The 70,519-nt window shown below is 43.5% G+C and overlaps 5 protein-coding genes, 1 long non-coding RNA gene and 1 other non-coding gene across 11 annotated transcripts in view; 4 read left to right on the forward strand and 3 right to left on the reverse strand.

The window, feature by feature from the left end:
- Positions 1-8,587: 8,587 nt before the first annotated feature.
- Positions 8,588-13,615, reverse strand: LOC127301091 (uncharacterized). Its single transcript, XR_007851848.1, has 2 exons — positions 11,902-13,615; positions 8,588-11,230 (listed from the first exon to the last, which is right to left on the reverse strand). It is a non-coding gene; the product is annotated as an uncharacterized lncRNA (long non-coding RNA).
- Positions 13,616-14,087: 472 nt separating this feature from the next.
- On the reverse strand, positions 14,088-28,080 carry LOC127301092 (FBD-associated F-box protein At5g60610-like). 4 transcript variants are annotated; one of them, XM_071823533.1, is made up of 16 exons: positions 26,718-28,080; positions 25,455-25,598; positions 24,566-25,330; positions 24,393-24,443; positions 23,432-23,552; positions 23,190-23,352; positions 22,972-23,038; positions 22,413-22,552; positions 22,140-22,210; positions 20,697-20,811; positions 19,804-20,239; positions 19,264-19,376; positions 18,157-18,524; positions 17,490-17,703; positions 16,955-17,154; positions 14,088-16,658 (listed from the first exon to the last, which is right to left on the reverse strand). In XM_071823533.1, the coding sequence occupies exons 1-3, from the start codon at positions 27,825-27,827 to the stop codon at positions 24,950-24,952; spliced, it is 1,635 nt and encodes a 544-aa protein (XP_071679634.1). In that variant the 5' UTR covers positions 27,828-28,080; the 3' UTR covers positions 14,088-16,658; positions 16,955-17,154; positions 17,490-17,703; positions 18,157-18,524; positions 19,264-19,376; positions 19,804-20,239; positions 20,697-20,811; positions 22,140-22,210; positions 22,413-22,552; positions 22,972-23,038; positions 23,190-23,352; positions 23,432-23,552; positions 24,393-24,443; positions 24,566-24,949. The 4 variants fall into 4 exon arrangements, with proteins under 4 accessions (XP_071679634.1, XP_071679635.1, XP_071679633.1 ...); XM_071823534.1 differs by lacking the exon at positions 14,088-16,658 and having other exon boundaries at positions 16,665-17,154; positions 18,157-18,346; positions 18,471-18,524; XM_071823532.1 differs by lacking the exon at positions 14,088-16,658 and having other exon boundaries at positions 16,665-17,154; positions 18,157-18,249; positions 18,339-18,524.
- Positions 28,081-28,470: 390 nt separating this feature from the next.
- LOC139833762 (uncharacterized) lies at positions 28,471-33,412 on the reverse strand. Its single transcript, XM_071824105.1, has 5 exons — positions 32,266-33,412; positions 30,039-31,215; positions 29,723-29,828; positions 29,492-29,611; positions 28,471-28,713 (listed from the first exon to the last, which is right to left on the reverse strand). Exons 1-5 carry the CDS (start codon positions 33,410-33,412, stop codon positions 28,471-28,473), a joined length of 2,793 nt encoding a protein of 930 aa, XP_071680206.1.
- Positions 33,413-39,763: 6,351 nt separating this feature from the next.
- LOC127301093 (uncharacterized) lies at positions 39,764-44,982 on the forward strand. 2 transcript variants are annotated; one of them, XM_051331304.2, is made up of 11 exons: positions 39,764-40,000; positions 40,942-41,064; positions 41,186-41,474; positions 41,945-42,063; positions 42,397-42,529; positions 42,798-42,874; positions 42,964-43,161; positions 43,255-43,444; positions 43,701-43,894; positions 44,007-44,098; positions 44,190-44,982. In XM_051331304.2, the coding sequence occupies exons 1-11, from the start codon at positions 39,905-39,907 to the stop codon at positions 44,302-44,304; spliced, it is 1,626 nt and encodes a 541-aa protein (XP_051187264.1). In that variant the 5' UTR covers positions 39,764-39,904; the 3' UTR covers positions 44,305-44,982. The 2 variants fall into 2 exon arrangements, with proteins under 2 accessions (XP_051187264.1, XP_051187266.1); XM_051331306.2 differs by lacking the exon at positions 44,190-44,982 and having other exon boundaries at positions 43,701-43,812; positions 43,931-44,069.
- A 2,864-nt stretch (positions 44,983-47,846) lies between these two features.
- LOC127301094 (uncharacterized) lies at positions 47,847-51,694 on the forward strand. Its single transcript, XM_051331307.2, has 5 exons — positions 47,847-48,313; positions 49,129-49,243; positions 49,336-50,016; positions 50,624-50,798; positions 51,181-51,694. The coding sequence occupies exons 1-5, from the start codon at positions 48,231-48,233 to the stop codon at positions 51,204-51,206; spliced, it is 1,080 nt and encodes a 359-aa protein (XP_051187267.1). The 5' UTR covers positions 47,847-48,230; the 3' UTR covers positions 51,207-51,694.
- A 1,814-nt stretch (positions 51,695-53,508) lies between these two features.
- TRNAS-GCU (transfer RNA serine (anticodon GCU)) lies at positions 53,509-53,590 on the forward strand. The gene has a single exon. It is a non-coding gene; the product is annotated as a tRNA-Ser (tRNA).
- A 15,448-nt stretch (positions 53,591-69,038) lies between these two features.
- LOC127301095 (uncharacterized) overlaps positions 69,039-70,519 on the forward strand; it is a 2,186-nt gene continuing 705 nt past the window's right edge. The window contains exon 1 of the mRNA XM_051331308.1: positions 69,039-70,519. This exon is cut by the window's right edge and continues 705 nt beyond it. Within this exon, the coding sequence (XP_051187268.1) occupies positions 69,135-70,519 (1,385 nt within the window). The 5' untranslated portion in view covers positions 69,039-69,134.

The following is a 70,519-nucleotide window of genomic DNA, read 5'->3' on the forward strand; positions in this document are numbered from 1 at the left end:
TTGTGCGATAACCATGTTTAATGGGGAACGCCATCAACTCATTGTTGAATTTCATGTGAGTTGCTATGCATGTTCGTCTTGTCTGAAGTAAGGGCGTTCTACACTGAGTTGAATGGTTTGAGCATGCATATTGTGAGAGAAGAACATTGGGCCGCTAACTAAAGCCATGCTCCATGGTGGAAGTTTCAGTTTTGGACAAACATCCTCAAATCTCTAATGAGAAAAGAATTAATTGTTGTTGAATGCTTAAAGCATTAAAAGAGGAGTCCATTATCTGTTGTCTATGTTGTCCCGGTATGGATGTCTAAGTTGAGAATAATCAAAAGCGAGAAATCCAAATGCGAGCTTTCTCCTTAGACCTTTGTACAGGCGGCATAGAGGTACCCCTTTGTGATACTTGGTTAAAGCATATGTATTGCGGTGATAATCCAGGTAGTCCAAGCTAATTAGGACAAGGTGCGGGCACTATTAGTACACTATGCATGAGGCTTGCAACTTATAAGATATAATTTACATGATGCATATGCTTTATTACTACCGTTGACAAAATTGTTTCATGTTTTCAAAATCAAAGCTCTAGCACAAATATAGCAATCGATGCTTTTCCTCTATGAGGACCATTCTTTTACTTTCAATGTTGAGTCAGTTCACCTATTTCTCTCCACCTCAAGAAGCAAACACTTGTGTGAACTGTGCATTGATTCCTACATACTTGCTTATTGCACTTATTATATTACTCTATGTTGACAATATCCATGAGATATACATGTTACAAGTTGAAAGCAACCGCTGAAACTTAGTCTTCTTTTGTGTTGCTTCAATATCTCTACTTTGAATTATTGCTTTATGAGTTAACTCTTATGCAAGACTTATTGATGCTTGTCTTGAAGTGCTATTCATGAAAAGTCTTTGCTTTATGATTCAGTTGTTTACTCATGTCATTACCATTGTCTTGGATTGTTGCATTCACTACATATGCTTTACAAATAGTATGATCAAGTTTATGATGGCATGTCACTCCAGAAATTATCTGTGTTATCGTTTTACCTGCTCGGGACGAGCAGAACTAAGCTTGGGGATGCTGATACGTCTCCGACGTATCGATAATTTCTTATGTTCCATGCCACATTATTGATGTTATCTACATGTTTTATGCACACTTTATGTCATATTCGTGCATTTTCTGGAACTAACCTATTAACAAGATGCCGAAGTGCCAGTTGCTGTTTTCTGCTGTTTTTGGTTTCAGAAATCCTAGTAACGAAATATTCTCGGAATCGGACGAAATCAACGCCCAGGTTCCTATTTTACCGGAAGCATCCGTAACACACGAGAACCGCCAGAGACGGGCGGCAGGGCCCCCACACCCCACCCCGGCGCGGCCTAGGGGGGGGGGCGCGCCCCCCTAGGGTGTGGGCCCCCTTCGACCTTCCTGCGCCGCCTCTCCGCCTATAAAAAGCCCCGGGAGCAGTAAACCCGACCCCGATTGACGACACCCACGTAAACCTTCCCGAGCCGCCGCGATCGCGAGGCCACGATCTGGGGGACGGGATCTCGGTGCCGGCACCCTGCCGGAGCGGGGAAGTGCCCCCGGAAGGCTTCTCCATCGACACCGCTGCCATCTCCACCGCCATCTTCATCACCGCTGCTGCTCCCATGAGGAGGGAGTAGTTCTCCATCGAGGCTCGGGGCTGTACCGGTAGCTATGTGGTTAATCTCTCTCCTATGTACCTCAATACAATGATCTCATGAGCTGCTTTACATGATTGAGATTCATCGAGTTTTGTATCACTACTATCTATGTGCTACTCTAGTGATGTGTTATTAAAGTAGTTCTATTCCTCCTGCACGTGTGTAAAGGTGACAGTGTGTGCACCGTGTTAGTACTTGGTTTATGCTATGATCATGATCTCTTGTAGATTATGGAGTTAACTATTGCTATGATATTATTGATGTGATCTATTCCTCCTACATATGCATGAAGGTGACAGTGTGCATGCTATGCTAGTACTCGGTTTAGTCTGTTGATCTATCTTACACTAAAGGTTACTTAAACATGAGCATTATTGTGGAGCTTGTTAACTCCGGCATTGAGGGTTCGTGTAATCCTACGCAATGTGTTCATCATCCAACAAAAGTGTAGAGTATGCATTTATCTGTTCTGTTATGTGATCAATGTTGAGAGTGTCCACTAGTGAAAGTGTAATCCCTAGGCCTTGTTCCTAAATACCGCCGAGTTACTACGCTTGTTTCTTGTTTTTCTTGTGTTACTACTGCTGCAATACCACCACCATCAATTACGCGCCAAGCACTTTTCTGGCACCGTTGCTACTGCTCATACTTATTCATACCACCTGTATTTCACTATCTCTTCGCCGAACTAGTGCACCTATTAGGTGTGTTGGGGACACAAGAGACTTCTTGCTTTGTGGTTGCAGGGTTACATGAGAGGGATATCTTTGACCTCTTCCTCCCTGAGTTCGATAAACCTTGGGTATCCACTTAAGGGAAACTTGCTGCTGTTCTACAAACCTCTGCTCTTGGAGGCCCAACACTGTCTACAGGAAAGGAGGGGGAACGTAGACATCACTCTAGCACATGATTTAATCCCTGCTTCCCTCTGCGAAGGGCCTGTCTTTTACTTTATGTTGAGTCAGTAAACCTATTTCCCTCCATCTCAAGCAAGCATTTGAGTAGTTGTGATCAAACCATTATATTGTGATTTGCTTCATCATGTCTTTTATTCTTCCTTGTTTAGTACAAGTTTTATCTGAATGAATATAGCTTTGCAAGTTATCAATGATTATGAAAAGACCATTATGATTGAGTATGCAAGTTGTGCCTTATAAACTTTAACATGAGAGCGCTGCTCAATGAGATAAATATAATCTGTTAATTGTTCTCTGACCAAGAACGAAGTTTGCCATCACCAATTATGATTTCTTATGCACCTTTACTTGTGATTACCTTATACTTGTTTCAAGTTGAGTTATAAGAGGTTGTTTACTATAATGTCTTGTGTGAATGAATATGATGCTTCTTGTCCGTATTTTATTTATCGACTCTTCACTCCATAAACATGTGGTCCTGTTTATCGAGCTCAGTTTCGCTTGGGGACAAGCGAAGTCTAAGCTTGGGGGGGAGTTGATACGTCCAATTTGCATCACTATTTTATATCATAATTTGCTGTTATTCATTGATATATTTCATATTGGGACACAATACTTATGTTATTTCATCTATTTTGCATGTTTCATCATTATTGGAGGATCAAGCACCGGAGCCAGGATTCTGCTGGAAAAAGCACCGTCAGAACGCAATATTTCGGAAGATCAACTGTGGAAGGAAATTATACCAAAAATCCTATTTTTCAAGATGACGAAGGAAGCCAGAAGGAGGAGCCAGGAGGACCCAGGGTGGGCCCACACCCTAGGGCGGCGCGGCCCATGCCCTGGCCGCGCCGCCATGTGGTTTGGGGGGCCCACGACCCCTTTCGCCTCCTTTTCTTCGCGAAATCCTTCGTCCCGAAAACCTAAGCCACAGAGGGTACCTCGCGAAGAGTTACAGCCGCCTCTGCGGGGCGGAGAACACCAGAGAGAAAAGAGCTCTCCGGCGGGCAGGAATCCGCGGGGAAATTCCCTCCGGGAGGGGGAAATCGACGCCATCGTCACCGTCATCGAGCTGGACATCATCTCCATCACCATCATCATCATCTCCACCATCATCACCGCCGTCATCACCGCTCGACACCGTCATCGCCGTAGCAATTTGGGTTTGATCTTGATTGTTTGATAGGGGAAACTCTCCCGGTATCGATCTCTACTTGTTGTTGATGCTATTGAGTGAAACCATTGAACCAAGTTTATGTTCAGATTGTTATTCATCATCATATCACCTCTGATCATGTTCCATATGATGTCTCGTGAGTAGTTCGTTTAGTTCTTGAGGACATGGGTGAAGTCTAAATGTTAGTAGTGAACTATGGTTGAGTAATATTCAATGGTATGATATTTAAGTTGTGGTGTTGTTCTTCTAGTGGTGTCATGTGAACGTCGACTACATGACACTTCACCATTTATGGGCCTAGGGGAATGCATCTTGTATTCGTTTGCCAATTGCGGGGTTGCCGGAGTGACAGAAACCTAAACCCCCGCTGGTATATCGATGCAGGAGGGATCGCAGGATCTCAGAGTTTAAGGCTGTGGTTAGATTTATTCTTAATTACTTTCTTGTAGTTGCGGATGCTTGCAAGGGGTATAATCACAAGTATGTATTAGTCCTAGGAAGGGCGGTGCATTAGCATAGGTTCACCCACACAACACTTATCATAACAATGAAGATTATTTAGCCGTATGTAGCGAAAGCACTAGACTAAAATCCCGTGTGTTCTCGAGAACGTTTGGTCATTATAAGTAAACAAACCGGCTTGTCCTTTGTGCTAAAAAGGATTGGGCCACTCGCTGCAATTGTTACTCTCGCACTTTACTTACTCGTACTTTATTCAACTGTTACATCAAAACCCCCTGAATACTTGTCTGTGAGCATTGACAGTGAATCCTTCATCCAAACTGCTTGTCAACACCTTCTGCTCCTCGTTGGGATCGACATTCTTACTTATCGAAGATACTACGATACACCCCCTATACTTGTGGGTCATCATATAACTTTGATGATTTTATCTTTGACAATCACTATTTCTAGTCTTTCTATGAACTTCAGAGGTGCCTGGGCATTTATGTTTTGCTGATCAAATATGGGCAAGCAAGATACCACTTTATCATACTCTTTTATGAACATTGCAATCCTGCTTATAGACATGATTCATGATGCTTATTATTAATTGTTGGTACCTCTCCATGATTGACATAGCTATTAGATGATCTTGTTTGCATGTATCTTATTATGAACTGCCTAAGTGTTAGCTTTAGCATGAGAATATATACATCATATGAACAAATGTGTTCGTGAAAGTTCTTTTATCGCGTCAGTTGTTAACTGAATTGCTTGAGGACAAGCACTAAGCTAAGCTTGGGGGGAGTTGATACGTCCAAAACGTATCTACTTTCCTGAACACTTTTGCTATTGTTTTGCCTCTAATTTGTGTATTTTGGATGCAACTAACACAGACTAACGCTGTTTTCAGCAGAACTGTTCTGGTGTCTCGTTTTTGTGCAGAAATCCAACTTTCAGGAAAATCCTCGGAATTTATGCGAAAGGTCCTATTTTTCCAGAAGACTCACGGAGCCAGAAGGGCAAGTCAGGTGGAGGCCCGAGGGCCCCACACCCTAGGGCGGCGCGGCCCAGGAGGGGGGTGCGCGGCCCTAGCGTGTGGCCCCCTCGGCCGGCCTCCGACGCCCTCCTCTGGACTACTTAAAGGGTTCGATCTAAAAATCGCGACCAAGAAGTCGAAGTCGCCAGAAACCCTCCAGAACGCCGCCACATCGCGAAACTCCGTCTCGGGAGCCAGAAGTCTCCGTTCTGGCACTCCGCCGGGACGGGGAATTGGAGGAGATGATCGCCATCATCACCACCGACGCCTCTCCATCGACCAGCCATGTTTCCCCCATCCATGTGTGAGTAATTCCCCCGCTGTAGGCCGAAGGGGATGGTAGGGATTGGATGAGATTGGTCATGTAATAGCATAAGATTGTTAGGGCATAGTGCCTAGTGTCCGTAATTGGTACTTTGATGATATTGTTGCAACTTGTTATGCTTAATGCTTGTCACTAGGGCCCGAGTGCCATGATCTCAGATCTGAACATGTTATTGTTTCATCATGATATTCATTGTTTTATGATCTTACCTGTAAGTTGTATACACATGTCGCTGTCCGGAACCAATGGCCCAGAAGTGACAGAAATCGGGACAACCGGAGGGGATGGTAGTGATGTGAGGATCACATGAGTTCACGGAGTGTTAATGCTTTGCTCCGGTACTCTATTAAAAGGAGTACCTTAATATCCAGTAGATTCCCTTGAGGCCCGGCTGCCACCGGCTGGTAGGACAAAAGATGTTGTGCAAGTTTCTCATTGCGAGCACGTACGACTATATATGGAACACATGCCTATTGATTGCTTTGTACTTGGACACCGCTTTATTATTATCTACAAATGCCCTGCTATGATTGTTACATGAGTTTCTCTCATCCATGCAATGCCCGTTATCCGTCCCCGTGCCTACAGTATTTTAATCCTGCTGTTTACTATAATCACTACTGCTGTCTCTGTTACTCTGCTGCTGTTATTTCACTACTGCTACTGCTATAAAACTGTTACTACTGATAAACTCTTGCGAGCAAGTCTGTTTCCAGGTGCAGCTGAATTGAAAACTCCGCTGTTAAGGCTTTCAAGTATTCTTTATCTCCCCTTGTGTTGAATCAATAAATTGGGATTTACTTCCCGCGAAGACTGCTGCGATCCTCTATACTTGTGGGTTATCACTCCGCCGCACCCAAAATCCGTCCCCCTCCCTAAACTTTGTTCGTCTTCCTCCACCCGCTGCGAGTTAATACTCATCAAAACACCTGTTAAATCCAAGCATTCAACCACTGGAGCTCATCCGCCGCCTCAATTGCATCCACCTTATAAAGAGGTCCCGCTGCCATCCCCATCCGTCCAATCTGGCTGCTCATCTCCCACCCGTATTCTTCCTCCTCCTTATACAATTTTCTTTGTTCAGAGAGAATTAGAGGCGCTGCTACCTCGCTACCTAGGTTGCCTCCTCCCTCGACCTTGCAGTCATCCAGGCTGGTCCCTTCGTTCTCCGGCCCCGCATGCGTTGGCTTCACCATACCTACAACTTCTTATGTCCCTTTTCTCTCTCTGTTGAAGTGGTAATCTATTCATATGAATCGTTTAGGAAAGTATTTGTTTAGCGTTTTCGAGAATATGAGAGTGTGATTGGTAATTGGTATCAACTAGCACTGTATTGGGGATTTATCAGCTAGCACTGAGCTGGGATTTATTAGAACTGGATCTAAGGTGAGTGTCGTATCCTTTTGTGACTATCCTTTATTTTATCATGGTTGTATTAAGGCTTCCTTTGCCGACTTCTGTTAGCGATTTGGGCAAGAATTACTCATTCACGTTCTTTTTTCCATTGCAGGTTTCCTTCATAAACTATTTTGACATTGATAGGAATTTACTAATTCACTTTTATTCTACCATTGCTAATTGGCAGAATTTTCTCCAGATATACTATTGGCAGAATTTTGGATCTCACCTTGCAAGATTTCCAGTTTGATTGCAGCGTTTCCATATAAATTTTGTTAATTAGTGAAAATGCCTTTATTTCTGTTCAGTCAAAGGTGGCAGCATCTGAACTTACATTATTGTACTGCAAGTAACAAGATTGAGTGGCCTCAACTTCATACAGGCCTGATAGGTATGGTTCTACTGAAATTAGCATGCCTCTTATTCTGAATTATTTAATTGGCTAATCTTCGTTGTGAGTCATTGGAAAGGCCCATTGTCAAAACACCATTGACAGGGAAAAAATTTCTGTAACAGACGATGCATTGGAAACATTCTTCATGTTATGTTATAATACTGTTAAACATCGCTTGATTGAATTATCAGGATAACAAAACAGGGCAGGTATTTCACAGTTTCGATTAAGTTCAATGCGCTCCTTTTTTCCAGCTCTTCATCATTTCATTGGCAAAAAGAATTTCAAATTCAATGCGCTGTTGGCCTTACACTAGATGGCCATTGGAAACCCAGTTACTTATTCTAGACAGAAAATAAGGTGTCTTGGCTTTGGGGCAGCACACTGCTAAATGAAAATATGAATTGGTATTATAAACCTTTTAAAAAAATTCCTTGAAACCTGTAGGTGAAGTAAAAGTTTTTCTATATTCACGAACTTAGTCTGTTTGCGTGCAGTCTGTACTCTCAAAGGTTATTATGATTTTTTATAGTGTTAAGATGACAGATTCCAAGTGAAGCAACACATGAGGTGTATCATTTCTAGAACCTCAAACTTCGGCTTCATGTCTACTGCTGAGTTGTGGAGAACGAAACAAACTTATCCTTTTGCGAAACCTCCTTCATCTCTTTAGATCCACAGAAAATAGCAATAGTTATATATTTTTAAAATATACTGTATGTCCCAATTGTAACTATATACATATTTTAAAAATGTAGCCATTTGTCCCCAAAATTTGTATTTCCGTTGAATATCTATGATATATCTTGGTTTGCAGTTTCGCTTGAACTATCTTGTGGTATTCACATACATTGGTTCCTTTGTAACTAAACTAGCATGAATGGGCGCGGCGGCACGCCGCGCCAACCATGTAATACCATGGTGCTGATAATTTTAAGACTACACTTGATTTGGTAAATGTGAATATTTTGCTGGTTAAACAATGAGCTTGAAGGTGATTGATAGCGAAGTCTGATACAGTACACATTGAAATCATGTGCATAAAAGATTGATCCTAAGAATCAAGTAAATAAGGGGACATAAATATACATAAATTAAGTTTGGTAACAATAGTTTGTATTGCATTTTAATCATCATCAGAAATATACATTGAAATACACATGAATGAGTAGTTAGTAGTTCCGCAGCCATTACATCAATAGAATTTGGGCAGTAGCATGGATTGTGCAATCTACCACAATACATAACAAAAAAAAGTTTCACCTGCTTTACAACTTACAGAAGAAAAAGCACAACACGTCAAGAATTAGAAGTCATACTCTAAGCTATTGAAGTGCAAGTGTTTATTTCTGCATGACGCAGTTAACCCCCACATCTGCTGTGGCTGTAAATATACACTTTGTGCTGCCTGTGCTATCTTTGTGCCACTTGATCCCAAAGTATACCAGTTAATCCTAGAATGAAGAAATCACAATCAGCTAATCTCCTGCTTACATAACCCTTTTTAGGTAAAAATCCTTCCAAACTGGAAGAAAAACTGACAAATTCAATTAGGCTACAGCTATGAATATTTTGTGACCTTCAGAAGAAGACGGCGTGAAGTGAAAATAAACCACATCTAGCTTCTCGTCAGCATATAGAATATACACTATTTGGCATGTTCCTATCTAATTCTGCATAGATCAAACTCAATGTTGAGACAAAATAATTGCCTACAATCTATGAGATAAAGATGAGCAATTTGTGTACACATCGGGAGTCGGCACAACAATCACAGCACTGCAAACTGCATAGCGTACTGACGTCGCCCCGGATGTAGATCAGCAGATCCCGGCTTCCATAGAAGAATTGCAAAACCACCGGACGTCAGCTCAGTGGGTGGAACCCGCATAGAACTGCTACCATGAGAAGTATTCCCATCCATCATAATGACAATATGACCAATAAATTTATGTATTATAAAACCTAAGGCCGATTCCGTTCTTGCAAATCTTCAGGATAGAACAAACAACAGAAGGAAGATCAAACATAAATATTCAGTTTCTACACTCAGGTAATGAGCCCCATAATTTGGAGTGCTAGAAAAAAGGAAAATAGAATTACCATCTTGATGATACTATACATAGCGTCTAACTTTTTCTCCATGCGTAGTGGCGTTACTTACAAAGATTTTTTTTTGCGAAAGGCGTTACTTACAAAGTTAACAAAAAATAATATCCCAGGCATTAATTGCTCAATGCATGAAAAGCAAGAAACCAGAGTACATGTCCATCTAACCTAACATCCCAACATGACCCATCTGAACCAAAATCATGCAGTTATGCATCATGAAAATTAATCCTGCATGCTTGTTCCACAAGCAAAACTCCAGTACAACAAAAGCATCACATTATGTCAATTAGGTCAGAGTGCTAGAAGTGTCTGGTTGATTTATTCAACTAAAACCATATTTAGCAGTAATACATGGTATGTAAGAGACATCAAAGCCCTTGAATGGTCTCCTTCTCATATATGATAGATCCCATCTCAGAGCTATGATCACAAATAGCTAAAAGTTGAGAAAAAAACATTACTCATTTTTCGCTCAAAGCTATCAGGATAGTACAGCCAGCAAGGTGTATATTGCTTGAATCTAAATTTAATATGCCACCTTCCACCGTTTCATATATGCTGAATACATGGTATGTAAGAGTCATCAAAGCCCTTGAATGGTCTCCTTCTCATATATGATAGATTCTATCTCAGAGCTATGATCACAAATAGCTAAAACTTGAGGAAAAAACATTACTCATTTTTCGCTCAAAGCTATCAGGATAGTACCGCCAGGAAGGTGTATATTGCTTGAATCTAAATTTAATATTCCACCTTCCACCGTTTCATATATGCTTGAGAAAAATGTTAATATGCCACTATTTCATTTATTTCTTGTCAAACCAAAACCTAAAATTCCTATTAACTACAGGCTTGGAATATATTGCAGCGTGTATCTATAGTTAACAAATTTCTAATTACAATGGCACGAAGCACATCTCCCTTTTTGAGATCATCTGTATAATGTGAACATAATACATGTATGTTTTTCTTGGAAGCTAGCATCAACAATTCCTGACAGAATTATGTAAGTTGCACACCAATTCGCAGGTGTAGAAAGTTATATACAACACAATTGTATACAGTGAGAGAATAACGGATATCATACTAAGAGATTTATAAAATACATAAAGGGTAATTCATTCGGAAGAACATATATTTAATTTTCTTAAAGCTAACACTGACCATTTATCACAGAATTTTGCGCAGGTCTTGGAGCTTCAATAGAGAAGTATGTTGCAGCTGAATGATCTTTATACATCGAACAATCAAACAAAATAATGCATATGTAATCTAGTAATTCAAGTACATACGATCTAAGAACATATTCTCTAAACAATGCAGATGTTGAAAGAGCCTCTGAATCGCTGGCAAATTGCATAGCCTAGTTTTTGCGAGTTCTCAGCTAGGTAAGCAAGCACAATACAACTGGACGATAGAACCAAGATACTCTATAAGCAAGAAGAGTATCTTGCATATATTAATTAGTTTGTTAATGTACTAACTAAGAAGTGGTCAGCTATTAGAGGATACCTTTTAAGGAAAATTGAAGCAATGAGAAACCTCTCAAATGGTTCAATACTTCAATGATTATCCCTGTCTTTGGCTTTATCTGAGCTTCTTGTTTCCGTTTACAATCATCGGATATTGATTCAGATTTCCTTTCAAGGATAGGATGCTTATCTACCTTGTGTCCATTGCTCCCTGATGCTTCAGCGTTTACGCCGTTAAATGGACCCTTCTTCATAAGATCCTGATGAAAAAAGTATCGCAAGTCATTGACTACACATAATCAGTGAAACGATCATTTGAGTAGTTACTGAAAAGGTTAGATGATATAATTCAGCAAGTTACAAAGATCCATCTGCTTGAGTCCCGCTTAAAGTTCTCGTCAGATTTATAACCATGTACTGTTTGGAACTTTGGATAGTTGCCTATTAGGGTACAACACTCATAGCCTTACTCCAAACAATGTGGAAATTAAATGACCTCTGGCTGAAGGTCTATCTAATGACCTCTGGCTGATATGCTCCAAACAACATGGAAGGAAACAATGGAAAAAATACCGTACAAGAGGGGGGGGGGGGGGGGGGAGGGGGTATGGAAAGATCCTAGGCAAGCATGCTGACAATATCATTCTAATCAAAGTTGATTTGGATAATCCACAAAGTCATTTATATGGACGATCGGATGTGTGAACTGACCATTGCAATTATATAGCATAAAAAGAAGAATTTTGAAAGGGTTCCTCACAAAAGTGAATAGCGGTTGTTCTACCTATCATCTCTCTATAGTTTTCATCGAGAACAAAAAATCACAGTACGTACAACATAAATGAATGTCTAGAATCTAAAAGCATATTTCGTATAGCTAGCATATGTATCCAGAATAAGTAAATAAGATTCAAATAATCAATTCAGTAACCTATGAGAGGGCATATTTGGCACTCCATTTTCTCGATGGCTTGTGCTTTCTAAATTTGTTTGCCGTAGCAAACATCCAGTAGATTGCACTGCATTAACAAAATACTTACATGTGAGGATAGTGTATATAAAGAAATGCCTGGTGAAGGTAGGTGTGTGTGTACGGTTGAAAGCAAATATCAATGGGCTGTTATTCAAGTGTAGGTGCAAAGATTTATCAAAGTTTAAATATAAAGGAGCACACGGGATGGACAGAGAATTGATATACACATATAATCTGAGTGGGCACACCATCAACATGGCTTCTTCTTTTTTGTTTTCCATGTCCATTATGGCCTGCCATTTCAGGCAAATAACTCTCTGTCGAAAAATGCCCGATGCGGTTAAAATATTGCACAAGAACCTGCAGTACATCAATACCTAGTTAAATTGATGGGAAAATTACACACGATAACCTGTGAATATTGGAAGAGTGCCATCTAAAGCATAGTTTCCCAAATGCGCAAAATCTTGCACAAGGACCTGCAGTACATCAATATTTAGGTAAACTGATGGGAAAAAACACACGTGATCACTTGTGAATATTGGAAGTGTGCCATCTAAAACATAATGTGGACGTTGTGCTCTATCCAGTTCAAGAAGATAGTCTAAAATTCTATCCCCTGGCCAACCATAAAGAATAGGCTAACTACTGTATGATCAAAAGGTGAACCTGGCATGTTATCATGATAAGAGGTGCTGGATTGACTATTTGTTTCCCCAACTGTACGCAAATCTGATTTACGAAAATTATTTCAATCAACTGTCAACCATAATATCATGAAACGACAAACTGGATACTGAACAAAGGTTGATTCTTAACAAAATGATGGATTGGGATTTTAGAAATTATGCTAACCAAATAGTTATTCTTTATAGTATGTTTTAGTGTCATACAATTTCATTCAGTCGAAGCAGTCAATACGATTTCATATTCCAACATCACACTTTGTCCTAAACCGAGTTGTTGACCTAGTTGTTGGCTCAGAATCCCTTTATGAAGAACCTCATATCCAAAGGATGGAACAGACCATTAATCAGAAATTGTGTCTTCTACATGTGAAAGTGTCCGCAACTAAGAAAGATATACCACTCACTACCGTGCAGTCCAGAAATTGCAAGTTTTGATTCATAAATACAATAATAAGCAGTAACCACACATACTGCAGGACAATTTGAATCAGCCGTGAGACAGAAAAATACGAAGTGTAGGACTTCCTAAATTCAACTAGATGACCCGTTGCGCTATCGCGCAATGACAGAGGCTAACCATAGGGTTCCGCTTATTTTAGTACCGAAGGTTGGAGCAGAGCTCTTCCATCGAGTACAATAGTATCCGACGGGGCGTGTTAACGCATTGCTCGACGGCCCTTGAACTCTCATGTGGGTAATGCTCTCGATATCTCTTCCACTTTCCTTTGCGTAATCCACTTGCTATCACGGGAATATTATGGTTAAGTGGCTGCGATTTCTTATTTCATCACTTGCACATTTGTCTTTCATCGCAATGTTTAAGTGTACCTATGCACGATGTTTTAATAACTTTCAAATAAAACCCGTTGCGCTATCGCGCAAATGGCGGAGGCTAACCATAGGGTTTGGCTTATTTTAGTACCGAAGGTTGGAGCAGAGCTCTTGCATCGAGTACAATCGTTTTGGGGATTGGATGACCAGATGGAAACACCCCTCGGAATAGTTTTGGGGATACATTGCGCTATCGCGCAAATGGATCAGAGCAAAATTTAAATTATAAATTTTAGCTTATTTAGTATTAAACATTAGCTTGAAATTTAATAAATGTTTTAGTATAATTGTAGACACAACATTCTATCAAGGTGTTGCAATTAGATATGACAATTTCAACGCAAAGGCAAAAGAGAAATAGTAGCTCATATAAGTATTTTTCAAGGAAAACCCCACGACCATAATACTTAACAAGGAAGATTGCCACGGCGCGGCCGTGCGAGGAGAATCTGGACAAACACTTTTACGCAGATCTGGTAACGGTCAAGGCCGGAAGACATTTCTTTTGGAAACTGGAAACAACATACATAACATTCAACCCGAACAACAGAAATCAAGTGCAACTGAAATTGCACAGAAGTTCAAAAAAGTAAAAAGTTCAAAGGGAACCCAAGATAACATGTAGACCCAATGATCGGCCCCACACTCAGATATAACCAATGGACAGGTAAGAAAGAGCAATACCCAGAAGAGTCATTAATTTTACACTTGATGTACCAGCCTTGCAGACAAATGTGTTTCTCACGATATTGAAGAAATTCCTAACTCAGTTATGGTACATACATAAATATCCAATGCCTCCTAAAGCTGGGCCACAACCAACATTGGCTTATCTAAACACAACAATCCAGGACCAGCACCATGCATTCAATCCAAAACATGCACACACAACATGGGCATGCATACTGTTATCATCCACACATCACATATGTTTCTGTCATTCACTCTGTAAACTGACTCTAAGAGGCACTGCTCAAACTGAATTCTACACAATCAGATTCACACCTTTTGAGTTGGTTGTGCCACTTGCCTGCTTGGGAACATCCACGGCAGGGCACCACCGTGCATGCACGTTGTCGAGGTGACCCTTTGGCTGTCTGGCCCATCCTTTCTCTACGTCTAGCTTTGGCAACCATCCTATCTCCTATATACCTACAGTTTACTAAAGCTAATATCAGCCTAGCTAGCTAAATATAATCAAGCTCCAATTTAAACTTTTTTTTGTGTTAGCAAATGGTGCAGTATGCTCAACAGAAAAGAGGTACGCATCAGTACATCAGTCAGCAATTCAGGGTTAATTCCACTCTTAAGTTAAATGAACAAACTCAATCGGTAGTAATGGAGAGAAAGTATCAGATACTACGAAATGGGAGGGAAAAAGGAAATTCATTTGAGTAAATTTGCAGTAGACATACTTAAGGATTGCAATAAACGAAGCTGTAGAGATAGAGAGCAAATGTTCAAAACATCAATTTTGCATTAACATTTGCAGTAGGCATACTATAAGCTCTGACCTGTTGCAACACAGAGAGGATTGATAATCGCAAATATTAAATTTCTTCTCTCAAGAAGAGTTCAACTGAAGGACTACCGACAGTTCTATCCTCAAACTACAAATATGTAATAAGATTGTACTACCGTCAGTGTTGCCATGTGCACTGAGGAAATCACAGAGGAAAACCATTAGCAGGATGAGACGCACTGCATGCCACGACTTCTCCATTCTTTATAATAATTTAGGACAGTGCATTTGCTCTTAAGAAATAGATACATGACACAAACTACACAATATTGCAAATAATCTAAGAGAACCATGAAAGGTAGCTTGGATGGCACCTAGTTCAGGAGATTGCCTTTGATCTACCCCTCACGAAAATCAAATTTTCTCAGCAACAAACAACTTGGGAGCATAGACATAACAGATTGTAAAAGAATGCTCATGGATTAACAAATTCTTTTTTTTTGCGGGGGATGGATTAACAAATTGGAAGGGCGGGCTTGGTGCAGCGGTAGAGCCTCACCGCCTGTGACCGAGAGGTCCCAGGTTCGAGTCGCGGTCTCCTCACATTGCACTTCGTGAGGGTAAGGCTTGCCACTAACACCTTCCCCAGACCCCGCACAGTGCGGGAGCTCTCAGCACTGGGATGGATTAACAAATTCAAAACAAAACAATGCTATTTTTTATTGAACAGTTGAGAACTCAAGATTTGTATATGTCAGTCAAACAAAGACTTAATTTAATTTTTAGCATTTAAACATGGCATTTACTTAGGTTGTGCATCTTAATTTAATTTAGCATCTTTCAAGGGATAATTACATATTTGCACGTGGAGGGTTCATTTTCTTGAAAGGCAATTACAGAAACAATCCAGAATCTTTTTGTCATTCATTATCAAAGAAGATTCAAGCAAAAGGAATAAGTTGACTACTAAGCTGAATGGTAGAACCAGTCTATTAACCTGTGGTCAATTACTCAATTGGTCACCATAGTGACTGGCAGACCGAGGTCATGCACAGACAGTCACAAACATCAGAAGCTGTCATATATACTCAGCACTGTCGCCGTGGAATGCATAGGTGATGGTCTACACTACCTTATCCAAAAGCCTTTTTATTAGCAGCAATGAAATCAGAGAAAATAGAATATAATATTTCTTCAAGGCGATCTAAAGAGTGGTATCCCAAAGAAAAATCAGTAGAATTTTTTCGCATAAAGAATATATGAACTATACAACCTTAAACCCTAAAACCATTTATACTATGTTAGGAATGCACGGAGAGCACAGCACAAAGGCATCAAGGTAGAGCACTGTCGCCGGAATGCATAGGTGATGGTCTACACTATATTATCCAAAAGCCATTTTATTAGCAGCAATGAAATCAGAGAAAATAGAATATAATATTTCTTCAAGGCAATCTAAAGAGTGGTATCCCAAAGAAAAATCAGTAGAATTTTTTTGCATAAAGAATATATGAACTATACAACCCTAAATCCTAAAACCATTTATACTCTGTTAGGAATGCACGGAGAGCACAGCACAAAGGCATCAAGGTGGAGGCAGCAAAGTGAACTTGTGGTACAACTATGATATAGCCAGCAACATTTGCGAGAGAGAAGTAAACAGATGTGATATCTCTGATACCATATATTGGCCGGCCAATGCCACCGCATACATCAGCTCCTCTGCTGCATGGCTGGATCAGTCAACATGCTAATTTAGTGAGACCAAAAATATAAGTTAAACTGAAGCGTGGCCAATATGCCAATATACTAAAGTTCAGAAGGTAGAAAGCTCAATCAGTTTTGTGAGCTAGGAAAAACACAACATCCAACTATGCAGAACCCAAGCACATGAACAGGAAATCAAGAAAGAGGCAATTCACCTTCAGCTACGCAGAACTGGAGTACATGAAAACTGACTCAGCTAAAGAAACAGATATTGAAGGCAGAAAAGAATGGGGGAGGGAGAAGAAGGGTCAGCCGCGGACACCTGCTCTCCTTCCTAGCCAAGGTCGGACGTGGCGTGCCGCCGTGCTGCTCGCCTCGGACCCCGTCGCTCCTTCTGCCGCCCGAAGCTAGTAGAGTCAGGGACGCGCTGGCGGCCAGATGACGCCGATGCATAGCTAATTCCACTGTGACAGGGGAAGGAGCTCAAGAAGGGGGACATGGCGCCCATGGAGATTGATAGTCCTGAAAACAATATAAGAAAAAAGAAGTCTTGAACAAGTCAGAGCATAGGCATGAAACTACACGGTAGGTAGCAATAGCCTCAAATCAATAGACTAAAAAGGATGCCACTGGGAAGGCTCACAACACTATATGCAGCCCTTGGAAGTGTAATGGGTCCACAGGGGGTGTAATGGGTCTCACGCTGCACAACATATCAAGTAATTCCGCGGGGAGGTGTAATGGGTCCTTGAAAGTGCCAACAATTATCTAATAAAAGATAAGAAAGTATAGCACATCGCACAAGCTTGATGGAAAGAGACAGAGATAGAAACAAAGAGGATTTGGGAAGAGCTCACCTTGTTGTGTCGGAATCAGACGCTGTCGCTTGACAGGCGCACCACTCCCCAAGACATGTTGTCTTGACTGCCATTTGTAAAGCATGTCCAGTCTGCTGCACCGTCCGCTGCGGTCGCCGCTGCTCGCCACCATCCCGTATCACTTGAGCCACCTCTCTTTGATCCCTAAGATGGACCGTGCCTGAGCAAAATCAACATTAACCAACTCAGGGACCTGAAAAGGAGAAGAGGACATTAAATTTCAAAACCTTACCTATCATCATGGAACCAAAATCCTAATGATATGAGGGTCAATTTTATGGTACTAAATATGGTACAATCTCCGATCCAGTATAAATGGTTTAAAGCTATTTATGGAACTACACTTTTCACCAAGACCACTTTTAGAACCTATTTATAACATACAAAGAAACAGCCAACTACCGTAGAGTTGGCACGCTCTTTGCAGATCAGTGATATCACTGAAAACACTTCAGTTTTTGCTCCCTAGAAATCTCCTAACTCAAGGTTCCAATTAATAAATATGTTATTTATCCAGATAGAACAAATGCTACATATTCAGAATTTGGTGGTCAAACTTGGACCCATCCGCCAACCTCTATTCATCCATGGTTATTTCATCTTAACAGAAGACATTACATCTTATGAAAATAAAGAAATCACTTACTCGACGCTGGTGACCGCTCAGCTGCGCCCGTGACCCACGCTCGCTTTCGCGCCGCCAGCCTTCGCTCAATTCACGCCTCCACCTAGCTCACACCTGGGTGGACATCATGTACCAGCTGTTCATGCTTCACATGTCGAGCACGTAGGAGGAGAAATATCTTCAGGGTTGTTCATAAGAAGCACCTTCTCATCTTCAGCACCAAAAGGATTCACAAATGGCCCAGTACGTATTCTACTGAGTTAATCAAAGAACTACAAAGCGCTTAGGAATGGAGAGGCAAGTACATTGTTACTAAGATCAGTAGTCTCTAGAACCTGTGTGCATAACCATCGTCAATACCACATCATTGGCAGCTGCACATGAAAGACCTGCGAAAGGAAAAAAAAGGAAGATGAAAATGGTGGACAGAAACACATCACAAAACATGTTTCTTTGGCTTGGCTCTCTCTTTTACTAATAAATAACTAAAGTAAAATAGGCACACAAGAATATGGCAGTCACCCAATAATTCTAATTCCTTTTAGACTTGGAGCCGTAGAACATAGCAATTCATCACATCAAAGAACACATATAGACTGACATTAAACAAAAAAATATTCAATTTACTTGAAGAACCGTGAGAATCAAATAAACTGAGTTTAAATTAACTAATCCTAGAAACACATTCATAAAAATGTCTGTGAGGCAGATTGTGGATCCTCCCACTTCCATGAATACACAAAAGCTGGTCATAAAACATAGGGTTCAAACCGATAGCAGAGATGATTTGGCATGTATCTCAGTGAAGCGGCTAAGAGCTTTCTATTGATAAATTGTGAGAGGAGCTAATTTCTTCAAATGAATTAAAGAGTCCATCTGCATTTTGGTCCTTCCAATTAAATATTTGCAGTTGTACCCACACATGGATACTCAATGTCTAATTGCGTAATTCTGTAGCTAATTCTTTTTGGAGAATCCTTTCACTAAATTTCCATAGTGGGTGGTATAGGAATAGGTAAGTGCATATACATTTCCCTTTGGCTCACTCTGATTTACCTCATGCAGGCCTATCATGACATATTTTCTGCTACACTCAAGATCTATATGGAAGGGAATTTGATCGCGAACCTTCTGAAAATATTCAATGGGTGTGCAAGCGCCGTGATCCTCTTATTACACTTTCATCTACTCCCTGTCCCACACCACCGCATCCGTGAACTATAAATCTTTGGGGAACATTACTGCAATAAAGAAAATGAAACATTTACACAACAGCATGGATAGAGGGTAGCTGGTTGTAGTGAGTGGCTCACCTAATATTCAGAAAACAAAGGTACGTAATCAATTTATCTTCCTTGGAAACCATATGAAGGTAATGAAGAAAAAATGGACCAGCATATGCAAAAAAAAGGTAGATTAGTGAAGAGATAATTTTGAAGGGAAGACATTTGTTTTGAGTAAAGTTCTTGGGACCACCAATGCAAGAAACTTTGTGTCTACCTAGGCTGCAACTAATAAACATTCTCTAACTGATTACTGATTAATCTAGGCAGCATCTATATGTTTTAGTATGTAATCTATGTGTACCTAGGCTTTTAACACGATGAAATATGCTAGCGCCTTCCTTATTCTGCCTACCCGAATAAAAAAATAACAGGAGCATCTCACCTGAAACAGAGGTAGAATGACAGACATCGCAGGCTCGCAGATACAGAACACTTGCAGAGTGGTGCTCCGTTGATACCCCAAACCATACATCCCAACGCTGCACCCACCTTGTACTACACCACAAGCGCCTCCCACCTCCGCTTGCACTCTCCGGCCGCCCTCCCCCATGATTTGAGGAGGACCCTCCTGCGTTAGAGGAGGATCAATGGCGGTGGCCACTTCTGAAAGGCAGAGATGCAGCAGGCCCATCGAGCTTCGTAGATGGTCCACTCCCCAAGCTGCACGCGTGGTCTTGACCGCCATTCCTACCGCATGTCCTGTTTGCTGCACTGTCCGACGCTCGCCCCCCGCCCCGTATCGCTTGAGCCACCGCTCGCTGATTCCTATGATGGGCCGCGATGAGCAAAATACTGTAAACACTAACCAACTCAGGGACCTACAAAGGAGAATAGGACATTAAATTTCTGCAAGTTACATATATTAAACATCTCCGGTGCATATTGATGAACAAAGCACAAATGGGGCAAAGAACCACATGGAGTATCCTCTTTCCAATAACCCATTTAGAAAATAAAAACTATAGATTTTCTATTGATAACCAGTAGGAAGTAGCCTAAAGGACTACAGGTTTTGTGTTGATACCCAATAGAAAACATTTTGCACATAAGCATGTCATTGGCACAGTTAATTGTACATTATCAAGCACTTCCACAACAAAATGGACCGGTGCTTATATTGTTGCAAGCTAAATGCACAGATGTACGGAATCATAGCTAGTAGCAAAGCAAGACAAATGTTCATGATCACTGAAATAATTACATAAAAAATGAATGTTTATGAACGGGAGATGAATTTTCGCCTGAAATTTAATGAACAAAATAGGATGAGCTCACCTTGGATCTGCAATAGCACATTTAGGAATTAGGAATAACCAGTTTCTTTCTCTATCATGCAAGTACTGAGAACGAAACACTTCCAGATCATTAGTGAGCAACCTTGCCAACGCTCCTACAAATAGGGAAATGCTGATTTCAGGAGGGAATATGACACCAATAACTGTCAGATATTGCCATACTGGCATAGTGGCATGGCTTGCAATATAGAGTTTTTTCCATTTGCAAAATTGGTACTCATATCAGTTGTAGCGATAAACAAAAGATGCAGCAATATATAAGGTCAGGCCGGTGTAAGCTAAAATACATCTCTACATGGAAATAAAAGCCTTAAAAAATGTAAGAGAACAACGCAGTTGTATTTCCTCTGGTTGAGAAACAATTTTCAGCTCTAATGATAAACAATAGCAGAAGGGGAAAACAGGACTAAAGCTACCATGCCAGACAATAGCATCCAAGCTGTGTCGAACTGTCCCTATCAATATAAGAGCTACAAATTTTAACCTGAACACCAAATTATATGGAACGGACATCAGTTACAAATTACAAGATGTAGGCGAAGGGAAGGAATTCCTACTAAATAAGGAAGTGTTCCTGGATTCAGTTCAGTAAGACATTTTAAGAGGAAAGAGGCATACATTCAGGCTACATATGACCTAACACAAAGCATGCATTCAGGCTATATATATGACCTAACACAAACATAATATCATAGCTAAGCATCTCCACCAGATCTAAGCTAGGAACAGAGTGCACAAGTGATCTTGTATGTGTATGGCCCCTTCTATTTTCATTCCTAATCTCTCTAAACCTGAATTGTATGATTGATGCAGTATCTTCCCCCAAAATAATTTAAAGCATATAACCTTAAATTATATAGCAGATTCACATCCTATCATCTTGAGCACATGGACATAGTTCTCACAAAAAGCATATAGACAGCTAATTCACTTCAAAACTGCGGATTTTTTATATGTTCCAATTATATGAATCAAAATCTTAATACAAACAAAGGGGACTGCTAAGAGAAGTAATTTTTTTATATAATTCAGTTTTTACACAATTCAGGTTCCAATTATATGAATCACTTCAAGACAGCTAGTTCACTTCAAATCTTGAAATCAAGACTGCAGAATTTCTGAATTTTTATATTTGTTTCAATGACCAATAATCTTGTACTCCCTCCATCCTAAAAAAGAATGCTCAAATTTTTGTAGATACGGATGTATCTATAACTAAAATATGTCTATATACCTCCATATCTACACAAAGTTGAGCAGCCTTTTAGAGACAGAGAGTACAATAGTTAGCCATGTCACCCACGAAGGGTACAAAAAGACAGAACTTGCATTCTCTTATATCAATAGTCTGTACTAAAGCATCTGATAAAGGGCAGCTTTGGAGGATACATATTGTCTAGCTGCTTGGTATAGCTGACGACACCTGAAATATAAACCAAATGCATTATCCCTCCAACATTGTGGAAAAGGGCACCCAAGAAGAAACTCGGAGATCTGAAATGCAGAAACATGTAGTTATCAGGAGAAGCCATGTTCTGGAAATATCAAAACGATCCAATTTTCTCATGACAACATACATAAGCACCTCAAAATAATATTCTCTTTAGGCCTGAAAGATTAGCCACAAAGTAGACTATCTATAAGAAAAATAAGAACAAGGTTAAAGGGTATTCCATGACTGGCACAAGACACCTACAATATCTGGAGAAAATACTGTCCAATGTTTCAGGGGAATGAGTAGAATAGAGCTTCTGCAAGATCTTCTTTGTACTCCAAAAGTTTGTTCGAGTCCCCTTTTCCAAAGCTCACAGCAGTAGTGGATTCCAGAAGACCAATCTAGTGTACAAATAGAAGAATGAATGGTCATACTGATGGCCTCGTGTGCTGGAGAATCGTAATATTTAAGATAAGCATGTCAAAGCCCTAAAACTAATGTTCATATATTTACAAGAGCTGGTAAAATGGTCCTGCATGTGCAACCATAGTCGTTAAATATTAGTATCTGAGAACCATACTACTGTGAAGTCTAAAGGACCATGGAGAATTTATTTTCGGGATGATCCGAACCTAAAATCTACATATAATGCATCGGGAGCTAATCATTTACCTTCATATTAATGTAAAAATGCCTCAACAAAGGTTTATTCCTGGCAAATGCCATCGGAATCAAATTAATAATGTGCTCGCCCAACACCTCAGTTAGTAACCAATCGCAGGAACACAAAAACGTAAATAAATGGTCATACATAGTTTACCTTCTAGCCCCATGAACATCTCTGCTACAAAAATCGGTCACTTGATCTGCTTGTTCTTTTCTAGCCCCTGCAATGAAACAAAAAACTAAATAGTTTTACAATCAAAGTGACTACATCTATGTTTTCCACTGATCATGCCACTATAAAGTAGAACAGAATATAGTATATAGTAGAGCAGACGAAAAAAGAAAGGGAAAATTAAGAGAGCATTACTTGACCTTGCTCATGATGGAGTACATTCAACACCTACACACCACAAGATAAGCCTTTGTATAATTCCGAGTGGCAATATTCCAGTAAACAAAATAAAATAGCCACTGCAACCAAGCCTTCGTGCATCTGATCAGAACCCTCGTCGAATGCTACTTCTCCATATAATATCTACACAAATGGAACAAGATACACCTTATCTTTTTTTTTATAGGAAACAAGCACTGAGCACAGACTTAACAAGACTCACCAGAGCAGCATCAAGAGAAGGACCTCATGGTGGCGTGCGTGTGGAAGGCACTGTAATGTCCACGCTACGTCCATGCCCCGTGCCACTCCTGTCCTCTTTACCTTCCAGGAGCAATCCCTCACTGCTCAAAGCGATGCAAATATGTAGAATATCAGATACAGTACCAACTTTCTATCGGCAAATATGTATTATCAGTTTACATTTATTTTTGTACAGCTTACAGGCATCTTTCTAGACTACAAATGAACACATTCAGTCAGAAAAGCAAGTGAATATTATAAGAAAATTTTAGCATGAGAAGATGCGTGCAATTGGCTTTACGCAGAAAAATTGCTTTTTAGATGTCATCCTGTGGTTTTCCATGTCATGTTCTGCAGGATCCCACCATTTATACTGACACGGTTTCTTGGAGTCTCATCCATAGCATTTCCCTCTTGTTTCATGGAGGGTTGTTGCTGTAGGCTCTTACATGTTCTGCACATCTTGTTAGTATCAATTCTGGATTGGGGTCAAATACATTAGCACGTGCATAGCTATAACGTAACCAACAATGTTACCCTCGGAAGGTGTTCATTTAGGTGAATATATGTAGGATAATATCATGATGCAAAACTCAAAATATGAACTGCAATCAGATAAATCTGGGGTCATTAAAGTATGAACTGCAATCAGACAGACATGAACTTGCCATGGGTAATCAGGAATAAAGGGGCAAAAAGGAGAATGCTCAAATCCAGTATAACTATGGGATGCAACCTCATGCGTGTGAACTAAATCACAAAGACGCAGCTATGAATTTTTTGGCTAGAAAAAAGGACAATGATTTGGTGGAGAGTACATCAGATCTAGCAAATAATACACACATGCAAGCACATGACCTGACCAACTAAAAAGACAAGGATGAGGTAAATCTGCAATAGAAAAGGGGATAAAGAGGTTCAGGAGGATCTTTAGTACTAACCTTTTGGCACGATCTTGATCGGGAGGAAGATGAGAGGTGGTGCAGGCAGTCCTGGAAGCATGTAGATGGAGAATACTTCAGATCCTAATACCAACTAAAAAGGCCAAGGGTGACGTAAATCTGCTATAGAAATAGGGATAAAGATAGGGCTCAAGAGGATATGGAGTACTAACCTTTTGGCACGATTTCGTCAGCAATGGAGGGAGAAGCCCGTACTGCCGCCTGACCGCGTCTCCTTACCGCCGCTCTGCTGCGTCCAGCTGCCGCCGTCGGGTCCCGCGTCCAGCGCAGGTGGCGGGCGAATCGGAGCCGGGCATGCGCCATGGCCACTGCCGGTCCAGCCGTCGCCGCGTCCGGGCAAAATCAACGACCCAGATTCATTTGCCCCTCTCAGACCCCCTGGATGGCTGGGTAGTGTTTCAACATTTATAGGAGAAATAACAGCAAATAAATCTACTGATGCTAGTAGTAGGACTCTCTCTAACACAGCAAGTACCCAACATTGGTGGTGGCATCTTGGGTGTTGGAATATGCGGGCCCATTGGAGTCCCAGACATTCACTTTAAGTAAAGTGGATCATCAAGTGATAAACATGTACCAACTTCGATGCTCCAAATGGTACCTCCTCTAAGAACTTTACTTGTCCTGAATAGCATTTCGCAGTCCCTGCTAGCCCAATTAGCAGACTTAAGAGCCCTCAGTTTGGTAGCCATCACTTCCTTCGTGGTGCGACTTAGACCCATTTTTACTTCAATGTACATCTTCTCCAGCTTCTGGGCATTCTCAGCAATGAAAGTCAGGAATTTGAACTCGTTACGATTCCCTTGCAGCTCGCGGAAAAGCAAAGTCTTGAGGTGCGACTGGACACACTCAATAGGACCTGTGCCCTTCCAGGACTTGACACTGAGTTTGCTAGTGGGTTCAAGAGTTTCCTCAGACTGCAATTTTAAGTCAGGAAACAGTTCAGCTGCACATTGTGGTGATTATACAGCAGCAATCTGATGCAATGTAGTGGCCTGAACAACACATGTAGAATTGAAGGAAGGGGCAAGGGAGTATTACCTGGACAATCAACGTCTTAACGCTAGGAAAGCATCTGAGGAAGCTGGGAAGCATCTTGACTTCACTGCAGACTCCGAACTGTAATTTCAAGGCCAATATCTGGACGCTTGAGACAGTGGTGCTTGTGCTCGCCTTTGTTCCAGCCTGCGATGCACCCAAAGAGCACAAATCAGTCACCCACGATAGGCATGCAGTTTTCACAAATTCGGCAAACTGTATTTGCAGTTACCTTACCAGCTTATCGTGTAGTGATTATACGGTGATCAGCAGGGTACTACGCCTTTTACGTGTCCGACTTATTTTAGATCATCCATTTAGGATGATCCACTGGTTACAATGTAAAGGTAAGAGGCCCCTCCTTCCCCACCCCCATCTACTTTGTTTATTTCGTTGGAGACTGCCCTCATGCATCAGGCATGACATGTAGGGACTGGTTCCCTGAGCTGGTCAAAAGTTTAGTGACATCTACTTCTATGTCAGCATGCTAAGTTCAGAAGGAACAAATCCAGTTTATCAGAATACGATTGTCTAGATTTAGCAGTAGAATACTAAATGGGTAAAGATATGACACTATCAGTTTTTCCCTCTGCAATTGTTCTAGTAGTTTACTTGCATGATTATTTTTCAAGGGCCTTTCAAAACTTATTGGTATGCAAGACAATTTACTTTCTGCCAAACATGAAGGAAGGGTTAATTGGTAACCACACTTGTGGCGAAAGTTGGCTAGCAATTGAGTTAATGACAAATAGGGTAACTGCACAAGAAAGTGTGGCTGCTGCAAACCAGACATGCCCTAATAGCCTGATAATTGCAGACCTTATTATGTGGTAAGCATGACGAAATGATAACCAGTGGTTGCTCTGATATGTGTTTAATACAAAAATGAGTTGCATTCTAAAATAGGAGTAGAATTGTAATTTTTTTTTTTTGCGTAGCAAGAGATTGAAAGACATGAATTTCATATGGTTTCCTCTTGGTTTGCAACTTTGCATGGCTAAACTATGTGCACTATAAGAGAAGCCTATAGTATACTTAACGCCGGCATACCCTCTTTCAAAATTCCTCTTACTGGTTGCGTTTTTTCTTGGTCATATCATCGGTTGATCGCTGTTCCGGAGATCCTAAACAACCCAACCCCATGTTCCCCCAAACTGCAATTATTTGTTGTATCTAGCAATTGCAATCCAGACTCATATTCCGTCCATGAAAGGAAGGATTGGAAACTGAGAAATGAGTTGACATGGCATCGCGCGACGCGCGTACCTTGATGATGGTTTCGCCGATCTGCAGGGTGTGCACTCCTGGCTCCAGGTATCCCAGCAAACTCAGCTTAGGGGCATGGCCAATCTTGACCGTCGTGCTCGTTTTGCTCATGGCGGTCTTATTATGCCAGAGGAAGAGACCCTCAATGCTTGGGGCGTCCACCACGGCGACCTCGTCCAGGATGGACAAGCAGAACATCCCATGCCGAAGGCTGGGGCTGGCGAGACGAGCGTGCACTGGGTTCTGGCTTCCGGCGACGGCGAGGATCTCCAGCACGGGGCTCACGGCGAGCACGAACTCGAGGTCTTTGTCCTCCATGACGGCGCAGCCGAGGACGAGCTCGCGAAGGTTGGGGAAGGCGGCGCCGCGCGGGAGCGTGGTGGTGTCCGGGAACACCCAGGCACCGATCCAGAGCTTGCGGAGGGAGGCGCAGCTAAAGAGCGAGGAAGGGAGGCGCAGGCCGGGGAGGGGCCAGGGGCGATTGACGAAGACAAGCACGTCGACTCCCTTGGTGGCAAGGTGCTGGAACCAGCGCGCGAGCACGGGGCGGTCGGCGCCGGCGATGAAACTGCAGGAGAGGCTGACGAAGGGGAAGGGCCCAGGATGTGCCTCGAGGGCGGCCGAGACGGCGTTGGTGACGGCGCGCGAGGCGGCGCCGGCGCGGGCGGGCCGAACCCCCGCGTCGCCCCCGGGGAGGAGGTGGGTGTCGGCGAGGACGAGCGGCGCAGAGTGCCAGAGGCAGCGCCAGCGCGAGGAGAGCACGGTGGTGCGCGCGCCGTCCTTGGCCGGTAGGAGGGATAGGATGCGGCGGAGGATATGGTCCGGGAGGCGGCTGACGCGGTCGGTCTTGTCTCCGTCGGCGGCGCAGCAGAGGGAGGGGACTGTGGAGACCGGCGGCTCCGGGAGGGAGGCATATAGGAACTGGAGCAGCTCGTAGTCGCCGGAGCTCAGCGTCTCCGGAGGCAGCCCGTGCCGCGTCCAGCGCAGGTGGCGGGCGAATCGGAGCCGGGCATGCGCCATGGCCACCGCCGGTCCAGCCGTCGCCGCGTCCGGCCAGCGGCCGCGCGCGTCCGGCCGTCCGGCCGTCCGGCGAGCTCTCCACCGCCGCATCCAGCCGCCCTCGCTGGCGCGCGTTCTCTGCCGCCGCTGCGGCCGCGTCCAAGCGTCCCCGTCGGTCGGCAGACGGTGCAAGCCGCCGCTGCTTCCAACCGCAACCGTCCCGCACCGCGCACCGCCACCCGTCCGCGTCGCCTCCTCCGGCCTGCCACAGGCGGCGCGCCACCATTGGGAGGAGGAGAGGGGTCATCGAGGATTGGGTGAGGAAAAGAGGGACGGGGATTGGGGAGCGAGGTGCGAGGCCAGGATTGGGAGCTCCTTCGATCTACATTCTCTCACCTCGCGGCTCGAGATGGAAGGCGACATCAACGAGCACTTGTGGATGTCTCTGACGGTTGGTCCCCGCAAGTACCTGGCCCCATGCGTCATGGACTCCATGAAAAGCTGAACGAGTGAGAAGAAAAACTACCGATCGAACGGCTGTAGTGAAAAGTGGGATGTGGCTGGGCAAAATCAACGACCCAGATTCATTTGCCCCTCTCAGACCCCGTGGATGGCTGGGTAGTGTTTCAACATTTATAGGAGAAATACCCACAAAAGCATAACAATCTGATTCAGAATGTATAGTTTCTGAAAATTAAAAGCTGTAAGTGATTAAGCAGCGAACCAGCTAGCAAACGCAGTAGCAGCAACCAAATCATACATGGGCACCAAGACCGCAGTGATCCAGTTCACGCGGGAGGGAGCTTGTGACCCAGGGCGCCCTGAAGCTCGATGGCGCGTCCTCCAGCGCGGCGCATGGCTGGAGCTTGACGGCCTTCACGTCGGCCGCCGGTGCCCTCCCTTTCCCTGGCGCGGCGGCTTGCAGCTCCAGGACGCGGCTGGAGCTCAACGACACGGTTGCCCCTGCCCTCCCCTTTCCTGTACGATGCAGGTAGGCCTGCAGCTCAATGGTGCGCCGTATCAAAAGGTTATGGGAAGCTTAACCCTAATCAGGGCCGCCGGGTGTCATTATATATGGTGGACATTACACGTGTACCCATACAGTACACCGTACAAATACAGGAGACCTATACAGATCTATACATACTAGGACAGCTATATATACATAGTTTAACACTCCCCCTCAATCATAACTTATCTAAGTTAAGATTGCGACGAAACACTTCCAGCTGTCTAGTAGATAATGACTTGGTAAAACCATCCGCCACCTGATCTCCTGAAGGAATAAATCGTATGTCCAACAACTTCCGAGCAACTCTCTCACGAACAAAGTGATAGTCCACCTCGATGTGCTTTGTCCTGGCATGAAAGACAGGATTAGCAGAGAGATACGTTGCTCCAAGATTATCACACCACAGAACCGCAGCACGTGACTGTGACACCCTTAACTCAGCAAGTAAAGACTGCACCCATATAACCTCTGCCGTGGCATTCGCCAAGGCCTTATACTCAGCTTCTGTACTGGAATGTGAGACTGTGGCTTGTTTGCGAGCATGCCAAGAAATCAAATTGGAGCCCAAAAACACAGCAAAGCCACCTGTCGACCTCCTATCATCAGGACACCCAGCCCAATCGGCGTCAGAAAAAGCACTGACTAAGGTAGAGGATGACCGGCTGATCCGTAAACCAAGAGATATAGTACCACGTAAGTACCGCAAGATCCTCTTGACAGCCGTCCAATGAACTGTGGTAGGAGCATGGAGAAACTGACACACCTTGTTGACAGAAAAAGCAATGTCTCGTCTGGTGAGGGTAATATACTGTAGAGCACCAACAATGCTTCTGTAGCGAGTAGAATCATCACCACTCAGTGGATCTCCATCAGTCAAAGACAACTTGTCAGACACAGACAACGGAGTATCAACTATTTTGCACATGTGCATATTGGCCCGAGTCAAGAGATCATTGGCATATTTTTCTTGAGATAGAATAATGCCATCACGCACCTGCTTTACCTCGATGCCAAGAAAATAGTGAAGAGCACCCAAATCCTTGAGAGCAAAATCCAGACCAAGATCATGAAGGAGAGCATCAACAGCCTTACCAGAAGAGCTGGCAACCACAATATCATCAACATAGATGAGCATAAAGATCGAGACTCCCCCTTTGTTATAGAAAAATAAAGAGGTATCAGCCTTGGATGCAGTAAACCCAAGAGAATGTAACTTGGAACTAAGGCGAGAGTACCAAGCCCGAGGTGCCTGTTTGAGACCATAGAGCGCTTTATCCAACTTACACACATGTCCAAAGCGAGATTCATACCCAGGGGGTTGGCGCATATAGACCTCCTCTTCCAGAACACCATGTAAAAACGCGTTCTTTACATCTAGCTGACGAAGTTTCCATCCACGAGAGACAGCAAGAGCCAGAACCAAGCGGATGGTAGCCGCCTTAACCACAGGACTAAAGGTGTCCTCGTAGTCAATGTCATATCGTTGCTTGAAACCTTTAGCAACCAAACGAGCTTTATATCGATCCACAGTGCCATCAGCTTTGCGCTTAACTTTGTAAACCCATTTGCAGTCAATCACATTCTGACCTGGGGCAGACGGAACCAAGTGCCATGTACGATTTTGCATAAGGGCAGAATATTCCTCATCCATAGCCTCCTTCCAACGAGTATCAGCCAAAGCTTCAGTGGTGCTAGATGGTTCGCCTGTACTGCAGAAATTGCCATATTTAACTCGATCATACCGGACAGTTCCGTCAGTGTACTCCTTGGGCTTGACAATGCCACTTTGAAGGCGTGTACGCAGACGCACAGGAGAGGATACAGGCGCAGGCTCCACAGATGATCCTGCTGGAGACAAAGAAGCTGACACAGCGTCAGCAGATTCGGCCACAGACGATCCAGTGGCGGGTGAAGCAGTGTGATCCGGTGCAGAAGATCCGGACGAATCGGCAGGGGCAGCAGAGAATCTGGGCGGGGCCGAACTAGCATCGGCGCCAGACGCGGTCGGCGCTGCTGCGCGCGCCACATGGGACGGGGACAACGCGCCCGATATGGAGACAGGCGCAGGGGACCGGGCAGGTGGAGGTAATCCCGAGGAGCTGCGCGCGCCAGAGTCAGCAGGCAATGATTGGGCGCCAGAACTGACGCCAGAATCAGCACGGGGATCCGTGCCAGGTCCAAAAACAGCAGAATCTTCAGCCTGCACCGTTATTTCATGTGAATCCTGGACAAAAGACTCAGCAGCAGCAGTATTAGTAGGATTAGCATCAGATGGATTCTGTAAAACATGCCCCTGATTATCATGCAAATGAAGTGGTTGTAATGTGAGAGGTAGAAGATTAATTTCAGCACGAAGACGGGCACCAGCGTTGGAGTGTAACGCGGCAAACGGGAAAACACTTTCATCAAACACGATGTCACGAGAGATGTACACTCGACCGGTGGAAATATCAAGGCATTTATAACCTTTGTGAAGACTGCTGTATCCTAAAAAGGCACACTGTTTAGACCGAAATTGCAACTTGTGCTTATTGTAGGGGCGAAGGTTGGGCCAACAAGCACACCCAAACACGCGTAAAAACGAATAATCCCCCTTGTGCCCAAATAACCGTTCCATAGGAGTCTGAGAATGGATGACCTTACTAGGAAGACGATTGATTAGATAGACAGCAGTAAGGAATGCCTCATCCCAAAATTTGAGTGGCATAGACGCAGATGCAAGAGGAGACAAACCAACCTCGACAATGTGGCGATGTTTGCGCTCAGCTGGACCATTCTGCTGATGTGCATGAGGACAAGAAACTAAGTGAGATATGCCAACTGTCTGAAAGAAAGAATTAAGCTTTTGATACTCGCCTCCCCAATCTGTTTGCATAGCAATTATTTTTCTATCAAAGAGTCTCTCAACATGTTGCTGAAAATCACGAAATTTCTGAAAAACATCAGATTTCTTTTTCAAGAGATAGATCCATGTGAACTTGCTATAATCATCAATAAAACTGACATAGTATTTAAAACGCCCAAAAGAGTCTGAGGCAGGACCCCAAACATCAGAAAACACAAGTTCAAGAGGATGAGTGGATACACTAGTAGACTTTGGGTATGGGAGTTGATGGCTCTTGGCCATTTGACAAGCATCGCATACAGACTCTTTATTTGACTCACTAAACGAAATATTATTCTCACGAAGAACTTGACGAACCACAACCGAAGATGGATGTCCTAGACTCCTATGCCATATAGATGATGAAGACTTGGCCGCACCATGAGCTTGCCGGCCAAGGGATGAAGCGGATGATGATGGTAAAGGGTAGAGGCCACCAATGCATCTACCTTGGAGCAGGGTCTCCCTCGTGTCCTGATCCTTTATAAAGAAAGAGTTAGGCCAATACTCAACAAAGGCATGATTATCATGTGCAAGGCGACTAGTAGACAGAAGACTTTTTGTGGCTTGTGGAACATGGAGAATATTTTTAAGATGCAAATCATGAACAGGGGTATGAATTACAGAATGACCAACATGATGTATATCCATACCTGCACCACTTGCTGTGTGAATCTGTTCATTGCCATGATAACGATCTCTCACATGTAGCTTATCAAGTTCTCCTGTAATGTGATCAGTTGCACCAGAATCAGAGTACCAGTTTGTGTCAACTCCATATTGTCCAACAGCTGCACCAACTGATTTTTCTGGACCACGATAGTTCTTCTGGAATCTTTTCCAACAATTCAGTGCAATGTGGCCTTCCTTGCCACACACTTGACAGATAGGTCTCTGTCCAGATCCTTGAGTGCGACCTCCTCCACGTGAATTGTAGCCTCCACGCTGATCGTACCCTCCACGGTTATCATATCCACCGCGGTGCTCATGGCCACGCTGCTCACAGCGCTGGTCATAACCGCGCTGTTCATAGCGCTGATCTGAGTAGTTGTTGCGCCCACCTCCTCTTCCGCCACGGTAGCCACCTCCACGGCCACCTCGGGTTGCGGCGTTCACTGAAGATTCGCCGGTGGGGTTCTGATCTTCTAGATGAGCTTCATAGGACACCAGCTGAGAGTACAGATCACTCAGACTTATGAATTTATCCGCTTTGATCAAAGCAGTAATGGCAGCTACAAACCCATTGTAGGCTTCATCCTGGAGACCCGCCAAGACATACGAAACAATGTCATCATCTTCAAGTGGCTTTCCTGCCGCAGCCATCTCGTCGGCAAGAGTCTTGATCTGGTTGAAGTAGACTGAGGCGGTCTTGTTTTCCTTGCGAGTTCCATTGAGCTGAGTGCGGAGTTGCACCACACGAGCCTTAGACTGAGATGAAAACATCTCTATGATGGCCATCCAGGCACCCGCCGAACTCGACTGTCCGACCATCTGGGTGAGGACCTCCCTCGACATGTTCCGAAGGAGATAGCCTAGCACGGACTGATCAAGCGAGATCCACCGTGCATACTCAGGATTCGGGACTGTGATCTCCTTCCCGTCCTTGTCCGTCGCCTTGATCTCCTTGTCTGGCTTCGGTGTAGATCCGTCCAGGTACCCATAGAGTTGGGCGCCACGGATGTCTGGAAGAACTTGAGCTTGCCACAGGAGAAAATTATCTCTGGTGAGTTTCTCAGAGACAACCGCCGTGAGAGGGCTGCCGGAGTGCGTCGGTGTAGAGGAAGATGATCCGAACGGCATTGCTCCGATGCTTCGAGGGTTTTTGGGCTACGGCGGCGGCGGCTTAGATGCAATCGGAAGAGATAGGCTCTGATACCATATCAAAAGGTTATGGGAAGCGTAACCCTAATCAGGGCCGCCGGGTGTCATTATATATGGTGGACATTACACGTGTACCCATACAGTACACCGTACAAATACAGGAGACCTATACAGATCTATACATACTAGGACAGCTATATATACATAGTTTAACACGCCGTACAGCACAACGCACAGCTGGATCTCGACGGCGTGGAGTTTGTGGCGGCGTCCACATGGCAAGATCAGGCGGCGGTGTTGACGACAGGAGGTTGGCTAGGGATAGAGGCGCCAGATCGAACTGATCCGATGAGCGCGTAGTTCATATGGATGGCATCCCCTCAGTCGGCACCAACGCGTGCTGGTCCCAACCGGTGGGCAGCGTCGGGTGTCGGGTCCTTCGCCGGTTTCAGCGGCTCGGGGCCAAGGCGTGGCTGGCAGCGGCACTGCGTCGCCGCGGCACCACCACGACACACCAACGCAAGTGACCCCTGCTGGGCCGACCACCGCGGCCAGCTGAGGCTCAGCAGCACGCGACGCTGCCCACCTAGTTCTTCTCGCCTCCACATCGATTTTTTGATTCACATCTTGGAAGAGAGAGAGGCACGGGAGAGAGACAACCCACTGGCTCGATGCCGGAAGCCAATCTCCTCCTCCGCACCGCCAGCCTCCTTGGCAAGTCGAGATCTTCCTCCATGTCGCCTAGGGACGAAGAGGAGGGCGTCGGTGGGTGCGAGAGGAGGATGTAGGCGGCGCCACCGATCTCTGTCTACCCGTCCGGATGACCTCGCGCGCCGCCCGACACAAACCCCGCGGCGCCGCCGTTTCCTACCGCCACCGGCAACATGAGAAATATAAGACGGGACAGGTCTTCTCACCGCCGCTGCGCCAAATCGGTGCGAGCAAGGAGGAGCGGTGGCGGAAATGGAGAGGACGTGGGAGAGGAAAAGGCAGACAAAGCTTTGGAGCGGTGGAAACCGAGAAGATGGGAGACAAAAACGAGTACCGATCCGGTCAAAGTAGTTTGTCTAGCAGCTTCAAAACTGTACACGCGTCTTTATCAGCCTCACCACACGCATGCACAACCAAGCCAGCTATCGTGCAGACTGCAGAGCCTACTCCACTGCTACATCCACATAACTAATGCCCCAAAACAGCGACCAGACATATCAGCATCATACAAACTCTAAGCCTCCCAAAAATTGCACAGAGCACCGAAATTACACACAGGGAAGAGCCAGCGGGAAGCAAACCACCCAAAGCACATACGTGTCAGCACCATGTTAATCCCAAAATAAATCCAAAATTAGGAGAAAAATAGAGTTGGTTCACGTTTAGTATAGTATGTTATTGGTGGTCTTGCTTTTAGTGAAGTTGTCATTAAATCTTAGATATAATAAATATTTCCGCAGCAACGCGCGGGGTATCATCTAGTACTTATTAGTAACAATACAACATTTCATCGTAGAACTTAGTAAAAAAATACAAATATTAGCAACTTCATTGGCACGACGGTTGATACCACATCAATACCTTGTAGTCCTTCGATCCGGCCAATGGCTCTTCTAGGTGGTATCCTCTCACACTTCATCTCATTTGTATTCATCAGATCCCTTATGTCAATCATCCATGTCTCACACCTTGTATCCTACTTGGTTCGGCCTCTCGCGGGCAGCTACCCTTCCCCATCTCTTCTTGCACAAATCAGAGTCGATGCCTCCTCCTAATATGCACGTGTGTGCTTTGCCTTGCCTTCTCTTCCTATCTTTCTAGGCACGTACCCCAACGACCTCCTTGCGCCAGATCTGGCCAGTAGAAAGAGGAGAAGGAACGAGACCCCTATCGAACAACGAGGAAGTGCAGTTGTCGTGCCTTCGCACTCCAGACATGCTCTCTCATGGGGAGGTGCGAGAGAGCGAGGTCACCGCGAATGTTGCTGCCACGCCGAGTGCATATCTGAGAGAGTGATAAAGTACGTTAGGGTTTTTCTTACGGTTACAGGCTAACTTATAATTTCTTGGTCACATCGCAAAGATTGGCTTTGTCCGGTCATTTTTTATATGCTCACATCGACAATAATGAAAGATTTCGGACTGGTATGGCATATCCGCATCGCCAATAGTTTTCCATTATTGCCGTTGCTGATGGGTGGTGGCTCTTAGTCGTCCATTTGTGTGCCTCATCGCACACACAATTTGTTCACAGCATTTGAATATGTGCCCCATGTTAGATGGTGTTTTTAGGGCCGTTATGTACTATTGTGAGGTGTCGGCGTCGGAGGTGACCATGCACAATGGGTCTAAACTCCATGTAAAGCGAGGAATAAAGTGACTCAATTCTGGTTTTGACAAAAAATTGCAGACCACTGTGTGACTGGCATGTCGGTATGGGACTACTTGTAAACGGCATAAAGTGTATCATTTGTATAAGTACAGTAAGAATTCGAAGGTGTGTCATGGTATAAAAAATTCATGGATATGTAAATAAATAAGAGAACAAAAAAATATCACTATATGTCAACCTGAAATAAAAGGTAAAGAAATAAACAAAGATGAAAATAAGGGTAGTGCAAGGCCTGATTTATTTTGACGTAGAACTGCAAGGCCTACTATTGATTTGGTTATTCTCAGCTAACTGAGAACAAACTTAGTGCTCAATCAAGTCTTAAACTAATTTTGATTCATGCTAGTCATAAGTTGCAAAATAAAAATAGGGTGTGACTATTTCTCAGTTGGCTGAGAACTAATTTCGTTCTCAGTTGGATAATGCCATCAATTTTTAGTTGCAGATCATTTTGCAACTTATGACTAGCATGAATCAAAATGCAAACTAATTAGTTTAAGATTGACTGAGCACGAAGTTAGTTCTCAACTAGATGAGAACTAGCAAATCCCTATTTTTATTTTTGCCAAAATATTGGTTTGCTTCCGTCCGCCTGTTCGAGGACCGTTGATCTCGTTTACAAGAAAAAAGAACATTGATCTCGTTCTCAATGGCTCGCCTGCTCTGTCTTCCTAACCGTTAATTACGCCACAATCCCGCACCTACGGTTTCTGGGATCCATATCGGGCGACGCTCCACCGTGCCAACAACCGCCGCGCCGCCCGCCACATTGCGACATCCTCAGCAGCGCCCCTTCACTGCGCCGCCCGCCACATTGCGACATCCTCAGCCGCGCCCCTTCACTGCGCCGCCCGTGCTCGTCAGCGGCAGGCCGTGCAGGCAGATCGACGCCCTGCCGCCGCCACCTTGATTAATCTGACCACAGCACGCTCTTCCTCGTGGCCTCGCGCAAGGATCCAAAGATGACAACCATGAATCCGGCACGGGCGTTCCTCTATCTGGTGGTCGAAAGATGCAGGTACCCGGTGCAATCCCTCTACACGGTGCACCGGGTACCCCCTTGGTCCCTCTTCTTCTCCACCAAGGGCGGGCAGCTCCCGCGATCTGAGGCGGCAAAGATCAAGGAGGCACCCCTGCCAAGCCCAATCGTGACCCTGTACCCTTCGGCCGGGGATCTGCCCATGAACTTCGTGCTCTTCGGCCGCGGCAAGGACAAGATCATGGCAACGGACTACCTCGGCCGCGCCTTCCTCTACGACGACGCGCTGGGCGCCGTCTCCGCGTTGCCCAGCATGAAGGAGCCAGAGTACGACCCCGTGTCGGTCGCCGTCGGCGACGACGTCTACTTCCTCAGCAACCCGCCCGACGCGCACGGGCGATCCGTCCAGGCCCTCGCCGACCAGACCTACTGGTCGCGCAGGTCAGAGATGCACTGGCGGCTCGTCCCGCCGCCTCCCTACGCGAAGCAAAAGAACCACACAGCCGACGTGTACGACGGCGCCGTCGAAGCCTACACGCTGGTCGGCGAGTCGCAGCTCTGGGTCTCCGCGGGGAGCTACGGCACCTACTCCCTGGACACGCAGAAGAAGATCTGCTACAGCATCAAGGGACACGAGGTCAGCCGTGGCGAGTGGAGCAAGGTCGGCGACTGGAGGCTGCCCTTCCAGGGACGCGCCTGGTACGCCCGGGAGCACAAACGCTGGTTTGGCTTCTCGGAGAGAGACCAGAGCATTCTCTGCGCGGCGGACCTCCAGCAGCAGCCGCCGGTAGTCAGCCACGAGTGGGAGGGTTTCACAGTGCCCAAGGCGCACCGCCAGGCACCGGTACGGTCCTTCCTCGTGCATCTGGGCACCGGCGGACGGTTTTGCATCGCCAAATTCTCAAATGACGAGAGTGGCCGCGATACGGCCATGCTCACCGGCGTGGAGGTAGCGCCCTGCGTCGACGGCGAGGCTCTCTGCCTCATCAAGCATAAGACATACCGTTATGAAGGATTAGGCGAGGAAGACAACCCCATCTGTCTACTTTAATAACATCAACGCTAGTAACAAATTATGAAATTACTCTTTCTAATATATCAACTCAGCGAAAACTGCAAATGGAGATCGAGCTACATATAGCTCTTTATTTTCAAATTTTTAGAAATTATAGTTTTAAGTTTCAGAAAAAACTGAAAAAAAAAATAGATGTAGCCAATGATGAAATCTACAAACGTGCAAAATCTCAATTTAAAATTATTTATATTGTAGGCTACACAAAAATGACAAAATCTGACAAGTTTTATAGTTTTGAAATGTGCACTATTCACTATACTCAAATACACACATTTGTTATTTTTGTGTAGCCTAAAATACTAAGAACTTCACATTGATATTTTTCATGTTTGTATATTCAATCATTGGATACATCTAAGATTTTTTTCATAAATTTTTGAAACTTACAAATGTAATTTTCAAATTTTTAAAAATAAAGAGCTACATGTATCTCGACCTCCATTTGTCCACTCTCATCAATTTAGCAACTTTTTTACAATCGCAAGTGAGTTGTAATCGAACAAATGATTCCCTCACTACAAAAATGGAAGATGACATCGCCTGACCAAGGGTTAAAAGCTAATTCATAAGAACTAACCGCATCCAAATTATAATACGTACATGTATATGGAGAAATTATAAACATGAATGCATACGAAATCTTATGCTAGCCAATCCATACACAACACACTATCGTACAATATTCAATTCGGCCAGATAAAAACATGTCATGGTCAATTCGGATACTCTATGGGAACTCTCTCTGTTTTTTTATTAGTTCGTGTTCTGAAATTAGTTAAAGTCAAATTTCATAAAGTTTGATAAAAAAATATAAAATATATTAATTTCCATGGTACAATAATAATATTTATTTTATATTATAGATGTTAATATTTATTTGTAATTATATGGTTAAAGTTAACAAAGTTTGACTTTGACCAAATTCAGAAAGCGAAGTAATTGCGAACGGAGGGAGTAATGTATTACTTTGCTCATTACATTTGATTTATCTCATTTACAATGACATGAGATCACATTGAAAACTAAAAATCTCAACACAATACTCCCTCTGTCCCATAATATATTGCGCATAATTTTGTGTGAAAGTCAAACTTTACAAAGTTTAACTGACTACGGAGTATATAGCAAAATATACCAACTTTTAAAATATGAAATTGATATTATTAGAATCACGGTGAAATATATTTTTATTTAGCTCATAACATAAGTTATTTTGTGTGTTCATAGAGTACATCATTATCTACATATATAGAATAATCCTTCATAACGCCAAAAAAAATTGAAATTCTGAAATTGTATTTTCATTTTTTTGAAAAAAACTGAGCTTCATGTAGCTCGGGCTCCAAAGTCAATTTCTGAAATATACTAAACCATATAGAATATCACAATGCCAATGTACTACATATAAAAAAAATATGTCAATTAATATGCATATCGTATGTCATGGGTATATCGTAGAACAGTGATGGGGAGACCTTTTAAACTGCATCCTAATTTTTTTTAAATTACTCCCATATTAGATAGCGGGATTAATTTTCTTCATACTTGTTCTCCACAAAACCTATAAAAAAACTCAATCTATCTTTTTTTTAGAACCAAAAAAAAAAACTCAATCTATTAGGATTCAGGAGACCGGAATCACCGGATCAAAGTTTTCCATACCACCGGGCTGATAGTTGAAATTTCCATGGCTTTACGGGACCGGGCCCCATCCCTAAGCACAATTGTCAAAAATAAAAAGACTGTTCAGAAAAACACATCATAAGAATCGGACCTGAAACCTTCTATAAAAGTATGGTAGGCCTTCGGCATACTCTTGGAAAAAAATTAATCGGGCCTGAAAAGATCTAAAAAAACATTCTGGCCTGAAAAGAATAAGCCCAGCCTGTGCCCAGACAAACTTTAGCCCGGCCTGGTTAGCAGCAACCATGGGCTAGGCCTAAGCAGTGGATCCCGGCCGGAAATCGCAGCAGACTGCCGGTGCTCTTCCGCCCAGAACCCACGTCCGCTGTCCTGGAGAGAAGCGGCGGCGACCATGGCGGCGGCGGCGGCGGCGGCGGCGGGAAGTGATGTGGTGACGATTCGCCTGCCTTCTCTCTCGCAGGATGACCCCCTGTACCATGATAAGAAGGTAGGGCGTATATACCAGACATGCTATATAGTCGTATGATAAGTTTGATTTTTTTTTTCTTATTCAGGCCGTATTTAGTTCAGTAATCAGAACCCTAGAGATGTTCGGCTTTTTTTCGATCATGACTGCGTTAATTTTCCTGTTAGGGAAGAAAATGAGGCTTGGGGACAAGAGATGGGAAGTGATGTATCAAAAAATGTAAACTTGCAGCTCATAGTTTTTTTAATTATAAATCGGCAGCACTAGGGGAACTGCCTGATTCTTATTTAACTGAACTAATTGAATATATTTTGTGAATGACATACTTCATATAGCGAAGATTTTACTGACATTGTCTAACTTATTTTAAACGGATTCAGGAAATGGAACAATGTTAAGGTTTTTGGGAGGTCCCTCATTGCTTCTCGTAATTTAATTACCATCTTCCTCGTCCAAATTAAGAGTTGGGATACAATGTAGAGTTGAATTATGGCTTTTAAACAATTCATGGTGCATATTTATGCCTGAATACTTGATAAATTTTATTTAGCTGGTCTAAGAGGCCATTCTTCTAAAAAAGTTAGAAACGAATTGGGCTTAATGTTATTGGTTCTCGCTGGTTGTGATCTACATCTGGTATTGTTGGATAGATGCATGGGTAAGCGGTTAGGTGAAAAGGCGGATATTATCAATTTGTGTGTGTTTGTCGTAGTGGATGAAATGTTGGCGAGTATAGTGCTTTTCTGTAATGTTGGTGACCAATGGCAGTTTATCCATAATGTCTTTGTGTGGTGTTGGGATGATAATTAGTAGTTTTGACATGTGGATATCATCGCTTGTATTGTGGCTCAAAAAACGCATGACATTGTGTTGATATACAATATTTATGCAAGTCTTGCGTCTGTTGGATCTTTTGTGCATCTTGAACATTTTCACGAAGTTCATGTCTTCTATAAATGCAGAAAATCTTGGAGAGTAGGAAACTATCATGTCTATTTCCACTTCCACTCTCATCATCCGCTCCTGATTCCTTCAAATTACTTGATCAGATGATTCATGCTGCTAGGGTAGCTCATATGGATGAGGTATATTACAGCTTATGTTTTATCGTCATTATTGACATGCTGAAATAACAGAAAAGATACTGCAGATTATCTATTCTAACTTCTTAGTTCTTATCAAATTAGTTGTGTTGATTTGCTGCAGCTAGAGCTTTATTTTGCTGGAGATGATGATTATGGCCCGTTCTCTACACGGAATGAACTTGAGTCTCTAAATCAGCTGCTCAAAATCATTAACACGTTGCTTGTAACTGCTAATGATGGTGCAAAGGGAGTATTGCAAGTACTAGAGGGTGAGATAGTTGTTAGACTCAGATCTGTGGGGCTGACAGATAATGACCAAATGGTACTTCAAACGCAGAACCATGATACTGAAGATTCTCTTCTTAAATGGGGGGAGCATCATGGTGTTAAAAGTAAATTGCAGATAGCATGTAAGTCTCCATGAACTTTGTGTGTAGCATGTCTTTGTTTACTAAGCTCTATCATGATTGCTCTGTGCTGCACTCAGCCCATTCAAAACTGATAAGCTTTCTGCATATAATAATTCTGTCTTTCTTTTCTTTAATCATGTTTATTAAGTAGCAGTTTCTTACAGAATCTGTATCGTCCATACTTCGGCGGATGCATTAATATAGGCTGCATGACAAACAACCATATATTTTTCCTCCTCGAACGCGCTTCACCATGTGTGTCGTTTTGTATCAGAAAACCATAAATTGAGTTGCAGAAATTAATGTATGTAATTGGAAATGCTACAGATATTCTGGTGCACTGTATGCTAGAGCTCTCAGTTTTACTACCTGATTTGTGTGCTCATGGCGACCTTCGTTTGATTGAACAACTTATTGCTATGTTCATAGATATCCTGTGTTATACATTTTTCTGATTCTAGAAAATTTAGTTTTTGAAGGAGCTGGGAGGGGAATGGTAGCTTCTGAAAGTATAGGTGTGGGGGACATTGCACTTGAAATTCCAGAGTCCCTTATCATATCTGAGGAACTTCTCTGTCAGTCTGACATGGTATGCTCATCCTTAATCTCATTTCTACATTTCAGAAAAAAAACCATGGTTTATTATTCATGACTTCAAAAGTTCTGGCTAGCTATCACAAAGCCCTGAAGTAACTTCAAAAATTTATCATTTGTCAATATCTTGCTGCAGTTGGATGTTCAGGATTAAATGAATCTGTTTCTAGTTAATACATAAATACACATGCTTGAGATATTTTATGAAGTGAAGACTGGAGATTTTTGTTCATTACTGCCGATAGGTGTTTTTACAGATTGATCTTCAATGCACCAATATTTAGGCTTCCTGGGTGTTCCATTATGAAGATTTTGCTATATTTTGCAGTTTCTTGCATTGAAAGATTTGAATAGCATCACCACTGAAACTATGCTACTGTTGTGGAGCATCAGAGAGCGGCATACTCCATCTTCGAAGTTCAAAATGTTCTTTGAGACACTTCCATCGAATTTCAATACAGGTATTAGTTGTTAACTATCATCCATAAAGCTTGTCCATGTTTGTAGCATGTCAGCCCACCACGAGACCTGGGTTGTCAGTTGTCACTAGTAACCGCTGCACAATAAGTTCTCTCACATTTGAAAATGTTTTAGTACTCAACAACTCATAACACATATGCTATTCAAAGTAGTCAAGTGAGAGCTTATAACTGGTATCCTGGGGCCATGGGAGCCTACAGTGTTACAATGTTGTAAGTTAAGAAATTGTTTCATAATGTGCATTTCCAGGCTTGAGTTTTGGAATCGATGCACTTGCTGCGTTAGAAGGTACCCTACTTTTTGACGAGTTAATGCAAGCTAGGCAGGTACTATCATTACGGCATTGCTCTATTAATTCTATGAATCAGTATTCAGTTGGTTATCTTGTGAAGCTACCTTTTGTTCTTTATTTCAGCATTTGCACCAGCAGTATGATGAGTTATGTCCAGTGCTATGCACAAAGTTTCCTGAGATATTCAAACAAGACATATTCACGTGGGACAATTTTCTGTGGGCATGTGAATTGTGGTATTCAAACAGTATGATGATTGTTTTAAGTAGCGGGAAATTGACAACTTGCTTGATTCCTGTTGCTGGTCTTATGAACCACTCGGTTTGTAACTCTGTCCCAGAATCGGTTCCAAAGTTGTTTTTCGTTTGTTCTGCCCAATCGCTTATCATGTTGTTGTTTTCATGTTTTATGTAGGTGACTCCACATATTCTTAACTATGGCCGAGTAGATCAAGCCACTAAGTCCTTGAAGTTTCCTTTGTCAAGGCCTTGTGAAGCAGGATCTCAATGTTTTCTCAGTTATGGCAAACATTCAGGGTCACATCTAATTACCTTCTACGGTTTCCTACCAAGAGAAGACAACCCTTATGATGTTATACCTTTAGGTAATGTTTTCCTAAAAGTTGTTACTAAGATTTGTTGGTAGTAGAGAAGCTACCGTTGCTTTACCGTTGCCGTGTGATGGTGTTTGCCCTGGATCTATGCCTCTAATAAATTTGTTGACTAATGTTGGTTAAGTCTGGTGGTCATAACTTCTACATAAACACACTAGGTTTTTTCAATACTGAGGGACTAGGCAGGTCTCTAATACATTTTGGGCACCTTTTCCTGTGCTAGATCTTGACGTTCACTTATGTGCAGATCTTGATACATCTATCGATGAGGAGGATGGCACAGACCAGTCTGTGAGTACAAGTCTAACCACTCATATGGTTCGTGGGACATGGTTGTCCAGATCAGAAGGACCTCCCACGTATGGCCTGCCTCAGCCCTTGTTGTTGCATCTTCGTGCTGCTCTGAATTGCGATCACGATGAGTCTCTTCCCGAGGCTGATGTAAGAATCTGTTTTTTGGCTTCCTGAATGATGCAGGAAGCATGCCATTTGCTTGACAAATAGTAGCTGAAAGCAAGACCTGCAGCTAATGCCCCATCTTCTCTGTACTCAGATCAAGGAAAATGACAGGATGGTGCTGGGAACACTCATTTCCATATTTACTCCCATGCTTGAAGGATTAGGCAAGGCAGATGACTACAACCGGTGCTACTTCATGCTTAAACTGCCATCTCCTTTTGTGCTGGACATGACATCAGCACCGCTTACTCATTACAATTTATTTGGTTTCTTGCAGGGAGAGTGTCAGTTGGGATGTTGCGCTAGCACTGAGCTACAAAGATCTAAACCGGAGGGTAATTTCGTCCATTGTTACCTCTTGTACCTCAGGCTTGGCAATGCTTGATTCCTAGCTGGAAGTGCTTCATTAGTTAATTTAATTTAATAATAATCTGAGGACACGCTGGGGCTGTGGGAGTACGTCGGGTGAAGCTGTTGTTGCACATGGGTTAGTTGCAGCAACTGGCTGCCATTTGCTCTGATGGATTAGGATCCAAGGCCTGGCACGCAGAGACATGCCTTCCTGACTGAAGATGCTCCAACCATCAGGTATTTTGATCCGACAACTGCGCGAAATCCAGGCATCGGTTTGCGCCTCTTGTGGCTTGAGGTTTAAGTTAGTGGCTCCTGATTGTTGATGCAGACTTGCTTTTGGTGGAAGAAAGCTGATTTTATTGTGATCGAGTGATGTCGCCGGCCGATAAGGCTCGACTTTTTTCGAGTTGTTTATCAGCAGACCATATTGCTGACCTGGATTTGCGTTATGCTAAATTGGTTTCTCCCCTGTGGTCCACTTCATGCTGCGTATCTGATTTCCTGCTCGTAGAAAAAAAAACAAGTTGCATTCTTTTCTTTGGGGGGAAAAGAGGGGGCAAAGCATTTGTGCCAAAGTTAGACATTTGTCCGGATGCAATGTTTGTTACTTCATTGTTACCTTTGTAACCCAATCCACTGGGAAATGATTCGGATGGCACTTTCAGCCATTCAGGTTTTTGTGCGCACCGCAATAAATTTGCATGTATGCCTCTTTCTGCAAGTGTCAAAGCTGGTATAGCTTGGAGGTCTGATAGGTATCTTCGACGTATGGTGGCCGTTGCCATCATTGTCATACAGCACCACGAAAGTATACGCACTTTCTTTTCATGCTGGAATTCAGCAAGATAAGAATTCATCCCAGACAAGCTATATGGTCGTGGCGCTTTGGAATTCAACCCAAAAATATAATAACAAGTGAAAAAAACTCAAAATTACTGAAGTTCCGTTCAAACTATGCTATGCACTGTAGAGTGGAGACCGACGATTCCTGGAGCAGGAGCGAAAGAGTACCGTCGGCAACAGTTTATTAGGTCACCAATCTGTTACCTGTAATCGTATGTTAAACTAAGCAGAGGGAAGCCAGAGTGTAACATGGTGCCTCCAAAGCATATACTACCTGATTAAAATTGATTGGACTTGACAATGATATCTGATGATCTGATCTGGGCCCAAGATTACCTCTTGGTTACATCTAATGATCAGATCGTGCCAGATTGCAAACCTGGCATCGACAAAGGTTACATGATTAAAAGCACAGCTACTCGGACAGGTGTAGTAGTTCTGTGCTCGGACAGGAGTACAGAGGAAGATAGCCGTGATGGCAGTCTATGCAGGAATTGAGTATCTGAGTTTATTTTGAATAATTATGATTGAGACAATGAGACATGCAATGGTAAGCTGATATATAAAGTTCTGTAGTAATACTAGATAAAGTGGTGCTAATAATTTATACCTCAAGGACTTCAGAACTGTTCATACGATGCATCTGATACACACCATTTGCACCTTATTTCGGTCCATATAATACTACGAAGTAAACGAACAAGAGAAAAAAAAAACGTTCTTCAAGAGAAGATACTACTAGTGGCAGAGACTCGACCAGGACAGTGGGACCTCAGAAGCTGTCAATACAGGGAAGGTGGCTGGTGCACCAACAACCAGCTTGGTGGCCTTGCAGTCGCCATCGGAAGACGAGCCACTATTTTGGTGGTTTTGGACTGAGATCCAGTGCCCTGCCACAGGCAAGGCACGGATGAACAGTGCCATGCCCTGCCTCCTTTTCTGGACGTCGGATAGAGAATCAACGGCTGGATGAATATGAACAGGGGTTGCTACAGGGGACATCTACAGTGCATCAGCTACAGGGATTTTTGCTGTGTCGTCCGTGCACAGTACGCGCTACAGTAACTTCCCCAACATTGCTGCTACAGTACTTAATCTTGGCTGTTCGTTTTCGATCCAATGGCCAAGCAGGCAGGGCACGACACTGTTCATCCATGCCTTGCCTGTGGCGGGGCACTGGATCTCATTCCATTTTGGTGCGTTCCGTTTCCGCCCCGGTGGCCAGCGCTGGCGCCGCGCGCCAGCCGCCAACAGCCGACGCCTTATTTGCTTGACTGCTTTATTTTTTTTACTTTCGAAAATTCTTAATAATCATCAATAGCAGTATAAAATATAAATAGATCTAAAGTAATAAAAATTACAAAGACGTAAGCCAAAGGCACGCTGTCGTACTCGCCCCTCTATCACCGGAGCCGGGAAAGCTTATCGTAGTAGATCTTGTTGTAGTACACAAAGGGAAAGCCATTATGCTAATGCCCAAAGAACCAACACACCAGAGCAGCAACCGTCGCCAAAGATAACAACCGTAGATCGAAAGAGACAGACATCACGGACCTGGAACCACACAAACGTGAAAACCGACTGGATCCCAGGAGATCCGCCAGGCACACGACTCCACCCGCTCTCCGTCGATGCTAGACGCAACATCGGAGCGAGGATAGGACGGGGAGGGCTTTATTCTGATTTCAGGATGTAGCCGCCACCTCGCCACCCCGAAGAAGACACTAAAAACAACCTAACAAAGGACAAAACCTTCCCGTCGACAAGAGGTCATGGTCCGCCACACCTCCAAGACCCCAAAACCACCCTAGGCGAAGCCTAGATGGGTTTTTCTAGCCGCCTCACAATCGCCTCCTCCTGGAGTCCCTTAGGTACCGGTCCAATCAACAATTGAATTGCATTGCTTGACTGCTTTACTTGATCTGCATTGTTTATTCAGATTTGCCGTTTAGGTTTGCACAATGTTGCTACAAATTCTAGCGGTAGTACCGTAGTAGCATTTCCATTGGTGCGTCCCATGGCGCTTTGGGGCTTCGGCGCTGTTTTGGGCCACATCTTGTAACTATGTAAAATGAAGCCTATGTAATATTTCTATCTCAATAAATTTGTTTTGTTCTTTAATTTTTTTTAGGGTTTCGTATCGGGGTCGTCGGTGTGCATAATCTCTCCCCAAATTAGGACAGGTGCCGGCACATCCAATAGAGCACTATCGACGCCTATTTAGGGCGCGATTGGTGTAGATACACTTAGTACTCATGTATGATCTTACAACATCGTTCAAATCCATAGAAATAAAAATGAAGGAAAAGTTTTTTTTTGCGAAAGAAAGGAAGGAAGTTGTATTCCCTCTGGAGACATGAAAAAAGGGTTTCGCATACATATAGACTTGTACGGTAACATATTTTTTTGACGATGTTAGGATTTCTGGATTTTATGAGCGCATGGAAAATATATCGGTTTGCAGCTCAAAAAATTTGCTAGAGGGCTGTTTGATTTGTCAATACACAGTTGAGTTTGTTTTAAGTTGACATGATGAATGAATGGAAGTGTTTTTTTTTTCTTGAGTCAAGCTACTGAACATTCACCATTGGTTCATCAAAATATTCATAATTTCTGAAAACTCTTGACCGGCGTAGAAAAAGAACGTGATAATACGACTGCATCAATCGAGATTTAAGAATACGAGCATAAATAAATACTAACAATTATACATGGCGCTAGAAGAAAGGCCCGGCTGGTAGGAAAAAAGAAGGAAACAGAGAGAGATCCGAGCGCACCAGAAGGAAGAAGCAAACCGAAACAACACCACGAAGGAGAAGCCGAGCTGGGAGGAGTAGTTCACTTCCCTCTCCCTCTCTCCCACGCCTCCCGCTTCCTCTCCTGGAAGCAACGCGGGCGGCACCCCCCAAGGAGACGCGGGCGGAATCGGCAAGCGCTGCCTTTCCGTGGGTTGCGCAGTCCTTTTTCTTGATCCGTCCGCGAGATCTCCCCGGGTAGCGTGCGAGATTCCACGCGGCCGGAGTTGCGGAGAAGGCCCGAGAACACCGCAGCTGTTCTTGGCGTCCCGAGCTGCCCGCTTCGTGATTTGAAAAGATTTGCGGGTTGTGGTGGCCGCCCCGCCATGGCCGCGCCGGGAGGGCTCGAGCAGTGGCAGAAGGATGGCTTCTTCCAGGCCGCCGAGGAGGTCCAGGAGTCGGCAGACCTGTGAGTGCCTTCTTGCCTGCTTTCCTTTCTCGGGGATCGAAAGATTGGATTTTGATGCGTGCTTACCTACCTCAGGCTGATTTACTTTTCTGCCATGAATTTGTTCGTCAGGATCGTTTTCAGAAGTCGAAATTTTGGAGTCTCTCAAATTCTCGTGTTGTGTGTGATTTTCGAGTTTATCAAGATGTGATCTCCTTGCGTGTTCGCTGGTGGATTTAGATTACTCTGCTCCGTGTTACCTACGGAATTAGGGGTTGGTGGCTGGAACGGAAATCTGATTTCGTTGTGTGGTTGTTATCAAATTTTGTTGGATTTTAGGCTTACATGTGTGGTTTGATTGTGAACTGCTGTTAGTATTGTACAAGTCCTATCTGTTCTGTAAGTGGTTCTAGCTTAGTACACAGCGTTGATTGGTGGTGTTCTAGCTTGTACTTCCAGCTTTCTTGATGAATCTGGGTCTTTTGGGGACATCTCTGTCAAACAGCTTCACAATCTCACATCTAGATGACAGATGTTGTATGTTCAGTATGAACAGGTTACCTTAGTTAATGATATTTTCATGTGCTTAGGGTCTAATGTATTTTTTGTTGCTTTCACACGGTGGGTTCCTTGATGTAGCTTTCTTGTATTATCTGTTTGTTTGCTTGCTTGCCTTCTCTTCCTTAATTTGTTGGGGTTGACAATTCGTGTGTCATTTGGCCACGTAGCCTAAATTGGATTTTCACAAGGCACACTCGACTTCTTTAGCTTTGTTTTAGACATTTCTCTTATTTTTATCATGTCAAGTTCTTGACTTCTCTGAATTACTCTTTCAGGATGGAATCTACTTATAGAACATGGGTGCATGAGCGTAGCAGTGGAGCCAATTCTGACGAGTTAAACGATTTGCAAAGGGAACTCCAGACAGTTTTAGGGACTGCAAAATGGCAGGTGGGTTTTTCCCTACAATCTAATTGAATTCATTCATATATTCATGTGGCAGAATAACTTACCTGTAGTCTTTTTAATGATCGCCTGTGCAGTTGGAGCAGTTCGAAAGAGCTGTAAGGTTGAGCAATGATAAGTATTCGTTGGAAGCGGGTACAGTGTCCAGGCGACGGCAGTTCATTGTAGCGATAGGGGACCAAATTTCTCGAGTAGAGAAAGCGACCAATGTTTCTAAAATTGAAAATGGTAGTCGAGGACTCAACTGGGTGAAGTTAGATGAGGATGAGCAAAATGATCTTGTAGCTTTCCTTTCAGCGCCTGCACAGTTATCCAGAGAAACAAGGAAAAGAGAAGGTAGTTACCATAGTCCACCCAGACAAAAGAATGTGCTAGTTGGTGCAAACAATCATATGGACATGGCTGGGATCAGTAAGGACCGTCGTACATCACCAATGGAAATATCAAATGTTGAGAGTGAAGTTCGCGGTCTAGCTGAGCAGTTAAATGTCCACAGAACAAATGTGAGTTCCAGTGATGAGCATTGGAAGATAAATATTGGTGATGACAAGGATGATGAAAGAAAATTATCCCCAAAGAGGGTCGAGGTGTCAAGTAAAACCACTACTTTATCTGGTATCCTGAAAGGCTCAGAGTATTTAACAAGAATGAGATGGTTGCGGAATAGTTTGTGGAAATCTAAGAGTGATGAGCATCTTCCGTTAAGATATGATGTGCCAAATCAGCTTGACTTCAGGGGTGTAACCTTATTAGCGCAGGTATACGTATACCTACTAAGACTGCTGCGTCACAATGTTGAATCATATACAAGTATGAGTAGGGATTTCGGCTCCCCAGCTCCAATGATCACTCTGTTTTCTAAAATTCGAAAATCATGTTTACAAGTTCTAAAAATTTTAAAAAAATCTGGATGTATTAAACAATATCCTACAAATGTGCAAAAGCTTTATTTGAAATACTTTGTATTCTGACCTACACAAAAATGAAAAAATATGGATCTGAGTATAGTGAACATTGCATATTTTGAGAAGTCTAAATTTATCAGATTTTGTCATTTTTGTGTAGCCCAGAATTCAAAGAAATTTGCATTATGATTTTACATGCTTGTGGGATACCTTATTGACTAAATCCAGAAATTTTTCAATTTTTTTAACTTGTAAATGTGATTTTAGATGTTCTGGAGCTTGAGAGCCAAAGAGAATTTTCAATACAATTATGAAATATGTTAGTGATTTCTGTTTGATTTATGAGATACACTGCTTGAACTAATGAACTATAAACAAAACAATTAAGGCTTACAGTTAACTTATTTGAGAAACTATTGTCATGTTATTTTTGCTAATGCCCAGTAAATGTGCTGTGCAGCGATTTAGTGGGCTAACAGAAAGAAGCAGGACTTGTTTTAACATGTGGAAGGAAAATTCTAGAAATTCTGGAAGAGCAGGTGGCCTTCATATACAAGGCCAGCAACATAGCACTCAGTTTGGTGGTCGTTCCATTCGAATTACCCTCTTACTGGTGTTGAGTATCTTTCTGATTGGTTAGTGGTAAACTTGTCTCTTTTCTTACTGTCTCTGATAATGTATGCATACACACATCTTCTGTACCATGCATAGATGTTCTCAGTTTTTACATGCCTGACATGGACATTTTATATTCCCATAAATTGCTTATAACATATACTGCCTTTACATCAATACCTGGCAGCACCATTGTAACTTATGTTCATGGACTACAGAAACAAAGTATATAAGCTTTGGTGCGATGCTTTAGGTTTCAATGGCTATATCTTTAGTGTAATACGCATCAATATTGACAGATACATATAGTATAGTTGGTAATTCTTGCCAAAAAAACAGACATGAATGTGAATCACTGTTCAGTTTCTACCCATTCTAACAACTAATTTTGTGCTTTTGCAGTACCCTTTCTCATCTGCTCTGCATGACAAGGCTCAGATTGTATGTGTGCTGGTGAAGCTGCATCGGAACATTTAAAAGCAATCATGTGGCCGGAAAAGAGTTTTTAACAGTTCCAGATTGTGCTGGTGTTATTCACGTGCTCAGGCAAGCTGAGCAGGTGGACTACACGAGGTGCGCACCATATGGGAGACAAAAAGAGAAGCACGACCGCAGTGTTGTACATGTATTATCTCAAATTTGCTGTCACCGGCGCATAAAATCACACTGAGATGAATCCAAGCTACGGCTAATGTGGAGTCTACTGTGATGGATGTGATTTCTCTGCGAATTGGAGGCGGGTGCTATTTCTCCCCACCAGTCACCGTCAGTACTACTTTACACCGCCAAGGCAACTGTAAAAAGATGTAGAGCTGTTGAAAAGAAAAAGAAAAAGGAACAGAAAAATGTGCTGATTGATCACTAGCATTTGTAACAACTACTTGTTTCAGTGAAATAAACTTGCTTATTTATTCTACTGCATTATTCAAACTTTAGTAGAATGTATTTCTCTTCATAGGTTCTGTAACAACTAGTGAGTTTACCTCCGTTGTTGTTACAAGCTTGAACCTTTTTCCTTGCATGTCTCAGTTCTTTTCGAATGTCAGCCATGCTTGGGGGTTGATCGGAAGGAACAGTATCAGGTATCAGTCGTAAGAATCGAATGAACTAACTTTCGGGCTTACCACTCTTTGCAATTTGCATGGTTAATTTTCTAGTGTGGTAGCTCATTACCTTAAGATAACATTGCTCCACGGCGACGAAGGATTCATCGAGGAGAGGGGTTTGACATGTTTTATTTGAAAAACTTGATTCATCGAGGAGAGGGGTTTGACATGTCTTATTTGAAAAACTTGATTCATAGAAGAAAGCAATCTGCACAGTTGACTCTTTTTCTTCATCGGTTTCAAATGGTCAGGTCGTCTTCGGTCTTCCCCATATGTTCGTTTCTTATTTTGCCTGCACCTTAACAAGCCTCACTAAATTAGGCAGTTGGCACACGTTCTGTCGGTGCTGATTTTTCCAACACCAGCAAGGCAGCAACGATGTCCGTTTGCTAGCACAAATTCCGTCGGTGCTAATTCTGCAGACTGCGTTGCTGTCCTTCGCCAGGTACTGCTGTCTGCTGGTGCCTGGTGGATGGTGCTACTCCTCCGCTCTGTAGAACCTCTTCGCTTCTCTTGCTTCCGGATGTGCGTCATAGCATATCCCTGTGACCAGACTTCCATGTTTCGGGAAGGCCTATTTGACCTTTTTTTTTATCTGGATGGACGAAAACGGCTTAATCACGTTCTCAGTTTCTCGTTTTCGTCCGGATTTAGACCTAAATCCGTCCCCCAGACCATCATCGGTTCCCTGCGGTGTTGCCGAGCTCCGGATGGAGCAAATTCCGCGCTCTAACCCGCATATCAGTGAAGATTAGCCAAAACTGGCCCATCATTCCTTTCACCGTCCCCACCCGCTTCTCTCTCCCTCCGTCCCTCGCGCTGCAATGGCCGACGAGCCCCTCGACGTGTCGCCACCGCCCGCGACCCCCGCTGTGGCGGATGCCAGCGCACCCGCACCCGCCCCAGCGGCGGCCGCATCCTCGGTCCTCCGGCCCCGTCGATGAGGAGGAGGTCCCCAAGCACGGGCTCCTGCCGATCCCCAAGCTGGCTTCCGCGTCGTCAACATCGGTAGGATCAGCAGCCACCGCGGGCCATCTCACCTTCTCCCTTGGCAGATACTTCGACTACCACGTCGATGAGGAGGAGGTGGAGGCCGTCGTGGCGTGCATCGCGCCTCAGGCTGGGCCGCAAGGCCGGTGGAGGCGGCCGGGTCGCGCGGGTGGCTACGGGAGTGCGTTGATCGGCTTTCCGACCGGTGGAGCGCACAGTGGAGCCGGGACGAAGCGGTGGGACCCGGAAGCGGCGGTGGCCATGCCATAGGATGAAGGCGCCGGGTTCACGCGTGGCGGCGAAGAGGGGCTTGGGCGAGGCTCGGCTGGAAAAACCCTCCTCCCAGTGCAAAAATTTATCCAGATTAGGTTCATCCGGACTGAAATTTGACCCCGGGTAGCTCCAACGAGTGGAGATGCTCTGACTCTGAGGTCGTTGCCCTGTACGTAAAGAGTTCTGAATGAGCGCGAGTGATGAGCCAAGTTCAAAGAGAGGGCTGAAGTGATTTGAAATTTTTGCTACCAAACAGACGGTCCAGATTCGTAAAAGCATTTGATTGCTTAAGAAGAGCCAACGTATCTCGCTTCAGATATATTCGGAATCTGTATCTGGTAGAATCAGAAAAAACAAAACAGTCGCTTTGGCCGAGTGGTTAAGGCGTGTGCCTGCTAAGTACATGGGGTTTCCCCGCGAGAGTTCGAATCTCTCAGGCGACGATTTTTTTTAATATTTTTCCTGGTGAACGGAGGCGTTCCTTTTCGTTTTTCCACGGATTGCAAAACTTTTCCTTGTGCTGTCTTGTCTTCTCCAAATGATTTTTTTCTATTCTTATTAGAACATGAGTGCAGATCTTTTTTTTTAAAACCCCAGTGAGCTATACACCCATTAATTATGAATCTTCTTGCGCGTATGTTAGCCATTGAGAGTGAATACATGATTAAAGGTCCAGTGTCCATCTTGTTAGCCTTCGTTTTAGAAATACTGACATTATTGAGCTGACTTCATAACGACGTGAGATGAGATATATTGAGTTGACTTCATAATGATTTGAGATGAGATTTGCTGGGATGAAGACCATGGGTGCATCCATGCACTGATGCACCCCCTCCAAAATTTTTATTCATGCTTACGCCATATTTTAAGTAGGCCTTTTTTACGGTAGGGACTAGAAATTATTGACCGTTCAAGTAGGAGATCTAATGGTCTGAATTGATCAATACTTGTTGATTAAATGAGTAGTATTTTTTCACCAAAGTACAGATTAGGCAGGTAAAAAAGAGACATGTATATAATATTGGAAACTACCAAGGAGAGTGCATGCATATCTTTGCCTACCATGTTTCTTCCGATAGTTACAATGCGTCAATAGTTCGTGAGATGCATGTACCGTATTAACTAGTGTGTATACGTGGGCCACAACGAAAAATTTCTTTTAAGGACATGCTTCATGGAGCTTGTTTTTGATATTCTTCGAAATTAGAATTTAATTTTTTGAAAAAATCCGACAAAAATACTAGAAGTTGTCAATGACGTATTGTATTGCCTGCAAAATATCAACACAAAACAGTTTTTTTTCCTACATAAAAATAATAAATACCGATAAATCTGGTGGTTTCTGAATTTTGTGTTGTGAACCTTAGATCTACAAATTTGTATTTTATATAGCCTAGAATACATAGTATATGTTGCTTTGATATGCGCCATAGAAATTTATAATTTTTATACAGCCTAGAACACAATAATTCTGTGAAGCATTTTTTTATGCGTCATAGAAATATTTCTGTGGAGCACGTCTTTTTAAATGTGTCACATAATCCATTTCTGTCTGTAAGCGTTTTCCTATTTCTGTGAAGCACGCCTTCCTAAATGCCCCACAGAAAAGGATGTAGTACTACGTAATTTTATTTATTTGTTCTCATGATTTTTTAACTATTGTTAATTATGTGGAATAAATATTATGGTGGGGCTTTATCTAGCAATATACGTGGTATGTATCATCAAGTACCAAATTCTGATGTGACACAATTGCACTTACTATATAGTAGAAAATGAATTAAAATCTCCGTCATGATTTTTTCCTAGTAATTGGTCCAAAATATCCATAAAATCAACGGTAGATATTACTCAATACTACTAGTCCTATGGATTAGTAAATTGTACCGTAAAAAAACCTCTTTAAGTAAAAGAAATGGTTGTATCCAAGGGTGAAGCCAGCATAGAACAACATTGGGATCATCTCCATTGCAGTGGGGTCATTTCGTACTCGTACTAAAGAACAAAAATTATCACTAAGCTAGTAAGGATTTTCATTAAACCATTGGGTGTTAATTGATCCCACTAATTGTACCTAGCTCTGCCCTTGGTTGTGTCGAAGTATGAAATACTTACGCCGGGCATACTAGGTACGTCAGACTAAGCATAATGTGCGGGTACACAATAACTCTGTAGATGACACGGATAAGAGATGAGACACCATGCACCCAGGTTCAGACCCCCGAGCCCCAAAGGGTAACAGTTTTATGTCATGCCTTGCAACATTTTCTTATATTCTTGTAAAAACACAAAAGATTAAAAATGGTGCATATTATTGTGGCTAAAATCATGGCAGAGCTAGAGATTAACCAGTGCACAAGATTAATGTCTTGTTTGATACCCTCTTCATCTATAAATAGATGTTTGAGATTTATATAAATTTGGATGTAGCGTCTAGATACATTTAAATTTAGAAAAATATGAGATGCCTATTTATGGATAGAAATAGTATTATAGTTTTTGAGGGGATTATTGGTAATGAGATATACACATGATACTTATCTGCTGGGTATATGTTTGTTGTAAACTTTTTTTGACAACTATGTGCCTTGTAATTCATACCACAATATACTGCTACTGGGTAGCGAACTCTTTCTTACAGCGAGTAGATTGTCGGCTCTCCTAGTAAAGAAACCCCGAGTAAGGTAGAGTGCATTGATTGATAACCTATTTAATTTTTAGATTTTTAGAACACGTGGTAGTAGAAAATATCATACATAATATCATTTTGTAGAAAATTTTATTTAATTAAAAAGAAAATGGTTCTTGGGGAGAAGATTGAGTGGATGCTAATTTTCTTATGAGATAATAGTAAGTATACTATAGACAATTTTTTTTTGACAGAATAGTAACCTTTATTACTCAATAATAGTGAGGTCTTTTACAAGCTGAGGCATAAGAAAATCAGGTGGTTCATCTTGCCAAAGCCCCGGAGTGGAGCAAACAGCATGCCTAGCTAATTCATCAGCAGCCCCGTTTGCCTCCCGGGGACAGTGTTGAAAGGTTACCATTACAAAGTCCTTCACTAAATTCACACAATCGTTTAAAGTTGCAGCTGATGGACCTAGGAACTGATCTTCACTCTTCATGGCTTCCACAATTGTCAGACTGTCAGAGTTGACAATGATCTTATTGCAGCCCCAGTATTGCGCCAATTCCAAGCCCTGCTTCAAAGCTATCACCTCCACCGAGTCCACACCATCCGCATAAGCAATAAAACGATTGCTTGCTGCTAAGAAGAAGCCCTTGGAATCTCGAAGTATCGCACCAGTAGCACCTGTCTTTGTGTTCTCATCAAATGACGCATCCACATTTAATTTGATTAAACCTTTGGATGGTCTTTCCCAGCCGTGTCTTCTAATACCACTCTCACCTTTTGATTTAGCTGCAGCTGAGAAGTTAGATCCCAGAACCGTGATAGACATTGCTGTTCTTTGTGGAGATTGAATATTTTCTCCCTTAACTGCTTGCCTTCGTTCCCACCAGATGTACCAGGCAGCCACTGTGAACATTGTCTCTAGCTCAGGTTGCCCTACCACCGGTGACTTCTTCCTTGCCAACTGTAAGGGTACATTGCCCCTATGTGTGGTTTTGGTAATTAATGACAACCCCTATGGACTAATGTTTTCATTGAGTTTATATGAAGGAATATTCCATAGGTACTACTTGCTCTCCATGTGTTGGATTCAAGTATGGATGCCATGAAGATAAAGGTATATCTTGTGTATTGGCATCAAAATCATCGGTATGAAGATATATATATGTGAGTATGTGAAGATACAAGGTTGAGTTGGGCAAGTTCAAGATGAGCGTCTCAAGTGAATCACATACTTGAAGCTTGCCATCCATTTGATGATAATGGACTTGTGAAGATGTGCATCAATGGAGCTTTCCCATCATAGTGTATGGGGGAGCATTTGTGAGTCTTCACGAAGCAACATTGGTCAAGAGAGGCATTCCGGCTTGAGTGAAGCTTGAAGAGTTATCAATAAGATCAAGCGGGATGCGCAAGGCAAAGGTATGGCCTTGCTAGGTTTTCCTTTTACCGGTCTCAAGGTGGATGTTGGGAGACCGGATTATAGAATAGATAGCCGCACTATTAAGAGGGGCTTTCGGTTGAGTAACTTGATCACATCGTCTTAGGGAGCTCAATCCTTTGCATACTTTGCATATCCTTATTGCTTCTTGGTGTTTCTCTATGTGAGGTTCTTGAGCTTGTTGCTAGCTTTACAACAAGCCCAAGTTCATCGAAAACGGAGTTCGCATGCATCTTCTATTGCGTTTTCGAGGTTGGGTGATTTTACCGGTTATTCATGATATAAGGTTCTACCCTTTTATATTCATGTTAAAATCCCCTCCTACAGTTTCTTGAGTTTGCACTTTCTATTGGATAGCATTTGTTGTTATCTTTCCAACGAAATTAGTTTCATGTCAATCGGAGTTCGGGAGCAATAGTTATTAAAGAAAAGGTAAAAGAAGAAAAAGAAAAAGAAAAGAAAAAGAAAAGCCCGGTTGCCGCCCGGCCTGCCGGGCCGCACGCCGGCCCACCCGGTCCGCACCGGGCGCCAACCGGACCGGGCGGCCACCGGCCCACGCGCCAGCCTGGCCCAGCTCCTCCTCCGGTCCAACCGGAATTGACCGGGCCGCCACTCCGTCCGGAGGCCCACGCGGCTGCGCCCCGTCGCGCCCGCGCGGCCGCACCCGCGCCGCCCGGCGCTCTGGCCGCCGCCGCCCACGCGGCCTGGGCCGCTCCCCGCGCGGCCTGAGGCCTTTCCGCCGCCCAGCGCGCTATCCACCGCGCCCGGTCGGTGGGCCGGTCCGACCGGACAGGCCACCGGCCTCTCCGGCCCAGGATCGGTCAGCCGGCCCGCCTGGCCGGCCGGGCTCTTTTCAGCTCGTTTTTTTATCCGATTTTCACCCGGTTTTCTCCCCAACGGTTATTTTTCTCCTTAGACTATAAATAGCCCTTCTTCCACCTTGAGCAATAACTTCTTCCCCTTTCTCTCACCTCCATTGTTGCATTTGAAGAAGTTGCTCTCTCCCTTGATTCCTCCAACCATTCTTGCTCATATTTGAGGATTTGAGAGAGAAGATCTAGATCTACACTTCCACCAAACCGTTTCTTCTCTTAGTGAGGGAATCTCTTGGGATCTAGATCTTGGAGTCTTTGGTTGACTTTCCCCCTTGTTCTTCCTCTCCAATCTCATCCTAGCATTCGTTGCTTTGGTGGGATTTGAGTGTGAAGGACTTGAACACCTCCGGTGTTCTTGCTTTGCATCATTGCATAGTGTTGAGCTCTCCACCACGATTTGTTCGAGTGAGAGACCGTGAGCTTGTTACTCTTGGAGGGTGACCTCCTAGTTGGCTTGGTTGGTGTCCCGGTGATCTCTTCGTGGAAGATTGTGAAGGGGCCCGGGCTTCTCCTTCGTGGAGCTTGTGAAGTGGTTGTGGAGCTTGCCATCTCCGGAGCGGAGGAAAAGCTAACCATAAGGAAAGGGCCATTATCCTTCGTGGGTGTGGTTCGGAGAATAGGGTGAGCCTTCGTGGCGCGGGGAATCCTTCGTGGGACCTCCACTCCTCCAAACGTGACGTACCTTGTTGCAAAGCAAGGGAACACGGGAATACATCCTCGTCTCCGCGTGCCTCGGTTATTTCTATACCCGAGCTCTCTTTCCTTGTGATAGCCATCGTGCTTGAAGTACATATATCTTGCTATCACTTGTGCTACATATATCTTGTGCCTATCTTGCTTAGCTCTAGTTGCTATTGTTACACTTAGTTGAGCTTAGCATATTTAGGGTTTGTGCTTGTAAACTAAACGATAGTTTAATTCCGCATTCTTACAAGACAAATCCGCAAGAGTTTGTAATTGCCTATTCACCCCCCCTCTAGGCGACATCTCGATCTTTCAATTGGTATCAGAGCAAGGTCTCTCCTTGTTTAAGGCTTCACCGCCTTGAGAGTAAAGATGTCGGCTAGTATAGTGCACAATGACACAATTGTCTTTAATGGCACAAATTATCTTTTGTGGAGAAATTGCTTGCTTTGTAATCTTCGGACCTTGTGTCCACATATAGAGCAATTTCTAGATGTCGGTTTTTCTCCTCCGATGGATTCTCAAAATCTATCTTTAGAGGATGAGAAAAACTTACATCTTGAAGCTCAAGTATCTAATGAGCTTTTATTCTCCTTGAGACCCGATTTTCGTAGGTTCTTGATATATATAAAGCGAAAATCGTCTCATGAGATGTGGATCAAGCTTAAGGAAATGTTTGGTGGATCCACTTCTCAATTGGTCGGTGGTGACTCCGAGGAGCTCTCTTCCCCTTCACATCATGAAGAGCTCCAAGTTGATTCCACCTCCGGCCGTGATGATATATCATCTACTTCCACTTCACCAACGTGTTGCAAGACACAAGGTAATGATTTGGTGAGTGGTGAGGGAAATTGCAACGTTGATATTGTGCTCAATAGTGATGACTCTTCATCTCTATCTCATTGCAATGTTTCCTCTTTGGACTTAAACACATCGAGCATTGAAAATAATCTACATGCTTGTGTTGATAGTCCTTGCATATCATGTGTAAATTGCTTACATAGATCTCATGATGATATGCTTGCCTTGTCTTGCTCCCATAATCAAAATGCTTCTATTTCCTCTAGTTGCTTGTTGACTAACAATGTAGAGGAAACCGAACACTCTATGGATCAAGACATGAATTCAAATGAGGATTCAAGAATATCTTCATCTTCATCCTCCGGTATGCACATGTGCCTTATGGCAAATGGATCAAAGGTATCTCCTACTTTGACTCCTAACACGCCCTCTAATGATGAGAATGATGATGATAATGATGAAGAATATAATACCTTGGTGCATAATATGGCAATGGTTTATGCTTCTCTTCGTGGTAATAAAGAAGCTCGTGCTAATCTCGAACACTCTATGGATACCTTGTATAAATATAGGGAAACCATAGTGGAGTTGGAGTCCCATGTTGAAAATGGGGAAATGAGATTCACTCTCCTCAAGCATGAGCTAAAAGATGAGAAGCATACTAATTTTATGCTTACACAAAAAATTGAATCCTATGAGCTTGAAAATGAAAAATCTATTGATGATGCTTGTGCTACTAACTCTAATTCTTGTGAAGCATCTATCTTAAAGGAGAATGTTGAGTTGAGGGCTCAACTTAAGTTGCTAACTAGCAATTATAGGGAATTGGAAGAAAGTCATAAAAAGCTCTCAAGCTCTCATGATGATCTTCTAATTTCCTGTGATGGGCTAAAATTAGCTCATGAGGCAAGTATCACTAAGGTAACATCTTGTGAGCCTCATATGGATGTTAGCACAATCTCTACTACAAATGCTATTTTGCCATGTGCTAGTCCTAGTAATCCATCTAGTCAAATTAGTGATACACCTTGTGTGGATTACTTGCTTTGCCTTGTTGCTCTAACAATGAAGCTTCTACTTCCTCTAGTACTTGTATTTCTACTAACCATGTAGAGGAAATCAAAGAGCTCGAGGCCCAAGTCCTTTCTTTGAAGAAAGACTTAGAAAAGCGTCATGAAGGGAAATCCGCACTTGACAAGATGCTAAGTGTGCAACAATCCCCCAATGACAAGAGTGGGCTTGGATTCAACTCCAATAACAAGAACAAGTCCAAGAGCAAGAGCAACAAGAAGAAGGGCCAAGATAAAGTCAATGATCCGGCCAAGTTGGTTTGCTTCAAGTGCAAGGTTGAAGGGCATCATGTTAGATCATGCCCATTGAAGAAGAAGAAGCACTTGAGTGAGAAACAACAAGGGAAATGGCCACAAGGTCAAGGTCAAGCTCATGCTCGACCTCAAGTTGAAGATAGGCCACTTCCCAAGAAGAATCAAGATAATGTTCCCCAAGAGAAGAAATCAATAAAGAAGAGAAAGGGGAACACTTGCTACTTATGCCGTGAGAAGGGGCACTTTGCTTCTTCTTGCTTAGGTGGTACCTTATCTAACCCTATAATTATTGATGATGATTATTCTCTAGGGAAGGATAAGGATGGCAATGTGTTTGCCAAGTTTGTTGGAACTCAAAGTGGTTTCAAGAAAAGAACCATTTGGGTTGCCAAGCCTATTGTGACTAACCTCTTTGGACCCAACTTGGTTGGGGACCAACAAGCTCAAATTTGATCAATAGGTGTATGTGGAGGGCATTGGAGACTTGGCTACTTCATGAAGAATTAAGGGATCTTCATACATTATATTTTTACCAAGCCAAGTCGTATGGATTATCATCTATATCTTATATCCAATGTTCCTCTTTGCGGTAACTTATACTTCAACTCTTCATGTTTATTGTAAGTTACTTGCCCCTTTGCATGTTTGGTTTTGTACCAAATATGTGTATGTATGTGTTGTGTCTTACTTGCTTATCTTGTGTATTCAAGTATGTTTGTTTGACTCACCATATACTTGTGTATTGTTTTGAGCCTAATGCATCTTGATGATATCGTATTTGGCTCTCTTTGAAGTGATTAATGGAACATCCCATTTTGGGGGAGTGATATGCTTTGTGCATCTCTCCTTCTTTAAAATGTGTGTACATGGGTACCAACACTTAGTATTGATATTGCAAGATTATCTAGTCACTATGTGGTGTGTCATACTCATGAGAAATTCAAATTCTAAATATCCATTAATCATCTCTAGTTGAATTTTAGTTGCCTCTTGATTAGAAGAAATGTTTTATCACATTATGGGGGAGTAATATGTTTTGTACATATCACAAGCCTAGAAAATGTGAACATATGAGGTTATGCCACTTAGAGTTGATTCTCTTAACTATCTTGTTCCTAGGTGGCATGTTTGCTCAAACAAGCTCCATTCCTGATAAAAATCTTTTATTACTCATCTTGTGGGTTCTTGTTTGAATAAGAAATTCTTGGTGCGGTTTTTTCCTCAAATACATATCTCTATATCTTATTTGGGACACCGTTTGCTTCAAGTTATTCTAATCATTGTCGTGAGTGATTGTGTGACTAGTTGAAGTTATCAAGAATCTTCATCCGTGCATAGTGCTTAATTCTATATACTTATCCTATGCCTTTTATTGTGAAGTTGATCCTTACTATCATTGTCAATACTCCACCGGAAATTATTTCCAATATACTCATTGTCTTTGACAATTGATAACCTTGTATGTGGTTGAATTTTTGGATCATCTTCACCTTGGATTGTTTCTTACTTTCTTATTTTATTTCCAAGAAACCTTTGTTGCTCCCATATGTCTTCCTTGTCCCTTTGAAAAATCCTTTGATAAATCCTCTTGATTCATATCAAGTGTTTGCTTTGGAATACATACCTCTTCTTTACGGTACATTGTGCCATTGTGAAAAGTGAGGGTTTGGTTTATTTGTTCGAACCTTGCTCTTTTAGGGAGTTTGCTATCTCATTCCTTCTTACATATTTTATTAGCTTGAATGAGATAAATCTTTGAGCATGTTTGCTTTATTTCATCCTTTATGCTCAATGGTTTCTTCTTAGTTCATTTGTCGAACTTTGTTGAACAAATCTTTTGAGATTTGCTTCTTAGATATAATTTGGACAACAAATTTGTTTTATGACACCTCTATGCCTTATTTAATTCTCTTGGTGCTTTGTCCAAAGTATATCTTTCTTGGATCTTTAAAAGTTTTGGTGCATGCTTATATATAATTTGTTTATACTTGTAGCATGCTTGCTTTCTTTTGATCCATTATGTAGGATATACTCCATCAAATCCTAAATGGCTAAGATGTGCATGAAATTCAAATTTCATCTAAATATGCACATATTTATATGGAATGTGTCCTATATATTGTGGTTAGTCTAACCATATTGGACCCAATGAGTTTGGGGACCAAGATGTACTTGAATGATGTTTTAGGTACATTGGAGATGCAATGGAGGCTTGTCTCATCTATAAGGAAGGTGTTGTCACCATATGAGGATTGGAGTCAAGCTAGGATGATCGATGAACTCTTATCTACTACATCAAGCCATTGCCATCTCGGTAACAAGTATCCTATTCATGCACTCTCATATAGCATCCAACCTCTTGTAGGTTGTATCTTGGCATGAAATTATTTATTTCGAAAATATTGCGGTTCTTGAAAAACCCTTTTTAAAGTAAAACTTCTTATTGAACATTTGAGTAATTTGAGAAGATGCATATGATAGGTTATATATACATCATGTTTATGATTCACCTACCCAAATATGCCCTCTAGCAATTTATTGCATATCAATTCCTCAAAGAGCTCTTATGTGCAATATTGATGAAATTGCGAAATAAATCCATATTTATGATACTTGTTGCCTTTCTCAAAACACTCCAACTAGCTCTATTTCCCTTATTGTTAGTTGTGATGTTTTTGAGGTTTAACTTGGTTGAAGTTCATTCATATACCATAAGTGAAAATTGGAGCCATAGGCTATATATTCTTCTTAAGTAAACATCCTTTGGTATATTTTATGACTTCATCTTGGATATCTTGTCTTATCTATTTTTGTTAACCTCTTGTGTGTGCGTGTTTCTTTATGGATCACGTTGTCCACTTTAGAAACTCATATACATAAGAGCGTTAATCCATCATCTTGATATCCTTGTTCTTTGCCGACCATCTTTTACCCGTTTTGTTTTTAGTGGGTTGGTAAAGAAAATTTATGAGTGCTTGGTTTATTTATTATCTTCATGCACTCATATCTCGTAATTGTTGGACTAAAGTTGTTCTTGATAAGCATACTCACTTTATCTTAGTTGTGTTCTAAATGATATATAGGGAGTGAGGATTCCATGTTTGTGCATATTATATTCAAATGCAAACATTATAAATTGTGCACGAATCTTGGGGAGCTTTCTTATTTTTAGAAGCACTATATCTCTCTTATCATGATATCTTTGTTTGTCCAATTGGATCTTTGATTGCTTGCTTTATTTGTTGAAGCTCACTTCACCATGTTATCTTTATGCAATCTTTGATCCTCAATATAGTTTGACTTCCTTCAAGTATTCATCATTGGATATGTGCACTTGATTCCACTCAAATTATGAGAAGTGCACCCTTTGGGGAGGAACTCACATTATATTGGCCTTCTAAATTTTTCACCCATTTTGACAATCGATGCCAATGGGGGAGAAGTTTAGAGGGTTTAAGGGAACGGTTTTATACTTAAGTTTGGTTTGTGCTTAAGTGTTTTGCCTCTCATGCATTCCATATTTATATGTCTTGCATGGTTGTATATATATAGTGGAAACTATCCCAAAGGTTAATCTTGACAATGTATGCAATGAATTCATGTTCATCACATGTGCATACATTGTGGGGGAGTTTTCTCTATATATATTGGTTCTACTCACATCCATTGCATTTGTTGTAGTTGTGTGAGTAGAGCCGGTTTTGATATGGGCTAGTAGCTTTGTGTTACTTGACCATATCAAATACAACCTCTTGTATACAACTTATTCTCGGATAAGTTGTGTACTTGTCACTAATATTCATTATATAAACCCTCTTATTGTGGTTGTCATCAATTACCAAAATGGGGGAGATTGTAAGGGTACATTGCCCCTATGTGTGGTTTTGGTAATTAATGACAACCCCTATGGACTAATGTTTTCATTGAGTTTATATGAAGGAATATTCCATAGGTACTACTTGCTCTCCATGTGTTGGATTCAAGTATGGATGCCATGAAGATAAAGGTATATCTTGTGTATTGGCATCAAGATCATCGGTATGAAAATATATATATGTGAGTATGTGAAGATACAAGGTTGAGTTGGGCAAGTTCAAGATGAGCGTCTCAAGTGAATCACATACTTGAAGCTTGCCGTCCATTTGATGATAATGGACTTGTGAAGATGTGCATCAATGGAGCTTTCCCATCATAGTGTATGGGGGAGCATTTGTGAGTCTTCACGAAGCAACATTGGTCAAGAGAGGCATTCCGGCTTGAGTGAAGCTTGAAGAGTTATCATCAAGATCAAGCGGGATGCGCAAGGCAAAGGTATGGCCTTGCTAGGTTTTCCTTTTACCGGTCTCAAGGTGGATGTTGGGAGACCGGATTATAGGATAGATAGCCGCACTATTAAGAGGGGCTTTCGGTTGAGTAACTTGATCACATCGTCTTAGGGAGCTCAATCCTTTGCATACTTTGCATATCCTTATTGCTTCTTGGTGTTTCTCTATGTGAGGTTCGTAAGCTTGTTGCTAGCTTTACAACAAGCCCAAGTTCATCGAAAACGGAGTTCGCATGCATCTTCTATTGCGTTTTCGAGGTTGGGTGATTTTACCGATTATTCATGATATAAGGTTCTACCCTTTTATATTCATGTTAAAATCCCCTCCTACAGTTTCTTGAGTTTGCACTTTCTATTGGATAACATTTGTTGTTATCTTTCCAACGAAATTAGTTTCATGTCAATCGGAGTTCGGGAGCAATAGTTATTAAAGAAAAGGTAAAAGAAGAAAAAGAAAAAGAAAAGAAAAAGAAAAGGGAAGGCTGCCCGGTTGCCGCCCGGCCTGCCGGGCCGCACGCCGGCCCACCCGGTCCGCACCGGGCGCCAACCGGACCGGGCGGCCACCGGCCCACGCGCCAGCCTGGCCCAGCTCCCCCTCCGGTCCAACCGGGAATTGACCGGGCCGCCACTCCGTCCGGAGGCCCACGCGGCCTGCGCCCCCGTCGCGCCCCGCGCGGCCTGCACTCCGCACCGCCCGGCGCTGCCGGGCCGCCGCCGCCCACGCGGCTGGGCCGCTCCCCGCGCGGCCTGAGGCCTTTCCGCCGCCCAGCGCGCTATCCACCGCGCCCGGTCGGTGGGCCGGTCCGACCGGACAGGCCACCGGCCTCTCCGGCCCAGGATCCGGTCGGCCGGCCTGCTGGCCGGCTGGGCTCTTTTTCAGCTCGTTTTTTATCCGATTTTCACCCAGTTTTCTCCCCAACTGTTATTTTTCTCCTTAGACTATAAATAGCCCTTCTTCCACCTTGAGCAATAACTTCTTCCCCTTTTTTCTCACCTCCATTGTTGCATTTGAAGAAGTTGCTCTCTCCCTTGATTCCTCCAACCATTCTGGCTCATATTTGAGGATTTGAGAGAGGAGATCTAGATCTACACTTCCACCAAACCGTTTCTTCTCTTAGTGAGGGAATCTCTTGGGATCTAGATCTTGGAGTCTTTGGTTGACTTTCCCCCTTGTTCTTCCTCTCCAATCTCATCCTAGCATTCGTTGCTTTGGTGGGATTTGAGTGTGAAGGACTTGAACACCTCCGGTGTTCTTGCTTTGCATCATTGCATAGTGTTGAGCTCTCCACCACGATTTGTTCGAGTGAGAGACCGTGAGCTTGTTACTCTTGGAGGGTGACCTCCTAGTTGGCTTGGTTGATGTCCCGGTGATCTCTTCGTGGAAGATTGTGAAGGGGCCCGGGCTTCTCCTTCGTGGAGCTTGTGAAGTGGTTGTGGAGCTTGCCATCTCCGGAGCGGAGGAAAAGCTAACCATAAGGAAAGGGCCATTATCCTTCGTGGGTGTGGTTCGGAGAATAGGGTGAGCCTTCGTGGCGCGGGGAATCCTTCGTGGGACCTCCACTCCTCCAAACGTGACGTACCTTGTTGCAAAGCAAGGGAACACGGGAATACATCCTCGTCTCCGCGTGCCTCGGTTATTTCTATACCCGAGCTCTCTTTCCTTGTGATAGCCATCGTGCTTGAAGTACATATATCTTGCTATCACTTGTGCTACATATATCTTGTGCCTATCTTGCTTAGCTCTAGTTGCTATTGTTACACTTAGTTGAGCTTAGCATATTTAGGGTTTGTGCTTGTAAACTAAACGATAGTTTAATTCCACATTCTTACAAGACAAATCCGCAAGAGTTTGTAATTGCCTATTCACCCCCCCCCCTCTAGGCAACATCTCGATCTTTCACCAACCCGATCAAATACTCAAGTGAGGCAGACCCTGACCTATCAATAGCCAGGGCATCATTTATGAAATTGTCTAGCCCAATTGCTTGCCATACTTCCGCCGCACGCCTACATGTAAATAAGGCGTGTCGAATATTCTCTGCTCCCTGCGAACAAATTGGACATTGAGCTGAAACTTTTATATGCCGGTTAGCCAATATTGATCTGCAGGGAAGAGTGCCATGTAATGCCTTCCAGTTAAAGATTTTAATCTTTGCCGGAATATTTAGATTCCATAATTTCCTCCAAATAGGATTTATCTCTGATGATCCCATCCCAGATGTTCGTTGCAATTTCCGTCCATGCTGGTGCTCCCATTCAACATAATATGCATATTTTACTGAGAATAAGCCAAGTTTTGAATAGTGCCAAGCAACAAAATCATCCATCCCCTCTGTAAGTGTAATCCGAAGAATCCTGTTTGCATCAACCGCCCAGAAATTATCACGTATAAGTTCTTCATCCCACTGCAAACTGATCGGGTTAATAAGTTCATGCACATGAGATAAGAGACAGTTTTCTCTAGGCGTGAGTATCTTTCTTGAACTATTGTTTGGTATCCAAGGGTCGTCCCATATACTGACCCTCTGTCCATCTCCAATTCTCCAAATTGCTCTTTTCTTCAAACATTGCACCCCTGCCATGATGCTTTGCCAAGTAAATGATGCACCCTTTTTCAACTTAGCCGATAAAAGGTTCTCATTGGGATAATACTTTGCTTTCAATATAGTTGCACATAACGACTCTGGATAGGCAATTAATCTCCAAGCCTGCTTTGCTAACAATGCTAGATTGAAACAATGCATATCTCTAAAGCCCATACCTCCTTTCTCCTTTGGAACACACATTTTCCACCACGCAAACCAATGCATTCTCTTTTGGTTTTCCTTGTCACCCCACCAGTAATGAGACATCGCGTCAATAATTCCCTTACAAATTGATTTAGGGATTTTGAAGACCGACATCACATAAGATGGTATGGCTTGTGCCACCGCTTTGAGAAGCACTTCCTTTCCTCCTAGAGACAGAACTCTCTCCTTCCACCCTTCAATACGCTGGCATATACGATCCACCAAATATTGGAAGCAATCACTCCTTTCTACTCCAACATGAGTAGGTAAACCAATATATTTATCCGATAAGGACTCCGTCATTATATTAAGAATAGTGCACACCCTGACCCGCATGTTTACTGCTGTGTTGGGGCTAAAAAAGATACAGGATTTAGCCTCGCTCACCAACTGTCCTGATGCTGCACAATATTCATTTAGAATTCTGTTCAAACAATTTGCATTCTCCTTATTTGCCTGTATTAGCATCAAAGAGTCATCTGCAAACAAAAGATTAGTGACTGAGGGGGCTCCTCTACACACCCGCACCCCTTGCATTTCTCCGGCCTCTTCTGCATGATTGATCAAACTTGTGAGGCCCTCCGCACACAATAAGAACAAATATGGGGATAGAGGATCCCCTGTCTTAGCCCACTTGATGGTTTAATGGAGTCTGTTTCCTGGGAACTGAAACGGACCCGGTACTCCACTGTAGAGACACAAGACATGATCATTCCGACCCATTGCTGCCGAAATCCCATCTTGAGTAGCATTTTCTCCAAAAAGGACCACTCAATGCTAAGAATCCTAAGGAATTTCTTACTAAAAAGAATCGTAAGGAATTTCTACAAATCAAATAACCGACGTGAAAACGTAATTAAATTTAGTGAATTCCAATCCATCAACATTCGTGTTAAAATATTTTTAATAAACAATCCTTTGATCGATTTCGGCTTTGATGCTTTGATCCAACCGCTCGGGCCACTGCAGTTGCTGCACCCAGTCCACCGTGCACCCGTCTCCTTCCTCTACTTCCCGCACCCACTCCCGGAGGCCGGATCTCTCGAAACCAGTTCACCACTCAGATCCCAACCCTAACCGTCGCCCCAGATCTGCCTCGCCGGCGCCGGCGCCATGGCGTGCCTCGCGATCTCTCTGCAGCCGGTCAACGGCCCCGACATCCTCCTCCAGACGCGCTCCTGGTTCCCGGTCTCCCGCGCCCTCGCCGCCGTCTCCGCCTTCCGCCTCGCGCGCCTCCACCTCGCCCGCGGCAAGCAGCAGCAGCAGCCCGCCTCCCTCGACGCCATTGGCGACGACCCGCTGGCCGCCGGGTCGGGGCAGCTCGTGGTGGGCGTGGAGTCGCAGTACCGCGTCGTCTACCGCCTCGTCAACTCCATCTACGTGCTCGGCGTCACCACCGCCGCCGACCACGCGTCCCCCGCCGTGCACGCGTTCGCCGTCGCCGACGCCGTCAACCAGGCCGTCGACGTCGTCGTCGCCGCCTGCCGCGGCATCGACGTCACCCCCGAGAAGGTGCACCGCAAGTACCCGGAGGTCTACCTCGCCCTCGACCTCGTCCTCCACGGCGTCGGCTCCGTGCGCCTCACCCAGATCCTCGCCACCATCCACGGCGACAACCTCGCTCGCATGGTCAACTCCTCCCCCGACGCCGAGGCCCGCGCCCGCGGTGCTGATTCCTGGCCCACCGTAGAGCACCTCGCCCAGGACCGCCATGCCGCTCGTGACGCCTTCAACGGCGCTTCCTTCGAGCTCCCCATGGAGACCCTCGCTGCCGGTGACGAGTTCTCTGCTTCCAGCCTTGCGCCTACAGCTGCTGCCGCTACTGGGGACGAGGCACCGCCTGAGGACGCGCCTCCCATTGAGAAGGACCCCTTTGCAGCTAGCGACATGATTAGCAAGCCAGAGGAGGCACTGGTCGGTGGGTTCAAGAAGAACAAAGAGACTGCCCTTGTGGTTGCTGATCCCGCTGCTGCACTTGCTGGGCTGGAGGTCACCACTTTGCCGCCAGCTGAGGCCACTAAGCCCACACGTATTGGGGTCGAGGGATTTGAGGGCGACTACGGTGGAATTGAGTTTGGTAACGACGAAGCTTCCCTGGCTGAGGCATTTGAAGGGTTCAATGCGCCATTCGGGGGTGGGCTAGATGCTTCCGAGTTTGTTACCACAACCAAGAAGGATCACAAGGACAAGACCATCACTGGTCTTGAGCTGCTAGAAATGAATAGTGCGCAGGCACGGAATGCTGCTGCTGGTTCGCCGCTTGAGAACCTATTGGTGACCAAGAGCGCAGAGATGACCGTTCCTGAGTTGTGCATCGTGGAGGAGATCAATGCAGAATTCAAGGAGTCTATTCTTGCACGGGTTGGTTTGAAAGGTACACTATTTCTGCGGACGTTACCACCAAAGAAGGCAGCTGGGAGGGACACAGAGTTCTCATTCCGGCTTGAGGGTACTTCTGGAATGAAGAGGGCCGCCTTGCAGAGTACCGTGTTGAGTAG

The sequence above is a fragment of the Lolium perenne genome, chromosome 7 (genome assembly GCF_019359855.2).
Source record: "Lolium perenne isolate Kyuss_39 chromosome 7, Kyuss_2.0, whole genome shotgun sequence".
NCBI lineage: Eukaryota > Viridiplantae > Streptophyta > Magnoliopsida > Poales > Poaceae > Lolium > Lolium perenne.

Bases quoted from the DNA above. Each gene is read 5' to 3' on its own strand.
- LOC127301092 (XM_071823533.1), bottom strand. From the start codon at position 27,827: ATGCGGCGGTGGAGAGCTCGCCGGACGGCCGGACGGCCGGACGCGCGC. The intron at 25,599-26,717 runs GTACGCGCGTCG...GGTGCATCGCAG, and splicing joins TCGGCGAAACCATCATCAAG to GCTGGAACAAAGGCGAGCAC. The intron at 25,331-25,454 runs GTAATACTCCCT...TTAAAATTGCAG, and splicing joins TTAAGACGTTGATTGTCCAG to TCTGAGGAAACTCTTGAACC.
- LOC139833762 (XM_071824105.1), bottom strand. From the start codon at position 33,412: ATGCCGTTCGGATCATCTTCCTCTACACCGACGCACTCCGGCAGCCCT. The intron at 31,216-32,265 runs GTATGGATATAC...GTGCCTTTTTAG, and splicing joins TCACACAGCAAGTGGTGCAG to GATACAGCAGTCTTCACAAA. The intron at 29,829-30,038 runs GTATGAATCTCG...TGTGGTTGCCAG, and splicing joins TATATGCGCCAACCCCCTGG to CTCTTCTGGTAAGGCTGTTG.
- LOC127301093 (XM_051331304.2), top strand. From the start codon at position 39,905: ATGGCGGCGGCGGCGGCGGCGGCGGCGGGAAGTGATGTGGTGACGATT. The intron at 43,162-43,254 runs GTTTGTAACTCT...TGTTTTATGTAG, and splicing joins CTGGTCTTATGAACCACTCG to GTGACTCCACATATTCTTAA. The intron at 43,445-43,700 runs GTAATGTTTTCC...ACTTATGTGCAG, and splicing joins TTATGATGTTATACCTTTAG to ATCTTGATACATCTATCGAT.
- LOC127301094 (XM_051331307.2), top strand. From the start codon at position 48,231: ATGGCCGCGCCGGGAGGGCTCGAGCAGTGGCAGAAGGATGGCTTCTTC. The intron at 48,314-49,128 runs GTGAGTGCCTTC...TTACTCTTTCAG, and splicing joins GTCCAGGAGTCGGCAGACCT to GATGGAATCTACTTATAGAA. The intron at 49,244-49,335 runs GTGGGTTTTTCC...TCGCCTGTGCAG, and splicing joins TAGGGACTGCAAAATGGCAG to TTGGAGCAGTTCGAAAGAGC.